The sequence below is a fragment of the Oncorhynchus keta genome, chromosome 13 (genome assembly GCF_023373465.1).
Source record: "Oncorhynchus keta strain PuntledgeMale-10-30-2019 chromosome 13, Oket_V2, whole genome shotgun sequence".
Lineage (NCBI taxonomy): Eukaryota > Metazoa > Chordata > Actinopteri > Salmoniformes > Salmonidae > Oncorhynchus > Oncorhynchus keta.
In genome coordinates, this window is record NC_068433.1 from 42137273 (window position 1) to 42197990 (window position 60718).

The 60718-nt window shown below is 45.6% G+C and overlaps 1 protein-coding gene and 1 pseudogene across 1 annotated transcript; one reads left to right on the forward strand and one right to left on the reverse strand.

Moving 5' to 3' along the window:
* Positions 1-3171: 3171 nt before the first annotated feature.
* On the reverse strand, positions 3172-28887 carry LOC118392561 (inositol 1,4,5-triphosphate receptor associated 2-like). Its single transcript, XM_052460684.1, has 38 exons — positions 28714-28887; positions 27463-28130; positions 27054-27158; positions 26386-26566; positions 25954-26012; positions 24055-24130; positions 23795-23953; positions 23499-23616; positions 21376-21426; positions 20658-20735; positions 20188-20244; positions 19793-19852; positions 19014-19078; positions 18678-18771; positions 18332-18466; positions 17914-18015; positions 16792-16943; positions 15888-15999; positions 15028-15193; positions 14900-14995; positions 14111-14163; positions 12967-13066; positions 12600-12774; positions 12145-12223; positions 8994-9040; positions 8652-8740; positions 8398-8558; positions 7868-7952; positions 7582-7630; positions 7409-7436; positions 7178-7318; positions 6871-7005; positions 6608-6764; positions 6459-6502; positions 6231-6367; positions 5903-6007; positions 5410-5529; positions 3172-4214 (listed from the first exon to the last, which is right to left on the reverse strand). Exons 2-38 carry the CDS (start codon positions 28097-28099, stop codon positions 3950-3952), a joined length of 4473 nt encoding a protein of 1490 aa, XP_052316644.1. The 5' UTR covers positions 28100-28130; positions 28714-28887; the 3' UTR covers positions 3172-3949.
* Positions 28888-35755: 6868 nt separating this feature from the next.
* On the forward strand, positions 35756-50846 carry LOC118392562 (branched-chain-amino-acid aminotransferase, cytosolic-like; annotated as a pseudogene).
* Positions 50847-60718: the final 9872 nt, after the last annotated feature.

Below are 60718 nucleotides of genomic sequence, written 5' to 3' on the forward strand. Positions count from 1 at the left end.
CATGTAACCCACATAAAATTAGCATAGTTAGGAGCCATGGGGGATCCCATAGCAGTACCCTTCGTCTGAATAAAGAAATCATTTAGAAACATTAAGTAGTTGTGTGTGAGTAATATTTCAGCCAATGTTATAATGCAGGCACTGGAAGGTAGTTCATTAGGGTCACGGAACAGAAGAACATGTTCCATAGCTTCAATACCGCCCTCGTGTGGAATATTTATGTATAATGACTCAACATCAAAAGTAACTAACAAAGTATTCTCAGGGAGAGGATCAAGAGATTCAATAATAGAGATCATACTGCTGGTGTCCTTTACAAAGGAGGGGAGCTGTTCTGCGAGTGGTCTAATTAAAAAAAAGTCAACAAAAGTAGATAGAGGGGCCGTTACTGCATCAATGCCCACTACAATAGGGCGCTCTGGAGGTTTTGTGACATTCTTGTGTAATTTAGGCAAAGTACAGAAAGTGGCAATTTTAGAGTGTTGAATAGCCAAAAAGTCATGTTATTTTTTTGTTATCTGATCAGATCGTAAATACCCATCTAGGACAGTAAAGATCATGTTCTGAAATTGGGCAGTGGGGTCACTTCTGAGTTTCTTGTAAAATGTGTTGTCAAACAGTAGTCTATGACACTCATTTACATAAACGGTCCTATCCATGAGTACAACTGACCCACCCTTATCAGCAGGGGGGGTAAGGCCTGAGGTATTGGATTGTAAAATCAAGCAAAGCTGGTTTTTCATCCTTATGTACATTATCAAAAGATGTGTACTCAAGTTCGTTCTTAAGGAGATGAGCAACATCTCAACAAGTCTGCAATATGTCTCAAGAGTGATTGCGATTGGCTGGAGGTACAAAATAAATTGTGCTTCTGAAAGGAGTCGGAGTATGTGCAGGTGAGCAACCTACTTGTTCAGTAGAAATATCATGATTCCCTTAAATGGATGTTTCTATGAAAAAAAAACATCAAACTCGTTGCAGGCATAAAATATATCCCTTTATTAAGCAAGGAGACATGGGCAGGGCTCAATATCTTCTTTGATAAAATAAAGACTCAGACCCGTAGGTTCTCTCTGCCTCTGGTAGTCGTTTCTTCTTACCCCGCCCTTCCGTCAGCCCAGTCTCTCGTTGGATAAAAAACTGGCACTGGAAGTGGATGAAGAGCTGGTTGTAGAGCGTTGGTCAGACAGGGGTGGGTAGAAGTGGCATCCCTCCTGCGTCTGTCATGGAGAGGAGGAGCAGGACCTCTTTTTGTCAGGGGTTCTCCAGAAGTAGATTTTGTCCTCTGCCTCGTCTTTTTTGTCTTGGTTGAATTTCGTGATTTTTAAGTTCCTTTATTTCTGTAGACTCCTTGCGGAGCTGTGCGTTAGGTCAGCACTGGAAGAGAGACTGCATCAGTGAGACGTACGACGAGGCAGAGCGGAAGATCTCGTTCAAGACTCGTTCTACGCAGTCACACTGCTACAGGACTCGTATGCCAACATGCCGTTCCACAGGTGGGAGCTCAGACCACTGGGCCAGGACTCTTGAGTTCTTGCCGTGATGGTGAACAGGGCAATCTGTCATGCTCCATCTCTTCCATAGACTCTGGGTGCATCTCAGTCTAAAATGGCTTCCTTTATTCGTGAACATTCCTCAGTGATTCATATCTGGGGAAACAGTATTGTGGAAATCTAGCCAATGTTTTCAGTGGTAATGAAGGAAACGAGGCTATTATTGTATCTAGGCATTGCCCAAATCCATGACAATGCAGCCTGACTCCTTGCTCCTCTCTCTGACAGAGCAGCAACTGTATGCTCCAGTCAGACCAGGAGAGCGGAATGAACCACATCCTGGGCCAGTGGATGAGTCCCTCGACTACAGAAAGCCATGGTCAGCGCCGGGGTCAACATCTTCGTCAACCAATACTTCGACAAATATGTCACCGTAAACGCAAAAGGTGAGTGCCATCAGCCCGCATACTGTGGATTAGACTAATGTTACACAAAGCAATGTGGGCACACAATTCATGTTGCTTGTAACACCGTTGAACCCGTTTAGCTTTTTGCAATAAAAACCTATTAGCAACTCATGGGAAACCTACAGTGGATTGCTAGATTGGGGTGTGAAACATCTGATGCAGTAACCTTCTCCCTTGTAAGTTCAATAAATCAACTCTTGGAACAGAAAGTCCTGTTCGGCTTAAATGGTGTCAAGTTGAAAAGCTTGTGTCATAACATTAGCCTTTTCTCCAGGACCCTCTGATAGAACACGCGGTGTATGAACAGATGGCGCTGCGCTCCTCTGCCTTCACCTTCTCCTGGAGCCAGTGGAACACACAGTGTGGCCAGGAGCATCTGGTGCTGCAGGCACACACACACACCTAGAGATGCATACTGTTTAAACACACTCACATCCTCTGTCACACACACACAGAATGAGGAAGAGTCCTTGGATAGAGGACCTTCCCAGATAGTAACAGAAGTAGCTTCAGAATCAGGAACAAAGAGCTGCAGTGGGGAAACATTGAGCTGGTTGACTGGACAACTGGATTTGATTGAGATTCACCTCTGGTACTAACATTACCCTGCACCTGCATAGTACTTTGTCCGTGCAGATGGAATGGATATTTACTGTACTATTGGCACCTTCTCTCCAAAGTACGTGAGCACCTAGCAGCCATCCCAGTGCCGTAGTATGTGTACAGTAGGATTAACCTCTCTCCCAGGTGTGTGAGCACCTAGACCCGGTCCAAGAGGACTCGTGGTGTGTGTGTACCTGCTGGAGGCCCGGAGGTGCCAGAGGCTGATGAGCAAGGAACACAGTGAGGTGTTCTCTCCAGAGCTGGACCCCGGCAGTGAGTTCCACTCCACATGCTCTGAGACGACCTGTCCCGCGCCGGACAGGAACAGGTGTGACGCTCTCACCACCTGTTCGTCGATGCCGTGTGCCACATGGCCTCTCAAATACTCCTGACTACAGTAGATACTAGACCCCTAAGCTCTATGTAGGAGTAGCCAACAACCACAGATCTAGGATCAGATTTGACTATTCCCAATCATAACTTTAACCATTAGGGGGAATATGTATATCTGATCTTGTGTCAGAGGTTAGACTTCAACCTACTGCTCAGACTTCTCACTGTGAACTTTAACCCTTACAACAGATGGACCCTCAAGTAAAACCACAAAGTTTATTTCTGTTCCTTTATTGTGTAAAGTCCCCCTCTTTGGAACAAACAAAAGTGAATGAATTTCATAAGTGAGCACTTAAAGAAGTAGAGTAAAAACCATGTGTGAGTTTAACAAAATGCTGGTTATAACAAAAACAGATGCAATATAATAGATATTCCTATCCCCGCACAGTCTAATGCTGTCAAACAATAAATTAAACATAAAAAAATGGCAGTGTATTACCAAGGTTCATAAATGTAATAAAAAACAACTATTTCACCTACAACAACTTGGTGGCCTCTTCAGGCAACCGCATATGCCATAGATTCAGAAGTTTACTATGAAATGTGTTAAAAAAAAAAGCAAAAACTGATAAATCTACTGTCCATAAGCAAGCATGTTGATGGACCAACAAACGCTCAAAAAGGTGTGACGTGATTGGATAGCATGCGTTGAAGTCCATTACATGATTGGACAGCCCAACGCTGGTGTCCTCCTTGACTTGATTGGACAACATTGTGCCCACATATACAACTGCCAATAACATTACAATCTCCCTTCTGTAATGGTGCGGCAGAATGTCTCCGGGCACAAATAGGAAATCTCCCTTAGCTGTGGTGGTCAGTGTTCAGAAACTTCAGTACCAACACACTGACTGATTCTGTCTTCAAGTGCTCTTTCTTCACACAATAACTAGTCTAATACACGTGATGGTTCAAGTTGCAGAAGACCTTCCAGGGGTTGACCATAGCCAGATGCCTTCCCGTCCATCTCTGTCTGTTGAGCCCACAGCCCCTCTAAACCGGTGGCTGTCCGTTGTGCCTCAGCCCTGTGTAGGGCCACAGGAGCTGCTGGATGGTCACCCAGGAGTCCCCTGTCCCCACGGGCGCTGCGTCCACGGCCGGCTGCAGCACCAGGCTGGCTAGGAGGGCCAGGAGGCCTGCTAGGACCACTACTAGGGCCAGCCACAGCCACAGTCCCCGGGACCCACTGGCTGCAGACGCAGGCTGGGAGGAGTAGCCTGAACCCGGGGCTGCTGCGGCCTGCTCTGTCAGGATGGGACTGGAGAGAGAGTGGGAGAGAGGGAAAGAGAAGATTTAGAATGGATGCCAAAATAAGATTTAGCCTGGGTTAGGTGAAGCGAAGTTGATGTCTGGATGAGACAGTCAGTCTGCTTTAGCCAGCTGGTCGTCTGTCCGTATTCCCAAAGCAGTGATGTAGCGATGCAGAAACAGACGGGTGCCTAAGTGGCTAAGTTAGGATGGCGTTAGCAGCGTGGACTGACCACCACTTTTAAAGCACTCTGTGTAGCAAACACCTGGTACACAGACAATAGAAAAACAGCACTAAAGCACTGCAGCATGTTGAGCGATGCATGTCTCACATACACTCCCCAGGGCAAACACACACACACACACACAGGGCAGGCAAACACACACACACAGGGCAGGCAGGCAAACACACACAGGGCAGGCAGGCAAACACACACAGGGCAGGCAGGCAAACACACACAGGGCAGGCAGGCAAACACACACAGGGCAGGCAGGCAAACACACACAGGGCAGGCAGGCAAACACACACAGGGCAGGCAAGCGCACACACACACACACACACACACACACACACACACACACACACACACACACACACACACACACACACACACACACACACACACTCTCTCCTGATGGGAATGGATGGAAGAGATTAGAGCTGAAGGAGAGTTCGTTTGAAGCAGAAACACTGAACCGAGACCCACACATCCAGAGACTGCCCGGGCTCAGAGACCAAGGACCAGATTCATAAAGCGTTCGCTCAAGACCAGGTATATTGTTCACACCCGTCTTTCTGCTCAGTCAATCTGGACCAGATGTCTGCTCCCTGGACCTAAAGCAGCACAGCCTGGAAGCCAGATGGGCTTATGATTTAACCAACTGCTTTACATTTGTCAAGCAGTTGGCTGAAGCAGAAAACAGACAGGAATCCAGGCTACAGCATCTAGAACCCTTTTCACACTACTGAGCTAAGCCGAGCTGTACTGCTCTGGCCTCGTTTAGGTATCCACGGTAGTTGGCGAAAGAAAAAAAACTATCTGAGCCAGCACAGTACAGTTGAAGTGGGCACAATGGTGTGAAAAGCATATAAGCCTCAGGAGCAGCAGAGAAGCTATGAAGCCTAACCAGCTACGCAGCAGTAGAAAGCAGTGCTGCCTGGCTGTAGAAGGAAGCAAAACACTAGCGGTTGGTTCACTACTAACGTCTTGTTGGGCATAATCAGGGCGGTGATTTTGTTGCCCAGCTCAGTGAGACTGGACTTCCTCTGAACGGGCACTTCCCTCCTCTCCTCATCTGAAGGGGAGTCTGTGTCGTAGGCAGGCCTGTGGGACGGTGTGGGCATGCACGGTTCACACACACACACAAAAATACATACACACATAGACACTCTGTAATGCATGTTTCACACACACACTTGTTTAACACAACACACCCTAAGGACCCACATTGTTACATACATGCTCAGGGCATGCACACAAAAGCACACAGATACTCTGCAATCAATGTTCCACATGCGCTTGTTATGTACGCAAATTGTTCTCCTGCTGACTACGTTTAACCACAGACTTGTTACATGCATACAGTACACGGTTGGGCAAATTAAATGGGCACAGCAGGCAGAATGTTTGTTTTCAGGTTGAGGTCAAGTGCGACACGCGCGTGTGCTTCTGACACACAGCCGATATCAGCACTTACCCCTTCATCAGCATCACGAGGGAGGGCTCGTCAGTCTCAACCCAAGCCCCGGAGCTAACAAAGCGCTTTAGAGGAGGACGCCCCGAGCTCTTCCCCGTCACATTCCTGTAACCGCGCCACATACATACACAATCCACATGTCACATTCCACACAACACCGGACACAGACTACACAGCCCGCAAGGCATGTTTTAACAAAAGGCCCCTAGATGGAAATTTCTCCTCTCAGAAATCCGAATGGTGTTTGCTTTGCAAAACAGGGTCAAGACTGTTGAAATATTCTTCGAACACTCCCTATTTCCCCCACGGAGTGCTGTAGTCTACCTACCAGGGAGATCTGCGGGTGAGTCTCTCCGCCTCAGTCTCTGTGGTGTCCTGTGCTTTATTGGGCGTGTCAAAATGCATGGGTCCCCCTCCCCCACCGGATCGGGGGATAGCTGCTATGCTGACCCGTCGGGCTGATGCCTGAGGAAAGGAGGAATAGAGAAACAAGACAGTGTACAGACAGTGACTAAAACAGCAGCACATCATATACACTGAGCCTAAACTGACCTACCTTATAGTACGTTGATCCAGATTGTTTCTTGCCTCTGAAATCATCTGAAGGAAACATATTCAGTATTAGAAAGAAACATAAGATAGAGGTGTGTGTGTGTGTGTGTGTGTGTGTGTGTGCGCGTGCGTGTGTGCGTGTGCGTCCCTCACCGGAGTGTGTTCCTCCAGAGTGGGAGCCGAAGGACCTCTCGTTCTGCAGCATGTTCTCCCTCAGCTCAGTGAGCTCAGCGTGTTCCTTAGTGTACATCCTCCTCAGGTTCTCTACATGCTGGACCATTATCTCTACTGCCTTGCCTGTACGAGACTCCTGGAGGGGGAGAGAGAGACATCACACAGACGTCGACCTACACCGTCTACCTAGATGACTCCTCAAAAGAGAGGAGGACAAATCACGCAATTAAATTGTACTGTACCTGGTGTATGGCGCCCAGCATCTCGGAGCGACTGGACACTCTGGTCATGGACTGGATGAGGATGTCCAGGTTCTTCTGAAGTCTCTGGATGATCTCCATAGACTGGTTATCATCCTCACACAGAGGGGCCAGGGCCTGGGAAGAGCAGACACGAGGAAGGTAAAAAAGGAAATTGCATACCCCTCTCACCTGTAGCAGGTCCTGACAGCTACATTTGGACACCTCACTCCTTTGTCTCCCTCTTCAACCTCTCCCTTCTCCCCAGTCCCTCCCTCTCACACATAATCACCTCTCTTAAACTTCTTACCTGTAGTAGTCCCTGGCAACTGGACACCTCCCTCCGGACGTTCTCCTCGGCCAGGTCCCGTGACCTCTCCTCCAGCCTCAGCCTCTTCTCCAGGGTGAACAGGTCACACTTAAAGCCCAGGGACAGGCGCTGGAACTCCGTCTGACAGGTAGACAACACAGCCTTAGCTCTACGATGGTACATACAGAGAGATAGTCAAGAGAAAGAAAATGTTGGAAAGCTTACCACTACCTCAATCTCCTTGTCGTTCGGGAACAGGCTGCAATGAGGAAAACAGAGAGTATCACATTATCGGTCACTAGAAAACAAAGCTATAAGTGTCAGTACCTGAGAGCATTTATATTATTATCTTGCAATGCATCTCTAAAATATGAGGTATTGTACTGTATTGTTGAGTAGCCTACCTGCTTCTGTCACCTACGGTTGAGTCCTCAGAAACAACAGAGGTTTCGACTGGTATGGGACACAGAAACGTAGAGAGAGCAAGAGAAAGAGCTTCATGGTTTAAAACATCCAAACAGTTTGTCTGGCTATTCATCTCTGTTTTACAATAGAAAGAGAGAGATTAGAAAAGCTATAAGTCGACCACACAATGTGACAATTGAATTTTTACTTAAGTCAGTAATTGGACTTATACAATCATCAAAATATTAGGAACGTTATCAGCTGAGGTATCTGGGGTTAACTCACTGTCCTTCTCTGTGGTAACACTGGTTTCACTCAGGTCCTCTTGTACCTTCCCTTCCTCGATGATATCCATACTGTGAGACAGCTCCTGGATGATTGTGGTGAACGTTACACACTCCGTACACACACACACTCTTCCCAGTTCTCGCTCTTATCCTCCGCCTCAGACACACACGATTCTAACGATCTAACAGACTGTATCCAGGAACCGATTGTCACATTATGCAGATCTAGCTAGGTACACTGTAGGACTGTCATTCATTCTGCCCGAGCGCTGTGAAGTGCTTCCCTGTGTAGATAAGCACAGAGTTGACTAAAGTGAAAGAATGTTCACTCCCACACAAGGCAGGAAAGACAACATTTTCTCAATAAGTCAAAAGGTCATGATACTATTTATGCAAAGTTCTCACTATCACAGAGCTCTCATCTCAAATTATTTGTGCACTAATTTTGATCAGAACCCCTTGTAGTGCACTAGGGATTAGGGTGCTATTTGAGACAGGGCGCCATATATCATTAAATAGACAGCTCACCAGTTCCTTCTTGAACTTGCTCCTGAGAACCAGGGAGTCAATTTTGGCTCCTGAGGGGTCAGGCGTCGTAGCATCCCTTGGACCCTGTGATGGGTCAGTGGGTGCAACATTCAGTCCATCCATGGTCTGAGAGCCTACGTCCTCTGCCAGATTGACTGTCCCTGTAGAGACAGTGAAAGGAGTGTTACACACACACACTCTCCCTCACACACAATGTTGGCAGGAGGCCATAGAGCTCTTCTATTTCCTCCTACCTGCCAAGTCCACCTCCACTGTAGGCACCTGCACCACTGACTCCTGTATGCCCTCCTCCTCCTCCTCTAGTACTGGTAACAGGCTGGTGCTGGAACACACACATACGAGCGCTGCAGCAATTCCACCATGCCAAAACAATTGCACAACTTGCCCTTATCACTACCGTGTGCCTCTATTGAAACTAAAAGCAAGAGTAATGTTCTAAACAATTCCAAACAAAGCCAACATTAACCTAACAGAAAATACATCTCAGCACACAGACAGCATATGTCAGAGGAAAGTACACCACTTCCATCATGTAACTAGGACACAACCATGTATACACACACACAAACACTCACCTGTCCTCTGCTAACACTCTCTCAGCCAGCTCGTCCTGGGTTAGCTTCTGAGAAAGAGCGAGAGAGGTGAGAGATAAATGCAGGTGGCCTTGTAACATACTTTCAGCACCATTTGTCAGAGGAAGTTAACGATTAAAAAGAGAAACACGCGCACAATTGCATACCGTACCTGTCCCATGGCATCAGAATGTTATCTCTGCTTGGTACAGTGAATATACAAGGATGGAATGGAGAATGCTCATTTCTTACATAATGTGCTGGTTGGTGGAGAGCCCTGCAGCGGAGTGTGCGGTGTATGTGTGTGTGTCGGGGGCTGCGAGTATGAGTGTTGGACAGAGTGTGGACAACGCATTTACACTGGCAGGGCAGTAAGTAGTGGGGGCGGTAGAATACAACACACACACACTTCAGCTACGTAAGAGTGGAAGTCACTGACTATATAAAGCTGGACACTTGAGCGCAGGGCTATTATACAACTGGTGGGTCTAATCCTGAATGCTGATTGGTTAAAAAAAAAAAAAGGTAAATGGAACGGTGCATAACAACCAAGAGGAGAATGACACTATAAAACCAACCTCAAATCTCACTGCAAAACAGATGAAAGGGATCTGGATCCCTGCTGTTAAACTCTACACAAACCATGTTTATAAACAAAACGGTTATTCAGAAGGGAGGACACGGGACAACCAAAGGCCAATTGATTCATGCAGCAACCAGTCCCCGACATTGCTTAATTAAGCAAACACGGTGTTGAAGTCAAGCAGATTTGGGCAATAACACCAGTCTTCGTTTCCTGCCACTGAATAACTGCCGAAGCTGACGTTACTATGTGTCATGAAGTGTTCATACAGGGATTATAAAGCTTCAAGTGTGTTCAACCACGACAGTCCCAGGAAATACCACAAAAGTCAGTTGCCAGGGATAGTCATTGCGCCACTAGCCTATGTAAAGACTTCACACCAAGTGAAATTGATATTTAGCAATGCTAGAGTAACTTTGTTTGCCAATTACATTTTTGTGAATTGCGAAACAGGCCGCTCATACATCCCGAGCGTTTATGTTCCTCAATTCATTCAGCATATATTTCAGTAGTAGGCGAGGCCTAGGCTGTCAACACAGAGCGCACTCTTCAGTTTGCGAATCATACAGACTTTGTAACGGCAGTCAAACAAAAGTGAAATGACCAAAGTTGCTAAGCTTGCTAGATAACCTCCAACGAATGACATAATATCTCCTATTTGGCTAAATCGAGTTGATGATTACACAAAATTGTCATTTTAATCCATAGAGACGTGAAGGAGAAGCTCATCGGATGTTGATCTCTTCTCGGCTGGGTCCTCATTGGGACCAAAGTTCCTTGTTGTTAAGAGACTCTTTCTGCTCTTGCAGTCGCTAAATACAGAGGCCAACAAGGCAGAGTAAGATAGTCCTGGAGTAAGCAGGTAAGCTCACGAATAACAGAGAAATTAAGAGAGGAAATTTTAAGGTATCTTAAGTTAACGGGAAGCAATTGTTAAATTATTTTAAAATCCCATATCTACTCTCATACCATTTGCTGATCACACGTTCTCTAGCGAAGCTCTCATATGGGCAGCAATAGGAGACAGGGCAGAGAAGCCGGGGAAATGTTCAAACGGTATTTTGACACTTATGAGACGTGCTTTAATAATGAAACCTGTGATGATAACTCTAAACGGCATTCCGTGCAGTCCGGCAGTGTCAATTATGTGCGTGACTTGAATTGATGGCGACTTTGTGTTTAGTAAACATGTTTGGCTTCCATGCAACAACCTGCTTTGATAATGTGCCATTTTATTTTTTGCCAATCTGATGCTGCACATGTATATTTTGTGGAATTGCGTTAGTGCGACATTGTGGGAAAATATTGTCATTTCCTGGTTCTTGTCATATTTTGATTTCCTGAAATGTGAAGAGTGAGACAGTCCTGGGATCCTGGTTACTGTTGTTAACTGGGTTTTAAAAACTCACAAGTCAAACTGTTGATTACTAGCCTACAAAGAGATACATAATTATAATTATAATTAAATCATTTGGTGGGTGCTTATTTCTCCTGTGTTTTTCTCCCCAAGACACTCAAGGTCAGGCATCAATGGCTACCCTTCAGCAATTAGGGTTCACTGCCTTGCTCAATGGCAGACAGATTTTTCACCTGGCTCAGGGATTCAAACTAGCAACCTTTCGGTTCCTGGCCCAATGCTCTAACCGCTAGGCTACCTGTTCTCTCACTACTCTCCAATCTACCAAACTGACAGACAGATCCAGATCTAACTGCTAGGCTACCTGCTCTCACTACTCTCCAGTCTACCAAACTGACAGACAGATCCAGATCTAACTGCTAGCCTACCTGCTCTCTCACTACTCCCCAGTCTACCAAACTGACAGACAGATCCAGATCTAACTGCTAGGCTCCCTGCTCTCTCACTACTCTCCAGTCTACCAAACTGACAGATAGATAGATCCAGCGCTAACCACACCACAGACAGAAGAAACTTGCACTCTCAACTCGATTGGAAGAAATGTGTTGGCTCCCCCTGGAAACATTTCTCACAGGAGTGCCACTCCGCTGTGCCTACACAGAGCAGGAGACTGGAATAACAGAAATAGCATGCCTGTCTCTGCGGATTGAATCACAGCTAACCCCTGTAACAAGACTGAAATAATCAAACACAAACCGTCTCAGAAAATATAGAGAAAGGTTTACAGTAGGCTACACAATGGTATACACGTAAAGATAAAGACTACATTATTACACGGACATAACATATGTGCACAATCTGGAGCTAGGAACCAAATAAGCCATACTTGCCTCTTTTGGCAAAGTGTACAGTGCAGTGATGCAGTGAAGCAATTGGGGCAGAATACTCACACAGGAGTTAGGGACCATGGTCCTCCTCCACCCTAACCCCTTCCTCTCTGGGCACAGCCCTCAGCCGACCAGCCCCTGTCCATACCCCTCCATCCCATCCACAACACCAATGAACAGAGAGATTAAAAGACAGAGGAGAGGGAAAGAGCAAGCGATAGAAAAGGGGAAGTCAAGAGGAGAGAGATGGTGTCACAGTGGCTGTGACTGTCAATGAAGGAAGTTAGTTTCCCCATCCGTAAAATACTTTCTGTGTATTGTACTGACCTGCGCGTCACTCATATTGGTTGAGGTGATGTTGTCCTCGCCTCCTTTTCCTCTTTCACTGCCATCTGTCTGCTGGGGGCTGACCCAGAGAGAAAGGTGAAAAATCAGTGTTTCGCTTGGAGCCCAACCAGAGAAATTATAAATGTTTTGGTGGGTGTTTCTCTCCCTCTCTCTCTCTCTCTCTCAGATAGTAGGAAGCAGCTGGGTTCACTGACTGTGACTGAACCAACCTATGAGAGCGGTTACTGCCCCAGCCCCGATTACAGGTGCATCGTGGGTATGCAAAGTATCGCTAAAGGGGCCCAATTACACAGCCAACATTTCCCTCCTCACAGCTTGGAAAATACTAATTTGACTGGCAAATGTGTCCAGAGGAAGAGTAGCATGCTACAGTGCACTCACACACACCGAAACTACAACTGTACTGTAAAAGCCACTGAGAGCTCTGTTCTCACCTTCCAGTCAGTAAAATGGTCTCATCCATCACAGGGTAAGTGCAGCTGGGGGATACCATCTCAGCCAGCCTGGGGGGTGGACTGTTCCCAGCAGTGACAGTCCTGTCATGTTCTGGTGAGCCAGGCTGAGGTGTGTCTTGAAGAAGAGGCACTATGGTGTCAGGGCTCATTGTATCTGGACAAAAGGGTGAGTAGGAGTCATAAGTGAAATGGCATTGGAGAGGGCCATCCAACTGAATGCCTGAAAATAAATACTAATTTGCTGTAGTTGCAGGCTAGAGTGAGTCAGGGATTGCATGGAGCAGAGAGAGAAAGACTGATCAGAGGGGAGGAAGAGAGGGCGTGATGGAGACAGAGTTGGTCTTACCCAATAGAGAAGAGTGGGAGGGAGGGAGCGGATGCTCCTCGGTGTCAACAGCCTGCTGGTGGGTGTCCTCAGGCCCAAAGCATTCTGGTAGTTTGGCACCCTGAGGCACAACACATACAGATAAGAAAAAATAAAGAGTATGAATATGAATATGATGAACAGACGAGCATCAATACATAACAGCCACCTGTCCATTCAGTTAATGTGAAAGGATGCAGCGATAGACTGGCAAGCAACAATGCCTTTGCTTACCCAACAACAAAGCATAAAAAACAACCTCTTATATCACCTCTGTGACCGTGTGCGTCCCTGTCCATTCCCTATCGATCCGATTAAGTAAGAAAGCTTGACTTCAGAAGATGAGCCATTCTGTCGTGTCTATCTAGAACTAGTGACATTCGCAAATAAGTCCATTTGGTCGTCAAATAAAAGCAAGGTTGTATGAGCTTTGTCATGTGGGAAGAAAGTAAAAAAGTTTGAGAGAGGAAGGTGGAAGGAAAGAGTGTGTTCCAGCCTAGATTGGTCCATGTCCTGTTGTCTACTCACAGAGGTGTGGTTAACACTTTTGCTCCTGTTCCAATACTCTTAAAATGCTTCCTTCCTGTGCTCCTTCCTTGGAGTGGTCACTGATCAGACATGAGAGGACTGGAAAAAGCTACACAAAACCTAAGTGACCAGGATAGATAGGTGATTCATTCAAGGAAGAGGTGAGGGAAGGATACATGTTCAAAGCACTTGAACGGGGCTTATGACCGTTTCCCCTTTTCCTGCCCACCAGCACCAAAGGAAGAAGTGGCCTCTTAAAACTGTCATCGTCATCACATGCACTCCGACGACTACGTAGATCTACATCCCCATTCAAAGCAATGTTCCAAGGTGGGGTTCTACTCAAATGAACACCCATTATTTTTATAATGAAAAACAACCACCAGTCAAACCTTAACAGCGATAGAGCTGTGTTCCATTCACAAAACGCACGACGAGGGCAACCCCTCAAAAACTTGCCTTTTTTGATATGGTTATATAGTTCAGTCTTTTAAGTCTGGAGTGGATAACCACCAAACTAATCCAGAGAATCACTTTAAAGCACACTGACACAGTAAGAGTACATCCACAGTAATAGGTTTTAAAGACTGGCATCTACCTGTGGGGATAGACTGTTCACCCACTGGTCACTGTCTGTTGACGCTGTGGTTTCTGAGAGAAAAAGGCAGAGAGGGGGGTAGAGAGAGGGAGGGAGGGGGAGAGAGAGACAGGAAGGAAGAAGAAAAGCTAATTAGTTAAAGTTGATCAATCATCTCTGTGATATTCAGCTGGGGTCACTGGCAAGGTCAAACTAAGCCCCACCCACTACCATATTGGACCATAATATTAGACCATTAAACTCCCTGTCTGTGTTAGAGTGGGTTTAGAGGCAGTAATAACCACATTCTTTGGGTTCTGGCAGCCAGTGATGCAGGGAGACCACTGGGGATTACTGAACACTTCCACTAGGTTTGAATGACTTTAACACCCGGCCATAGAAGGCTGGGGCCTAGAAGACTTGCCAGCGAACAGCTACACACACACGCACCAGGCTGGGCCGTCTAGGGGCTTTTAACCAGGACACACACACACACACAGGTCCCTATCTGGAGACCCTGGCCATCTATGGCTGTCCTTGCCACAAACCCCAGAGGGCTGTGTGGGTGTCTGGGCCTGATTCTTCAAGGGTGACTGAGTGCTCTGTGACTCCAGGGATTACAGGGGTAATCCACACAGGCTTTTGACGGACTCACTAACCCCTGGTTTACCCACTGTTTCACCCGGCTCAGTAGCCCAGAACCATAGAGAAAGACCTTACAGGAACTCCTGTAAACTCACTAAAATGCAGCCCAATATGGAGTTATAATACGATATCATGATCATTACTAATCTGTGGAATCCTACTCACCTCTCAGATCCTCTCCCTCCACCTGGTCAGGTTCACTTTTTTCCGAGAGAGGAGAGAGAAGGGAGATCCCCCTCAGTCCCCCCTCCTGTCCCTCTCCCCCACCACGGTCCACCTCTCCCCCACCTCCTCCCCCTCTCCAGGCTGATACCCTCTCTCCGTCAGTCTGTCCTCGTCCGTCCTCCCGTCCGTCGGGCCCGTCTCCTGACTCTTGAAGTCCCTGTACGTCTCCACCCCCTCGTTCTTCAGGAAGTCTTGGAGGACAAACTCCTCGTCCCAGTCCAGGTCCTCCCCAGCCTGAGAAAGTAAATAAGCTGAATTAAAACCTGTTCAGGTAATTGATGTAAGGTCAATCAATCCAATCTATTTCTAAAGCATTTTTCACATCAGAAGTTGTCAGAGGTTTTCCAGTAACTCTGCCTAGACACCAAAGAGCACGTGATGGTAAACTGATCTTAGACCTGTGCCTATGGGCGATAGACAAAGGCACTCACAAAATAACATCACAGAATAGGAGAGAGATGAACACAGAATATTTTTTCCTGATCAGAAAGTGTGCAAAGTGTCCACACAGCCTCCCACTCCATCCTTCAGCGTCTCTATTAAACAGCCTCTCCATCTGGATGGAAAACGTACTCCAAAGTTACACAACTACTCACCATCTGAATCAGAGTCCTATTCTCTGCTATGTTCCATGGCTCTCAATGCCTGTGTCCCAACAGTAGCCCAATATCCACTATACCTGACATCTTTCTCGCAGACAAGTTTAGTGAAAAGCTCACTGTTTCCTACAACAATATATTCTAGACATTCAAAAGCTACATGTCATCTGTGGCGCACAGGGGACACCACCTCTTCCCCCATGTCGCCCCATCTCTCAATTAGTCCTACCTGTGGATCATCAGGGTCAGGGGTTTCACAGCTAGCCTCACTGCTGTCCTGTCTACCTCGTCCCTCCCTCCATCTCTGTATCCTTCCCTCTCCCTCCTACCTGTGGGTCTTCGTCGGGGGTCTGGCAGCTGGCCTCCCTGCTGTCCCCCGGGGTATTTAGCTGGTCCAACTCGTCACGCAGCTGCTGCTTCTGATTCTCCTGCTCCTGAACCCTGCATGGCCGGACCCACGTAAATTACACACATATTTGCACAGAGACATGTGAAGCAACACCCCCCCCCCCATCAGTCTACCCTAAAGTCAAAGATAAAATGGTCACGAGCCACAAATACTTCTGAAACCATGGCAATCGTGCATCCAGTGACTACAAAGCAAATGAACAGATTCATCACTCTCACCCAGCCCATTGACAGCGTATTGAAGGGTCCATAACATAACATACTGTACCCAATCCGCAGGCCCATGCAGTGTCCCATGCTGCTGTTGCCCAGCCTGTACGAGGATGGCAGGAGCTCTGGAGAGCCCCTAACTCCCAGTATCAGACAGCTCCTAACACCCAGTCCAAGAGTAGTCCAGAGTAGTTTAGAGGGCCTGTGCACAGCTGGCTAGCCCAGACAACGTTCCCACAGCCTGGCCTGATAACGGCCCCCCCTCCCCCTTTTATCCTCCAGAGCAGGGCGGCTGTGTGGAACGGGCCCACGTGGCAGTGAGGCAGCTACAGACAGAGAGCCATACTGGGCCAGGACCCAACCACTACTTAGACAGGTTAGAGGTCACCCAGACAGACCCAGAGCACAGAGAAGCAGACAAATATGACCAGATTCCTCCCTAGATCCCTCCTGCCACAGGGTAGTATCTTAGACAATGACAGCCCCTCCCTCCACACTGTAAACCCTCTCTTATACAAGACCCGCAAAACCTACTTGACCAGTGAGAGAAGAGCAGCACCAGTTCCTCTTGACCCTCACTTCCAACAGGCACACACACACTCAACCCCCACTCACCTGACTGACAGGTGTAGTATCTCAGTGCGGGACCTCCTTATGTTGCTGGCCATCTTGATCAGTTCTTTCTCCAGGGAGTCGGTGTACTGGTCCAACTGCTCCAGGCTGAGGCCCCACTCCGACCTCCTCTGATCCAGCTCAGACTGCACCGCCTGGGGGGGGGGGAGAAAGGGCAGGGAGTCAGCCTCTTTCTGGAGCTGCTGGGTCTCCGGCAGTCAGACCGATAGTCTATCCAGCAGTACTAGACATACAGTAAAGTGTGTCCATCTCTTAGTCACAGTCAGTGACACTACTGCACTCACTCTTTACCCATGAAGAATGTTTACTGTGGACGTGTCTGACGAATGCAGATTGGAGAGAGAAAGGAGGTGGGAGAGAGGAAAGGGAGTGAAGAGAGTGACAGGGAGGGAGAGAGGGGGAATGAAAAAGAGAGACAGAGGGGGGCAGAGGGAGGTGACAAAGAGAGAACGAGAGAGCAGGAAGAGGAGGGGAGAGCGTGCGCGTGTGTGTGTTGAGAGAGACTGCATTTACTCTACAGCACACTAAGCCGCACAGCATTAATAGGCATTGATGGGCTAGAGATAGTTATATAACATTGTAGATTAGAGATCTCTGGAGAGAAGACAGAGAGAGACAATGGCCATATTATGTAATCTTATAAAAACTACGAGCAGAGAGAGTCCTATTCAGCTCCAAACTCCTCCCTACATTGAACTCAGTAGGGTGCATCTCAATAGCCTAATTGCTCTTTTCCTTGTCTCATTTCCTGTATCTGCATTCTGCACTGATCTGAAAGAACAGGATAAGTGAAAAGCAATATGATGGAAAACCAAAATGGATTTGCTTTCTTCTCTTGCATCTCTGAACCTAGAGAAACGCCAACCTCCGCTTTGGCACACATTTTTGACCCCCAGCATGCCTATGCACAGACAAACACCTACACACACAGGAGAATATGGAGAGTTCTCTGGTACAGAGTGACTCAGTAACATCCTCCTCTACCATCGGGCTAGATAGCGGGTTGATACACCCACTCTAATGGCTCTCTAGTGTGTGTGTGCGAACGCACGAGAGAGAGAGAGAGATCAAGATAGCGTGTGGGTGGGTGTGGATGCCCCTCACCTGCAGTCTGGGGTCGTTACTAGCCCCTGGTCCTCCATAGTGGTGTATGAGTCCTCTGAGTGTTGACAAGACGGAGAGGCCCTCGTCCTTAAAATCTCTCTTCTGAAAACAAACAGAAAAACATGTGTTTCAGGCGTAACTACTTTAAGTATTAATCAAATTCAGTTTGCTATGGAAGAAAATTAGTAATGTATCTACACCGCATAGTCAAAGAACAATGACATCATAGACGCACAAAAAGTCATTTTCTCCATGCACACTGCTTTTAAAATGTGCTGGTTAGATACCAGTCCCTGCATAGTGTATTGAGTGCATAATTAGGACAGTAAGGGCTGAAGATATCTAATGAATTATCAGGACTGCTGTATCTATAGTGTACAATTGGGACAATGTCTGCTGTATCTACTGTATAGAGTACCAGTTTGTTGACGAGGCTCTTGAACTCCAGGGACATCTGGTCAGGTGTGGGGCCCTGCAGGAGCAGTAACACCTCCCTGTCCAGAGTCTCATCTAGCGCAGATGCAAAGCTCAGCGGCGACACACACTCCGCACCCTGGAAATAAAACAACACGACTTGGTCATTAACCCTGAAGGGGATAGGCTGATGGTGTCAGTATACTACAGCCTAATAGGGTCCCTGGAGCTGATGTTTTGGGTGAATACAGTGGGGTTGGTCCTCGAAGGTGTGAGCATACTCAAACAGAGAGAGCGGGTGTTCAACTCACAGGCCGCAAACATGGAACGAGGGGATATATTTAACTGACCTCCAGAGGTGTTTGAGCAAGGGCCAGTTCTGTCTGCAGGGATCCTGAAGTGCTCTGGTTCAACCTGTACGCCATCGACAGGGAGAGACCTGCACTGCAAGAGAGAGATAGAGGGAGCGAGAGCGAGGGAGCGAGAATGCAAAGAGACAGAATTGAGAAAGGATAAAAAAAAGAATGTCATTCCACAGAGAAAAGACTGCTTCACGGCAGAGAGAGAGAGAGCAAACCAAACAGAACAAAATATGAATACAAAAGGACAACAGAGAGAATACACATCATTCCCCAATCCTGCTACTAGAATAGTCCAAGGCGCCATCTCTAGTACAGTGTACTTACACTGCCAAGTCTGGCTGCATCATGTGCATCTGTCTCTCCAGCTTGGTTTTGTCTGCTCTCAACAGCTGTCAGAGACAACAACAGACATCAAACACGGTTAGATAACAACACTACTGCTGCAGCTAATACATATTCACTGCAGCTGACAGATAGACATGGATAATCACAGTGCTCTGCTGAGAGAGAGACAGAAATACTTTTAATACCCCCTTTTCACCCCAATTTCGTGGTATCCAATTGGTTGTTACGGTCTTGTCTCATCGCTGCAACTCCCGTATGGAACCGGGAGAGGTGAAGGTCGAGAGCCATGCGTCCTCTGACAATGCCCACTTAACCCAGAAGCATCCATGTGTCGGAGGAAACACCGTGCACCTGGCAACCGTGTCAGCATGCACTGCGTCCGGCCCGCCACAGGAGTCGCTAGTGTGCGATGGGACAAGGCCATCCCTGCCGGTCAAACCCTCCCCTAACCCAGACTACGCTGGGCTAATTGTGCACCACCCCATGGGTCTCCCTGTCGCGGCCCGGCTGCCACAGAGCCTGGACTCGAACCCACAATCTCTAGTGGCACAGCTAGCACTGCGATGCAGTGTCTTAGACGACTGCGCCACTCGGGAGGCCTGACAAATACTTTTGCAGAGCTCTCTGGTCGGCAGTTCAGAGCAGTGGGTTACAGTGTTGTCGCTTGTACCCATCCACTCCTTTATGATCTGGTGCATGGGAGTAGTGGCTAAGGGGATATTTGGGATAGGGTAATGATTTCCAGACAGCCTCCTCACCTCTGTGACCGACGAGTACTCCACCACGGCACCCTTCAGCTCCTCAATCTGTCTGCACTTCTGTAGAGGGGCGACAACACGACAGCAATATTCTTGATTTTCATCAACAATATCATATTTCCCCCAGGACAATGTCTCGGAAACGTTCTGAATGTACGGTCATATGAATGAACAGATCAAAAAATGTTAAGATCAGAAGGCCCTGAAGCCTGGGTTATTACTGATCTCAGGACCCAATCTACAATGAGACTTTCGCTTTGTACAGCCGTGTTACCATGGCGAATGTAGGGGACAACACAGCTACAATAATGATACAGCTTTATTCATTACTGAACAGATACTGAACAAAAGTACTGGAAAGAAAATATTTGTTTTTTTATTCAGATGATACTGACCTGGAGTATGAGGGATTCCTTTTCACTCACGACCGCATCGAAGGAATGGTTTTGGACCTGTGGATGAGAGAACAGACACTCCACCATGACACCGCTGGCACTCATCCAGGACACAGACAGACCAATCAGAAGCAGACGTTGGGATCACTTTGATCCTAAAAGGCCAATTACGTACGTCCATAGCACTGCACTCCAGGTCTTTTCAGAAGACCATGAAAGGCAAAACAAACATAAACACAGCCTTTACTTTACTTCTAGGTGCAGTTGACCAGAAACAGATTGCTAAGAAGCATTCTAAACGGAGAACCTTAATTGAAAGTGATTTTTGTTGTCGTTGTCGAGAACTAGGCTTAATCTGTTTCCAGGAAACCGCTTTCCAGTTGCCGACCTTGAATGGCTTATTCCCTCGACGGTACAATAGCTTGTTCACTTTTGTTCACTGCAGACACACAACAGTTATGTGGACCCACCTGCAGCTCAGCGTTTAGGTCACACAGTTCAATCATCCTCTTCTGGAGGTCATCCATCTCCATGGTGACCTTGATGTTCTAGTCCAAAAGGTAGAGGGGGGTAGGAGGAGGGAGAGATGAGTAATTCTACCCAAAAGAGATGGCTTATTTTACCCGACCATGTCACCTAACAGCAGGACAAGGTACATAAGACTAGATAGCTATGGAATGGCATTTCCTAAATCGGTGTTTCCCAACCCTGGTCCTCCAGTACTCCCAACAGTACACATTTATATTGTGACACATCAGAGTCATCTTGTCAACTAATCGTCAAGCCCACAATTAGTTGAATGGGGTGTGTTTGTCAAGGGCTACAACGAAACTGTGTACCGTTGGAGGTACTCGAGGACCAGGGTCGGGAAACACTGTCCTTGATCCTGGGAAAACAGCAGAGGGGGAAGTTCCCAGGGGAAGCAGGTCGTCCTGCTGCTTCGTTGTTGTGTCGCCCTAGTAGCCACTTCACTGATCAATGACACCGATTGGTCGGAAAGCACACTCCTGATGACTTGCCACCAAATCCATCTCTCATTAAAGGAATGACAACCACATGGAAGCACTTGAGGCACCTTCTAGATGCCTCCGATTAAATACATGATAAAGTAATGAAATGACCCAGGATCAATGTAGATCTTGCCGAAAGGGGTTCTGTGTGCAGAGAGAAAGGTATCCAGTACAGTACCTCATCCTGAAGACAGCTTATCTTTGCAATCAGACTCTGGTTCTCTCTCTCCTGTTGGGGAGATGTTGGGTTAGTATATGGCTCTGGACATTGTATTGTGTATTGTAGTTGCATACAGGTAACTGCCAAATGAAACACCATAACGAGCCAGCTTCAGTGCACCTTGGCATAGATTCTACAAGTGTCTGGCACACTATTGGAGGGATGCGACACACTTCTTCAACGAGAAATTCCATAATTTGGTGTTTTGTTGGTTGTGGTGGAAAATGCTGTCTCAGGCGCTGCTCCAGAATCTCCCTTAAGTGTTCAATTGGGTTGAGATCTGGTAACAGATTTTTAAAAATCAAACCTTTATTTAATTAGGCAAGTCAGTTAAGAACAAATTCTTGTTTACAATGACGGCCTACCGGGGAACTGCAGATGAACTGCCTTGTTCAGGGGCAGAACGACAGACCTTGTCAGCTCGGAGATTTGATCCAGCAGCCTTTCGGTTACCGGCCCAACGCTCTAACCACTAAGCTACCTGCCATGACATATGGTTAAAATCGTTTTCATTCTCATCAAACCATTCAGTGACCACTCGTGCCTTGTGAATGGGGGCATTAGGAACCACACCTGTGTGGAAGCACCTGTTTTCAATATACACTGAACAAAAATATAATGTAAAGTGTTGGTCCCATGTTTTATGAGCTAAAAATAAAAGATCCCATAAAATGTTCCATTCCCATGTATTTGTCTCAAATGTTGAGCACAAAATTGTTTACATCCCTATTAGTGAGCATTTCTCCATTGCCAAGATAATCACTCCACCTGACAGGTGTGGCATATCAAGAAGCCGATTAAACAGCATGATATTACATAGGTGCACCTTGTGCTGGGGACAATAAAAGGCCACTGAAATGTGCCGTTTTGTCACAACACAAGTTGAGAGTGCATGCAACTGGCATGCAGACTGCAGGAATGTCCACCAGAGCTTTTGCCAGAGAATTGAATGTTAATTCCTCTACCATTAGCCGCCTCCATCGTTTTAGTGAATTTGACAGTACGTCCAACCGGCCTCACAACCACAGACCACGTGTAACAATGCCAGCTCAGGACCTCCACATCCGGTATTTTTCACCTGCGGGTCATCTGAGACCAAACACAGACAGCTAATGAAACTGTGGGTTTGCACAACCGAAGAACGTCTGCACAAACCTTTTCAGGGAAGCTCATCGGAGTGCTCGTAGTCCTCACCAGGGTGTTGACCCGACTGCAGTTCGGTGCCGTAACCAACTTCAGTGGGCAAATTCTCACCTTTTTGATGACCACTGGAACGCTGGAGAAATGTGCTCTTCACGGATGAATCCCTGTTTCAACTGTACCGGGCAGATGACAGACAGTATGGCGTTGTGTGGGCGGGGTGTTTGCTGACATCAACATTGTGAACTGAGGGCCCCATGGAGGAGATGGGATTATGCTATGGGCAGGCGTACTGTAAGCTATGGACAACGAACACAATTGCATTTTATCGATGGCAATTTGAATGTACAGAGACACAGTGACGAGATCCTGATGCTCATTGTCATGTCACTCATCAGCCGCCATCACCTCATGTTTCAACATAATGCACGGCCCCATGTCGCAAGGACATGTACACAATTCCGGGAAGCTGAAAATGTCCCAGTTCTTCCATGGCCTGCATACTCAGACATGTCACCCATTGAGCAAGTTCGGGATCCTCTGGATCGACGTGTACAACCGCGTGCTCCAGTTCCCGCCAATATCCAGCAACTTCGCACAGCCATTGAAGAGGGGGACAACATTCCACAATCAACAGCCTGATCAACTCTATGCGAAAGAGATGTGTCTCGCCGCATTAATGGTGTCACACTAGATACCGACTGGTTTTCTGATCCACGCCCCCTGCCTTTTCTTTAAGGTATCTGTGACCAACAGATGCATATCTGCATTCCCAGTCATATGAAATCCATAGATTAGGGCCTAATGAATTTATTTTAAATCGACTGATTTCCTTATATAAACTGTAACTCTGTAGAATCTTTGAAATTGTTGCATGTTGCGTTTTGTTCAGTGTCGATGGTTGAATAGCATAACAGTGGAGATGGTGTGTGTATATATACCATATGTTTGCACTGAGCCGAGGCCCTGGCTCTGCCCTCCTCTGTACAGCTCAGACTCATCTTCATCTCCTCCACCTCATCCTTCAACATCTTTTCCTTCTGGGCCAGCTGCTGGCCTCTACAGGGGGGAGAGGGGGACATTATAATTGGGGATGTGTGTGTGTGTGTGTGTGTGTGTGTGTGGCCTAATAGGAGGTTAAATTAAGGATAATTGAATGGGAAGATAGGCATTTTAAAAAGTGCATGTGTGACCGTGTGTGTCTGCATCTGTTGGTGTGTGTGTGTACAATCCTTACAGTCTGGCCTGTGACTTGAGCTCCTCGTTCTCCTCTGCTAGTTTCTGGTTATGGTCCTCCATGGTCTCCACGCTCTGCTTCAGCTTCCTCACCTCCTGCTGAAGCTTCTGGTTACTGAACTGCAGGTCGGACACACAGAACACCAGGTCTGACGTCTCACTGGGGAGGAATACACACAACAACAGACAACAGGGTAAAACACGGTTAGTCAAATGTAGAAATTGGACAATGTCACGCACGCACACCCGAAGGTTACTTACAGATCTGCTCGTGACACCTCCCCTCCGAATGCCTCCAGACTGCCTGAGGTCATGTTCAGCAGGACAGACCTCTTCGCTAATGGAGAGAAGACAGAGAGAGATGAGTGAGAGAAGGAGAGAAATTATCTATGTTTAGAGAACTTGGGGGAGAACTTGCACAATTGGTGGCTGACTAAATACTTTTTTACCCCACTGTATTTCTTTCATCACATTCCCAGTGGGTCAGAAGTTTACATACACTCAATTAGTATTTGGTAGCATTGCCTTTAAATTGTCTAACTTGGGTCAAACATTTCAGGTAGCCTTCCACAAGCTTCCCACAATAAGTGAATTTTGGCCGATTCCTCCTGACAGAGCTGGTGTAACTGAGTCAGGTTTGTAAGCCTCCTTGCTCGCACATGCTTTATCAGTTCTGCCCAAATTTTCTATAGGATTGAGGTCAGGGCTTTGTGATGGCCATTCAAATACCTTGACTTTGGTGTCCTTAAGCCATTTTGCCACAACTTTGGAAGTATGGTCATTGTCCATTTGGAAGACCCATTTGCAACCAAGCTTTAACTTCAATTGCTTCAATATATCCACTTAATTGTCCATCCTCATGACGCCATCTATTTTGTGAAGTGCACCAGTCCCTCCTGAAGCAAGGCACCCACACAACATGATGCTGCCACCACCGTGCTTCACGGTTGGGAGGGTGTTCTTCAGCTTGCAAGCCTCCACCTTTTTCCTCCAAACATAATGGTCATTATAGCCAAACAGTTCTACTTTTGTTTCATAAGACCAAAGGACATTTCTCCAAAAGGTACGATCTTTGTCCCCATGTGCAGTTGCAAACCGTAGTCTGGCTTTTTAATGGCGGTTTTGGAGCAGTGGCTTCTTCCTTGCTGAGCAGCCTTTCAGGTTACGTCGATATAGTACTTGTTTTACTGTGGATATAGATACTTTTGTACCTGTTTCCTCCAGCATCTTCACAAGGTCCTTTGCTGTTGTTCTGGGATTGATTTGCACTTTTGGTATCAAAGTACGTTCCTCTCTAGGAGACGTTCTCTAGGAACGTGTCTCCATCCTGAGCGGTATGACGGCTGCGTGGTCCTATGGTGTTAATACTTGCATACTATTGTTTGTACAGATGTACGTGGTACCTTCAGGCATTTTGAAATTGCTCCCAAGGATGAACCAGACTTGTGGAGGTCTACAACATTTTTTCTGAGGTCTTGGCTGATTTCTTTTGATTTCCCATGATGTTAAGCAAAGAGGCACTGAGTTTGAAGGTAGGCCTTGAAATACATCCACAGGTACATCTCCAAATGACTCAAATTAAGTCAATTAGCCTATCAGAAGCTTCTAAAGCCATGACATTATTTTCTGGAATTTTCCATCCAAGCTGTTTAAAGGCACAGTCAACTTAGCGTATGTAAACTTCTGACCCACTGGAATTGTAATACACTGAATTATAAGTGAAATAATCTGTAAATAATTATTGGAAAAATGACTTGTGTCATGCACAAAGTAGATGTCCTAACCGACTTGCCAAAACTAAAGTGTTTTAACAAGAAATTTGTGGCGTGGTTGAAAAAGGAGTTTTAATGACTCCAACCTAAGTGTATGTAAACTTCCGACTTCAACTGTATATGTCTGTGTCAACTCACTTGACAAGTTGACACGGAGTCTGACAGACTACATGTCTGTGTCAACTCACCTGACAGGTTGACACGGAGTCTGACAGACTACATGTCTGTGTCAACTCACCTGACAGGTTGACACAGAGTCTGACAGACTACATGTCTGTGTCAACTCACCTGACAGGTTGTCACGGAGTCTGACAGACTACATGTCTGTGTCAACTCACCTGACAGGTTGACACGGAGTCTGACAGACTACATGTCTGTGTCAACTCACCTGACAGGTTGTCTCGGAGTCTGACAGACTCTTGAGTCAGGTCCTCTGGTGTGTCGTCCCTGTAGTTGTGGTGAAGACAAGGAGAGGACACCCAGAAACATGACATTACACAGTCACAATATCCCAGGCTTACTTACACACACAGCCAGGAATGCAGAGGTTAATGTATCGGTTACCACACTAAAAGTGGCAAAAGCTTATCTAACAGACAAGCTCTTTGATAAGAATATTCGGCTGCAAAAATTGGTATCCATTTGCCCTTGCAACAGAACACCTGAATTAGAACACAGCGCCCTCTACAGGAAAATGTGGGACAAGATGACAGGCACTGCTATGTAGTGCACTACGTTTGACCAGAGCCCTGGTTAAAAGTAGTGCACTATAAAAAAGGGAAGAATGCCATTTGGGGGACACAGAAAAACACTCCAGTACTCATTCTTTCTGCAGTCATCTATCCACTCCTTCATGATGGCGTGGTAGGTGTCCAGGTCTATGGAGACATCTTTGTGCTCCGGATCCAGCATATTACACAGGTCCTCCAGCCCACTGTCCTCAGAACCACGGCTGGTGGTGTGGCGCAGGTAGTCCACGATACAAGACACGTACACCTTACCTGAAGGAGCAGGAGGGGGCCAGGTTACTGCCTTTACCATAGTAATTTACTGGGTTACTGTGGTCAGTCTGTTGACTAGCATGGGAAGGGACCTCCCAAGGCCCGGGCATCATAGCAATCTCCTTCCTCCGCCTGAGGTTCTTCAGTAAAAGCTTTCAGTAAACAAAACAGGACAGTAAAGAGAACCACCCACAGGGAATCTAGAGCACCTATACCACGTCATTGACTGCTTCAGAAACAAAGAAAAGAAAGCAGACTTGGCTACACCCCAGTGGAGCAAATTATTGACTGCCTTTTTTACAAAACATTATCACAGTGAGTGTGTGTATGAGACTGTGCCTCCTACTGTGTGTGTTCGATACTGTGAGTCTGGATAGAAGAGTGTGTACTTCACAATGTGCTAGATTCGATATTCCCAGTGTACTTCTGTGTTCAATATATATTGGATACTTTGAGAGTTCAGTACTGTATGTGAGTGAGTGCGTACCTCTGCGCTGGGTGTCACAAGCGTGGAAAATGGTGTCTAGTAAATCCTCTTCGCAGATCAGACTGACCTCAGCCATCTCCTTTTGGTTCTCAGGGGACATGGCTCCTACACACACACACACACAAACACACACACACACACACGTTCTGTAACTACACTGGCCAATCGCCAATCCATCAACAGACATTAGCGGCCAAGAAACATGATTGCTCTGTCAGTTGCATAACTTTCCTTGAGGCAAGATAATAAAATGTACATCATGTGTGTGACATAAGAGATGGCAAATGGAAAGGAGTGTGTGAGAGGCCTGAGGAATGCTGTGATCAATAATCCACCATTGATATCATTGTTCACTGAGAACTGAGCAGTGCTTTCATAGTCCCACAGTGAGTGTGTGTATTCCCCTTACCATCTCCCATGGACAGTCTCTTGACAACCAGGGCTGGGTAAGGCAGCTCACTCTGCAGCAGGTTGGCAGTGGCGTCCGAAGAGCAGAAGTTAAGGTTATAGGACAGCAGGCTATGTGCAGGTGTGTGAGTTTGGGACAGAGATGGGGTCCTGTGCCTCTCACTGCAGTCAGACCCTGTCCCCTCCTCAGGCTGAGTAAACTGGGGACCATGAGAGAAGCTAAAACCCGTGTCTCCAGTCTGGACAGCTGGGGTGGAGCAGATCCTCTGCCATCCTCTCCCTTGCCCTCCTAACCCCACCCCTACCCCCCTCCACTCCCCGGGATTACTGGTGAGTGTGAAAGTAGAATTGACTGGGGTTGGGGGGTTCATGGTGGGATTGGGACAGTGGGAGCTCCTGGGAAGCTGGGATGAACCCTTGGGGGTTAACAGCCCCTCCCTCTCGCGCTTCTTCATGATAACTTCCAGGTTGCGGTGCAAGCCGGACTGGGGGCTGTCGTAACTGCTGGAAGTGAATTTTGGGATCTGGAAGGACGAGGAGGGGTTAACCTCACGGTCGTGCCGCTGGATGGTCTGCAGCTTACGACAGATGCTGTCAACAGGGTTGTGGCGTTGACGATGGGTCACTCCAAGGTCCATGCTGGAGCAGGGGGTGACAACAGGACAAGAGCTAGAGAGGGGAGAGGCTGTCATTGGAGACCGACCGTCATTGTAAATATTAATTTGTGCTTAATTGACCTGCCTGGTAAAATAAATAATTAAAAAGGAGACCGGCATGGTGAAAGGAGAAGAATTATACTGATAGTCCATCACACCACATACTTCAAGTTCATCACATTTCAGACATCCCAAATAGACTAGTTGTTGATCTAGGTTGTTGTAGTCTATCTTTCTTGTGTGTAGACTATAGGGTCATAGTTTTTAAATGGGAGCAACAGAGAACAGCACACCAGCAGTCTACCTGGATAAAAATAACGAGCTTACTTGAGCCACTAACTGAAAGGACACTTATTATTAAATCAAATATTCTGTAAACTAACAAATGTTTCTAAAAACATGAAACTAACAAGAGTGATTGTTACCCTAACATATATTTTGTTGACAAGACAAAAATGTTGTTGCCTTGTGTTATGCAAAATAGCATAACAACGACTACCATGAATAATTGACGCCAATTTTCTTTTCATTTTTTCAATAAATATGAACGACAGACTGTCGTAGTTTATACTTGGATTTTGATGTAGGCTACTAACCCCTCTTTACCGTGTAGCCTATCTTTTGTCAACGTAAATAGTCCTCGTTGAAGTCTCAATTCGCTTGATAAAGCCTTCAAAGTCAAACCACACTCGGGAAATCAATCAAAGCGCTTGAGCGACGTGAACGCAATTTGAAAGGGACGAGGTAGATCCCTCAACTAAAACCAAGCCAACACTGACCCTATGTGGCCAATAATATTGTTGCATCCCCATTTATTCACAGACCTACAGACTCACCAGTCGAAAGTCAGTTATTTTGCAGTGTAAAAATTCACAATTGGAGATGTGTGATTGGAGAAAGTGGTAAAAACCAACAAATACGTCGTACCACCGGCCAGGTGTTGTCTATGAAGTTGATTACAGTGCCCTGCTGTGGTGTAAAGTACTTAAGTAAAAATACTTTAAAGCACTACTTAAGTCGTTTTTGGGGTATCTGTATTGTACTATTGATAGTTTTGTAACTTTTACTTCACAATATTCCTAAAAATAATAATGTACTTTTTACGCCATACATTTTCCCTGACACCCAAAAGTACTCGTTGCATTTTGAATGCTTAGCAGGACAGAATATTATCCAATTCTCACACTTATCAAGAGAACATCCCTGGTCATCCCTACTGCCACTGATCTGGTGAACTCACTAAACACAAATGCTTTGTTTGTAAGTTATGTCTGAGTGTTGGTGTGAGCATGGCTATCTGTAAAAATTAAATACAAATATTACTTTTACTTTTGATACTTATGTATGTTTTAGCAACTAGATATACTTTTGATACTTAAGTATATTTAAAAACAAATACTTCTAGACTTTTACTCAAGTAGTATTTTACTGGGTGACGTTCACTTTTACTTGAGTAATTTTCTATTAAGGTATCTTTACTTTTACTCAAGTATGACAATTGGGTACTTTTTCCACTACTGCTGCCCTGCGTTGTTTTGTATCTTTAGCTAATAAAGAGACTGTATCCTGTCTTTTGATTAGAATAGAATAGAGCTGAGATAACTCTGAAGAATAGAATATCGTGCCAACTAATGCCAAATCCATGTAACTATTTTGCAGTAGACATGCTGTGATCCAATGTAAACATCACACTTCAATGTAAGCTAATGGATAACTTTCAAAGTGTTACTGTTTATATCAAAACAAACAAGGTTCTGATGTCTGTGCGATAGTACAATCAATCATTACCAGGGTTATGCATGGAGAAATGTGTTCTAAGAGTGAAGAAGAGGTTAGGTCACCTCATTTCCTCAGAGAGAGCGTAGAGGCTAGTGACGATCTACACCCGTGAACTGGTTGGAATATGTTGTGTACGATACGAATTCAAATCTCTCACTCTCTCTGACAAAGTGCGTCTCTTCAGACCCATGCTAAGGATTGGCCCCTTTTTTTCAATTTTCGCCTAAAATGACATACCCAAATCTAACTGCCTGTAGCTCAGGCCCTGAAGCAAGGATATGCATATTCTTGGTACCATTTAAACGGAAACACTTTGAGGTTTGTAGAAACGTCAAATGAATGTAGGGGAATATAACACAATATATCTGGTAAAAGATAATACAAAGAAACATTTTAAAAAATATATATATTTGTTTTGTACCATCATCTTTGAAATGCAAGAGAAAGGCCATAATGTATTATTCCAGCCCAGGTGAAATTTATTTTGGCCACTAAATGGCAGCAGTGTATGTGCAAAGTTTTAGACTGATCCAAGCAGCCATTACATTTCTGTTCAAAATGTTGTATCAAGACTGCCAAAATATGCCTAACTTGTTTATTAATAACTTTTCATGTTCAAAAATGTGCACTCTCCTCAAACAATAGCATGGTATTAGCATGGTATAGCATGGTATAGCTACCATGCTATATGGTATAGCTACTGTAAATTGGACAGTGCAGTTAGATTAACAAGAATTTAAGCTTTCTGCCAATATCAAATATGTCTATGTCCTGGGAAATGTTCTTGCTACTTACAACCTCATGCTAATCGCATTAGCCTACATTAGCTCAACCGTCCCGCAGGGGACCCACCAATCCTGAAGAAGATTATTAACATGAACAGTATGTCCAAGTCTGCAGAGAGAGCCTGCCTGCCAGTAAGAACACACACAGAGAACATAATATGGTATCATACCAACTAAAGTACAATAATAATAGTTAGACACACTGTATTACGTATATCATGTACACTGAAGAATGAAACCCAGTTTAACACTTTTCACAGCATATTTTGTGTTGAATGTTCTGTCCTCATTCTCTCTCTCTCTCTCTCTCTTCCTGTTTGTGTCTTTTGAGACGTCTCTGTATCTTTTAGCATCAACAATGGTATGCTTTATTGTAGTAGGCTTTGATAAACTTAGGGTAGTACATGCATGGAAGACAATATACAGTTGACGTCGGAAGTTTACATACACCTTCGCCAAATACATTTAAACTCAGTTTTTCACAAGTCCTGACATTTAATCCTAGTAAAAATTCCCTGTCTTAGGTCAGTTAGGATCACCACTTAATTTTAAGAATGTGAAATGTCAGAATAATAGCAGAGACAATGATTTCTTTCAGCTTTTATTTCTTTCATCACATTCCCAGTGGGTCAGAAGTTTACATACACCCAATTAGTATTTGGTAGCATTGCCTTTAAATTGTTTAACTTGGGTCAAATGTTTCCACAAGCTTCCCACAATAAGTTGGGTGAATGTTGGCCCCTCCTGACAGAGCTGGTGTAACTGAGTCAGGTTTGTAGGCCTCCTTGCTCGCACACACTTTTTCAGTTCTGCCCACAAATGTTCTATAGGATTGAGGTCAGGGCTTTGTGATGGCCACTCCAGTACCTTGACTTTGTTGTCCTTAAGCCATTTCTGCCACAACTTTGGAAGTATGCTTGGGGTCATTGTCCATTTGGAAGACCCATCTGCGACCAAGCTTCAACATCCTGACTAATGTCTTGAGATGTTGGTTCAATATATCCACATAATGTTCCTACCTCATGATGCCATCTATTTTGTGAAGTGCACCAGACCCTAATGCAACAAGGCACCCGCACAACATGATGCTTTCACCACCGTGCTTCACGGTTGGGATGGTGTTCTTCGGCTTACAAGCCTCCCCCTTTTTCCTCCAAACATAACAATTGTCATTATGGCCAAGCAGTTTTATTTTTGTTTCATCAGACCAGAGGACATTTCTCCAAAAAGTACAATCTTTGTCCCCATGTGCAGTTGCAAACTGTAGTCTTGCTTTTTTATGGCGGTTTTGGAGCAGTGGCTTCTTCCGTGCTGAGCAGCCTTTCAGGGTACGTTGATATAGGACTCGTTTTACTGTGGATATAGATACTTTTGTACCCGTTTCCTCCAGCATCTTCACAAGGTCCTTTGCTTTTGTTCTGGGATTGATTTGCACTTTTTCCACCAAAGTACGTTCATCTCTAGGAAACAGAACGGGTCACCTTCCTGAGCGGTATGATGGCTGATGGTCCAATGGTGTTTATACTTGCGTACTATTGTTTGTACAGATGAACGTGGTACCTTCAGGCGTTTGGAAATTGCGCCCAAGGATGAACCAGGCTTGTGGAGGTCTACAATTTATTTTCTGAGGTCTCGGCTGATTTGTTTTGATTTTCCCATGATGTCAAGCAAAGAGGCACTGAGTTTGAAGATAGGCCTTGAAATACATCCACAGGTATCCTACTACTCCTCGTCAGAGGAGGAAGAAGACCATTACAGAATCACCCACCACCAAAAGATCAAGCAGCGTGGTAAGGAGCAGCGCTATCTGGAGCAGGTGACAACATGGGACGAGATAGAAAGGTGGTCGGTCGACCCAGGGAGAGTGCCGGAGCCCGCCTGGGATTCTCTGGAACAGTGCGAGGGGGGATACCGGTGAATGGAGTTGGCACGGCCATCAAGGAAGCCCGAGAGGCAGGCCCAAACATTTCTTATAGCCCGGTGCGTTACATTGCAGCGCCTCGTATTGGCCGGGCGAGAGTGGGCATCGAGCCAGGTGCCATGAAGCCGGCTCAGCGCATCTGGTCTCCAGTCCGTCTCCTCGGGCTGGGGTACATGGCACCAGCCCTACACATGGTGTCCCCAGTTTGCCAGCACAGCCCAGTGTGGTAATTTCCACCTCGCCGCACTCGGTGCTCAAGACCTCCAGTGCGCCTCCACGGTCCGGTCTATCCGGTGCCTCCTCCACACACCAGCCCTCCGGTGGTAGCCCCCCGCACCAGGCTGTCTCTCCGTCTCCTCCCTACAGGTGCTCCCGCCTGTCCAGCGCTGCCAGAGTCTCCCTCCTGTCCAGCGCTGCCAGAGTCGCCTGTCTGTCCTGAGCTGCCAGAGTCTTCCTCCTGTCCAGCGCTGCCAGAGTCGCCTGTCTGTCCTGAGCTGCCAGAGTCGCCCGTCTGTCCTGAGCTGCCAGAGTCTCCCGTCCGGTGCTGCCGGAATCTCCCGTCCATTCGGACCCGTTGCTAGGGTCCCCAGTCCGAGGTCTGCGGCTCTAAAGAGGCCACGGAGGCGGGTAAAGAGGCGTGCAAAGACCATGGTGGAGTGGGGTCCACGTCCCGCGCCAGAGCCGCAACCGCGGACACCCACCCAGACCCTCCCCTATAGGTTCAGGTTTTGCGGCCGGACTCCGCACCTTTGGGGAGTCCGTTCTGACCCTAGTTCTTTTGTTATGTCTTTGTTTTAGTATGGTCAGGGCGTGAGTTGGGTGGGTTGTCTATGTTTGTTTTTCTATGAGTTGGTATTCCTGTGTTTGGCCTGGTATGGTTCTCAATCAGGCAGCTGTCCCTGATTGAGAACCATACTTAGGCAGCCTATTTTCACCCTTGATTTGTGGGTGATTATTTTCTGTGTCTGTGTGTTCCACACGGAACTGTTTCGTTTTTTGTTATTTCACGTTGTTATTTTGTATTTTTCTGTGTTCTATTAAAAGTATCATGAACACTTACCACGCTGCGCATTGGTCCTCCGATCCTTCCCACTACTCCTCATCAGAGGAGGAAGAAGACCGTTATAGAAATAATCTTTCTTTAAACAATTGATGGAAAAATTACTTGTGTCATGCACAAAGTTAGATGTCCTAACCGACTTGCCAACTACAGTTTCTTAACAAGAAATTTGTGGAGTGGTTGAAAAACTAGTTTTAATTACTCCAACCTAAGTGTATGTAAACTTCCGACTTCAACTGTACATTTAATATATAAATGAGAGAAGAATAGTAAGTGAAAAGCCATAAACAGCAGGAATAATCCAGGGAGGAAAACCTGTTTGTTGTATATTACAATGCATATTATATACTGAACACAAATATAAACACAACATGCAACAATTTCAAAGATATGAGTTACAGTTCATATAAGAAAATCTTTTAATTTAAATAAATTCATTAGGCCTTACAGATATGCATCTGTTGGTCACAGATACCTTTAAAGAAAAGGGTAGGGGCGTGGATCAGAAAACCAGTCAGTATCTGGTGTGACCACCATTAGCCTCATGCGGCGCGACACATCTCCTTGGCATAGAGTTGATCAGTCTGTTGATTGTGGCCTGTGGAATGTTGTCCCATGTTGGCGGGAACTGGAACACGCTGTCGTACAGGTCGCTTCAGAGCATCCCAAACATGCTCAATGGGTGACATGTCTGGTGAGTATGCAGGTCATGGAAGAACTGGGACATTTTCAGCGTCCAGGAATTGTGTAGAGATCCATGCAACATGGGGCCATGCATTATCATGCTGAAACATGAGGTGATGGCGGTGGATCTCATCACGGTGTCTCTGTGCATTCAAATGGGAAGCGGCTTATTGTAGAGAAATTAACATTCAATTCTCTGGCAACATCTCTGGTGGACATTCTTGCAGTCAGCATGCCAAATGCACGCACCCTCAAAACTTGTGTGACCAAACTGCACATTTTAGAGTGGCGTTTTATTGTCCCCCGCGCAAGGTGCACCTGTGTAATGATCAAGCTCTTTAATCGGCGTCTTGATATACCACGCCTGTCAGGTGGATGGATTACTTTGGCAAAGGAGAAATGCTCACTAACATAAATATAAACAAATTTGTACACTAAATTTGGGAGAAAAAAAGTTTTTTTGTCTGTATGGAAAATGTATGGGATTTTTTATTTAAGCTCATGAAACATGGGACCAACACTTTACATGTGTTTAGATTTTTCTAAAATATTTTATGAGATTGGAGAACACATTGGGAGGGATATTAGACTGTTCCTCCATACAGGATATTTCCCAATATCCTTTGTTTGCGCTTATGGACCACTCCATTAAATTCAAACCACAGGTTTTCAATGGGGTCAAAGTCCAGAGACTGAGATGAAAAAATGATTTAACATATCTATATTGCTTAGCCTTATGTGTTTTGAGATGGCAGCTGTAGCATAAGACGACACATTTTATATCACTGCATCACGCCAACGGGATGTTCTGTTATTCGCATGTCGCTCTTAAAACCAGCCTGTCTATTTATTAGCTGCCTACCAATGGCTCATAATAACTACAAAGGGTAATCAATGACGTTATTTCACAGTATTTACTGCATGATCACATGTTAAAATAGCTTGTATTATATAATCTCATCGACCACCATTATTGTTATGATTATTATGCCTGTTATTATTACATGATTAGGCCTTTGCTTGTGGAGTCACGCTAGCCTAATATAAATGCAAGTCTTCAGTTCACCTAGCGACAGACTACCGTCTTGCTGCAGGTCAAATGAGCTCCTGTGCTGTTGCTGAGCAGAGCAGGGAATTCCACCCTCACAGACAATACCTTGTCCTATCCTCATTCAATTTCCGTTAGCAAATCTCAATGTTCTTTCCAACAACCCCATCTCTCCCTGCTCCCCATCCCATGCTGTTGCCAATTAGAATTTTTAAATAACTAACCCTGTTGCTCTCTCATTGTCTGAATACACTACCCGAGTGTGAATGTTTTAATAAGCTTAGGCTTATATGTAGTTGATTACATCCCACGTAAAGTTGTCATCTATATAAAGTTGTTTACAATGTCCTCCCAGGGCTCCGGTAAAGATGTATCCACCAGTAGTGGCGTGGAAGACAGCGTCCACAGCTTCAAGGTAACATTCTAATCATTTACCCGGTGGTACAATGTGCATAGCAATGAGCATTATTCTTCGTTCATTTCAAGTGTGTGTGCAAAGGCATGTGGTACAGCAATGGTATTTTAATGTGGAACAGTTCAGATATTGCACATATTGCATAGTACACTGCTACATTAGTGAATTTATATTGCGTGTAAACTGCAATCTCAAGACATTTGAAGCTTGTCAGTGTATGGCTAACTGGAGACGCCATTCCCTCCAACTGCCCATTTCAGTGTGGGGAATCAGATGAATCACTTGCCTTCAGCGAGGAGCCCAGCTGCACCATCTTGATGTTTCCTGGATATGATTCTGATATTCATAAAACCTCCCCTGGTTGTCAATCAAAAGGTCCAGGTCACACCAACAGCATGGACACCTCCCCCCACAAACATGGCTCTCCTAATGCCTCTCAGTCCGTTAGATCAACAAACAAAAAAACACATCCCCCTACAAAAATAACAATACGTCCGCCTCAGCAAAACGGAGTCAAAGAAATCCACCTGAGATCCTGAGATGTTCGTCTTATAGATCCATGGGGGTTAACTCCTTCTGGGGCCCCTCGTTTGGCTTGTGCTCCCCAGACCCCTGTGCTAACCACATACTCAATGTTGTGGCCCTTTGTGGCCCTCCGAGAGGTATAGAGAAAGAGAAGGATGAGGGCCCTGGTCTATCTAGGAGGTCCTGTGTCGTCTCCGCAGAGAATCCACTTTCCCAGATAAAGCTAAGCACCACCTGTCAATCAGGCTGTGACCTGTGATCTGCCGCAGGCTTTTAGCTCTGATTTACTCTGCTCTCTAACGTTGCACATGGAGGAGACAGCCAGGCAGGCGGCAGTCGCAGGTGGTGATTTGGTGATTAGGAGAAAGAGGGGGAGAGAAAGGGGTGAGAGCGAGAACGAGAAAGAGAACGAGAAAGAGAGAGAGTTGTCATGGGCTGTGCAGGACCGTTTTAAGATGAAGACATTCACAGCTGGATTAAGCCTGTTATTAATTAATCAATGTCTGAGAAAATGGCCTCATAGATGCTACATTCTCATAATTGCATCAGGTCTGTAGTCTTGAACGACAAGCACCTCTGTAGTACTGTATCTGAGCCTCGCTTGTGTACGCTATAGACCTCTGTGTTGTTACTGTACACACTTGTAGGAATCTGACTCCTGTTTTGTGACCCACCTGAGCTGGATGTAGAGTATTTATAGTTTGGTAATCCCTGACCAATGGAGCGTGTGATGTTACGCTGAACATGGATTACTTGAAACTCATTCACCTTACACATCTAAGTCGTTGTCAAGCTCGTCTGAATGAATGGACCAAGGCGCAGCGTCCTTAGAGTTCTACATGTTTAATAAATAGTGGTCATTTGTCCAGGACGCATTGTGCCAGCTCTACACTCCAGACCTCCAGTGTGCCTCCACGGTCCAGTATATCCTGTGCCAGCTCCATGCACCCGCCTCCAGTGCGTGTCTCCAGCCTGGTACGTCCTGTGCCAGCTCCACACACATAGCCTCCAGTGATGATCCATGGCCCGGAGCCTCCAGTGATGATCCATGGCCCGGAGCCTCCAGTGATAATCCATGGCCCAGAGCCTCCAGTGATGATCCATGGCCCAGAGCTTCCAGTGATGATCCATGGCGCGGAGCCTCCAGCGAGGGTGCCCAGTTCGGAGCCTCCAGCGAGGGTTCCCAGTCCGGAGCCTCCAGTGAGGGTTCCCAGTCCGGAGCCTTCAGCGACAGTTCCCAGTCCGGAGCCTCCAACGATCTACGGTCTGGAGTCCCCGGCGATGATCTATGGTCCGGAGTCCCCGGCGCCAACCTACGGTCCGGAGTCTCCGGCAATGACCCACGGTTCGATTCCTCCGGCGATGATTCACGGCCCGGAGCTTCCGGCGACGATCCCCGCACCAGAGGCGCCACTGAAGTTGGCGGAGCCACGAGCGGAGCGGAGTCTGCGTCCCGAACCGGAGCCACCAACAAGGGTAGATGCCCACCCGGACCCTCCCCTATAGGTTCAGGTTTGCGGCCGGAGTCCGCACCTTTGGTGGGAGGGGGTACTGTCACGCCGTGACCTTAGAGATCCTTTTAATTCTCTATTTGATTAGGTCAGGGTGTGACTAGGGTGGGCAATCTATGTTTTCTATTTCTTTATTGGCCGGGTATGGTTCCCAATCAGAGGCAGCTGTCTATCGTTGTCTCTGATTGGGGATCATACTTAGGCAGCTTTTTCCCACCTGTAGTTTGTGGGATCTTGTTTTGGTACTGTGCTGTTTAGCCCTACTAAACTTAAAATTTTGGTTGTATTTGTTGTTTTTTCGGTGTTCATTGAATAAAGTAAGATGTACGCCTACCACGCTGCACCTTGGTCCGTTCCTTCCATCGACGAGCGTAACAGTCTTGTGCTATTACATTAGTTAACAGAGTTATCAGGATCTCTGTAAATGTCAAATTCTTCACAGCAGGTCAGAAGTGATTTGTCATGCAATGCACTTCTTATTAAAAGATGTGTGCATTCTGAACTAATGAGGAGATATAGTCACTAGAAAATGTACCTTATTTTATCCAATTTTATCACACTGAAGTTTTAAAATATCAATATATCAGATTCATGGCTGGGTAAGTAAATGGCGATATTAGGCCAAAACATTGGTAACCAAAGCTGTAGTCAGTGACGTGTGACTGTGAGAAAGAGAGAGAGTAATCTGACAGTGCTCTCTCAGACTGTTGGCCAGCACTACCCCTCTGTAATCTGAGATTACACAATGCTGCAACAGGTCTGCATTTACGCAGGCAGCCCAATTCTAATCTTTTGTCCTCTATTTGGTCTTTTGACCAATCCCTTTTTCAGAGCTGATTGGTCAAAAGACCAATTAGTGAGAGAAAAAAATCAGAATTGGGCTGCCTGTGTAAATAAATGCAGCCCAGGAAGGGTAGATCTGAGACAGGCCTAGTCCAGACAGGCACTGAGAGCAGCCAACCACAACAGAGCATTTGCCTTTAGCTACTGATCTAGACTAATATTTACCCCCACCCTCATGGTTAATGTTAGGATTGGGGGAGAGTTATCTGATCCTAGAACTGTGGTAAAGGCAACTCCTACACTGAGAGCAGTTGTGTCAGGTGTCCTCTGTGGTTGTTTGTTTATTGAGTGGCTCATGTTCCTAGAAGTTAAAAGCCTGGAGTGTCCTCTACTGGCCAGCAGGAGAATTGCAGAACTCTGAAGCACCTGATGAGACACAGTGCATTTGGAAAGTATTCAGACCCCTTGACTTTTTCCACATTTTGTGACGTTACAGCCCTATTCTAAAATCAATTAAATAATTTCACCCCCTCATCAATCCACACACAATACCCCATAATGACAAAGCAAAAACAGGTTTTTAGACATTTTTGCTCATTTATTAAAAAAAATCCAAAACTGAAATAGGGAAAGGGAAAAGGCATCAGTTGAAGGCATTGAGTTGTACAACTGACTAGGTTATCCCCCATACCTAGTCAGTTGTACAACTGAATGCCTTCAACTGAAATGTGTCTCACATAAGTAATCAGACCCTTTACTCAGTAATTTGTTGAAGCACCTTTGGCAGCGATTACAGCCTTGAGTCTTCTCGGGTATGACGCTACAAGCTTGGCACACCTGGCTCTGTCCGGATATACTGTCCCCGTCCACACAGCCAGCTGGGTTCTCAGTACATCGCGCAGACAGGAATACAGAACTCTCTGGGAGAAAGAAAGGCGGTGTTGTATGTTTCATGATTAACTACTCATGTTGTGATTGTGATAACGTAAAGGAACTCAAGTCCTTTTGTTCACCTGACCTAGAATACCTCACAAATCAAATGCAGTCCGTATTACCTCCCAAGATAATTCTCTTCGGTTATAGTCAGTCGTGTATATTCCCGCTCAAGCCGATACCACGAAGGCTCTCAAGGACCTACACTGGACTTTCTGCAAACTGGAAACCACATATCCTGAAGGTGAACTGCTCCCAAGGACTGTGGGTTCTCGTTCTCCGTGGCCGACGTGAGTAAGACATTTAAGAGTGTTAACCCTCGCAATTCTTTCAGACCAGACAGTATCCTAGCCACGTTCTCAGAGCATGTGCAGACCAGCTGGCTGGAGTGTTTACGGACATATTACATTTCTCCTTATCCCAGTCTGCTGTCCCCACTTGCTTCAAGATGTCCACCACTGCTCCTGTATCCAAGAAAGCAAAGGTAACTGAACTAAATGACCATCGCCCCATAGCACTCACTTCTGTCATCATGAAGTGCTTTGAGAGGCTTAGTTAAGGATAATTTCACCTCCACCTTACCTGACTCCCTAGACCCACTATATATTTACACACCACCCCAATAGATCCACATATGATGTAATCGCCATTGCACTGCACACTGTCCTATCTCATCTGGAGAAGAGGAATTCCTATGTAAGAATGCTGTTCATTGATTATAGCTCAGCCTTCAACACCATAGTACCCTCCAAGCTATTCATTAAGCTCGAGGCCCTGGGTGTAAACCCCGCCCTTTGCAACTGGGTCCTGGACTTCCTGACGGGCCGCCCCCAGGTGGTGAAGGTAGGAAACAACACCTCTATTACACTGATTCTCAACACAGGGGCCCCACAAGGGTGCGTGCTCAGCCCCCTCCTGTACACCCTGTTTAACCTTTACTGCATGGCCACGCATGCCTCCAACTAAATCATCAAGTTTGGAAAATAACCTCAACGTTAACAAAATGAAAGAACTGGTCAACACAGAGAGAACACACCTTTTCACATCTGCAGGACCGCGGTGGAGAAGGTGAAAAGCTTCAAGCTCCTCGGCGTACACATCACTGATAAACTGAAAGGGTCCACCCACACAGACAGTGTAGTAAAGAAGGCTCAGCAGCTAAATTAATCTTGGCCCCTAAGAACCTCACAAACTTTTACAGATATACAATTGAGAGCATCATGTCAGGCTGTATCACTGCCTGGGACGGCAACTGCACCGCCCGTAACCGCAGGGCTCTCCAGAGGGTGGTGCAGTCTGCCCAACGCATCACCGGGGCACACTACCTGCCTTCCAGGACACCTACAACACCCGATGTCACAGGAAGGTCAAAAAGATCATCAAGGACATCAACCGCCTGTTCACTCTGCTATCATCCAGAAGGTGAGGTCAGTACAGGTGCATCAAAGCAGGGGCTGAGAGACTGAAAAACAGCTTCTATCTCAAGGCTATCGGACTGTTAAATAGCCATTACTAGCCGGCTACCACCCAGTTACTCAACTCTGCAACCTAGAGGCTGCTTCCCTATGAACATAGACATGGAATCACTGGTCACTTTACATGGAACACAAGTCACTTTTAAACATGTTTACATACTGTTTTACTCATTTCATATGTTTATACTGTACTCTACTGTATTTTAGTCCATGCCACTCAGACAGTGCTCATTCTAATACTTATATGTTTCGTAATTCCATTCTTTTACTTTGAGATGTGTGTGTACTGTTGTCAATTGTTAGATAATACTGCACTTTTGGACCTAGGAACACAAGCATTTCGCTACACCTGCAAAAACATCTGCTTAAAATGTGACCAATAAAATTCGATTTGATTTGGGGCGTTTCTCCCATTCTTCTCTGCAGATCCTCTCAAGCTCTATCAGGTTTGATGTGGAGCGTCGCTGCACAGCTATTTTCAGGTCTCTCCAGAGATGTTAGATCAGGTTCAAGTCCAGGCCCTGGCTCGGCCACTCAAGGACATTCAGAGACTCTTCCTGAAACCACTGCTGCGTTGTCTTGGCTGTGTGTTTAGGGTCGTTGTCCTATTGGAAGGTCAACCTTCAACCCCGGTCTGAGGTCCTGAGTGCAGGTTTTCATCAAGGATCTCTCTGGACTTTGCTCCATTCATCTTTCCCTCGATCCTGACTTGTCTCCCAGTACCTGCCGCTGAAAAACATCCCCACAGCATGATGCTGCCACCACCATGCTTCACCGTAGGGATGGTGCCAGGTTTCCTCCAGACGTGACACTTGGCATTCAGGCAAAAGAGTTCATCAGACCAGAGAATCTTGTTTTAGGTGCCTTTTGGCAAACTCCAAGCGGGCTGTCATGTGCCTTTTACTGAGGAGTGGATTCCATCTGGCCACGCTACCATAAAGGCCTGATTGCTGGAGTGCTGCAAAGATGGTTGTCCTTCTGGAAGGTTCTCCCATCTCCACAGAGGAACTTTGGAGTGCTGTCAGAGTGACATTCAGGTTCTTGGTCACCTTCCTGACCAAGGCCCTTCTTCCCCGATTGCTCAGTTTGGCCAGGCGGCCAGCTCTAGGAAGAGTCTCGGTGGTTCCAAACTTCTTCCCCTTAAGAATGATGGAGGCTGTGTTCTTGGGGACCTTCAATGCTGCAGAAGTGTATTGGTACTCTTCCCTAGATCTGTGCCTCAACATAATTCTGTCTTGGCGCTCTAAGGACAATTCCTTCAACCTCCTGGTTTGGTTTTTTCTCTTACACTGTCAACTGTGGGACCTTATATCGACAGGTGTGTGCCTTTCCAAATCAGGTCCAATCTATTGAATTTACCACAGGTGGACTCCAATGAAGTTGTAGAAACAAGGATGAACAATGTAAACAGGTTGCACCTGAATTCAATTTCGAGTCTCATGGCAAAGGGTCTGAGTACTTATGTAAATAAGGTATTTCTGTTTGTTATTTTTAATAAATTTGCAAAAATGTCAATAAACCTGTTTTCAGTTTGTCATTATGGAGTATTGTGTGTAAATTGGTGAGGATTTTTATTTATTCAATCAATTTTAGAATAAGGACTGATAACAAAAGTTTACATTCCTGTACAATGGCAAAGGTGTCTAAAGATGTCGGAATTCAGGAATGACGTCATTGTTTTTAGCACTATTGTCATGGCTGTTGATAGAACTTAACCAAGGTGCAGCGTACAAGGTGAGCGTACATATTTCCTTTTTATTTGGGTGACGCAGACAAAACAATAAACAATACAAAACAAACCGTGTCGCTTAAGGCTATGTGCCATCAAACAAAGTTAACTTCCCACAAACACAGGTGGGAAAAAGGGTACCTAAGTATGGTTCCCAATCAGAGACAACGATAGACAGCTGTCCCTGTTTGAGAACCATACCCGGCCAAAACCTAGAAATAGAAAATCATAGAAACACAAAACAGAATGCCCACCCCAACTCACGCCCTGACCAAACCAACATAGAGACATAAAAAGGATCTCTAAGGTCAGGGCGTGACAACTATCCACAGATTTGTTTAAACTACGGCACACGACATGGTTCAATGCGCCAATATTTCAGCACCAAAGACTTTTTCTAAATGCCGGCATCTTGGAGCTAGAATTGGGATCATGTTGGCCTACACTGTAATAATGATGATACAAAAATGAACGCAGAATAAATTCACTTTGAAATGTCCCCAAAGTGCTCCTTTATTAAATGGACATTGTTTTGACCTATACATTTTACAACAGTGTTTGTGGACAATGAATGAGTGAATGAGTTTACATCTAAACCCTGTCCTCTATATCCTCCCCCCCCAGGCAGCTGACCTGGTCATTGAGCTGTCCCAGACCCACAAGGCCAAACCTGACCTGACCAATCTGGTGTTTGGAACTGTGTTCTCTGACCACATGTTGACCATAGAGTGGACCAACGCTGGAGGCTGGCAGAAACCTCACATCAAGCCCTTTGGTAACCAGTCTCTCCACCTGGCCTGCTCAGCCATGCACTACGCTGTGCAGGTAGGAAACACCACCTTGTTAGGCCTTGTTAGAAAGTTAATGTATCTCACGCTCATGCTGTCCATTCTTGCTGCCCACCTGATAGTAATGAAGACTAACAGTGGAAATATGTTGGTAGATTTATTACATACATTTAATTTATTTTGTACTAAAATAACTTAGGCAATCTATCAGTATTTTAAATATGTCTAATAACATCAACTAATTCAAGGATATGACAAAGCAGCAGGAGACAAAGTTAAAGGTGCAAAATCAGGTGCCGGTTCATTAAATTATAGTGTTCGAAAATGAATGATGGCAGAAATATTAACAAAAAGTGCGAAACGACAGTCAAAACAAACAAAAGGTCTGAAAACGTCCCAAATGAAAGGCTTAAACAGGCACGTGCAGCTAATGAAAGGCTTAAACAGGCACGTGCAGCTAATGTAACATACTTGGCACCAGCCTACCAATGAGCAATTCCAACACTGGTGTAAATGTACAGGTCCAGCATCTACACTACAGGTATGTATAGGACCTTCCCCATGGTTGTCACGTCTTACAGACCCAATTTCAGTGTCTTCAATCAGGAAACAGACTGTGCTGCTGAGATGCTGAGAGTTTGTGTTGAGAGTTTAAGATGAATGTAGTACACTTTAATTGTAGCTAGGATAAGAATAGGCACAGCTAGGATAGTTGAAAGACAGTGGGTTGGACATAAATGGCCAACACATGTACGCTCATTTGTACTGAAACTTACACACACACACACATAGGTTCAGGAAGCCAATTTCCCATTCTGGACCTCATTCATTATGTTTACATTTTTCCTTTTAGTATATTCACTCTGTTCAGAGAATGACTAGGTCAGTGGTTCTTCCTGTCTGCCAGTCTTAACCCCTGTCTCTTTCCTCTCCTCTGATCTCTGGTCAGTTGTTTGAGGGTATGAAGGCATACCGAGGTGCTGATGACAAAGTCCGACCCATGCTCAACATGAACCGTATGGCAAAGTCTGCAGAGAGGGCCTGCCTGCCGGTAAGAACACATACAGGCGGTGGTACTGAACAAACATCCCTGTTAGTGAGTACTTCTCCCTTGCCAAGGTAATCCATCCATCTGACAGGTGTGGCATATCAAGAAGCTGATTAAACAACATGATCATTACGCAGGTGCACCTTGTGCTGGGGACAATAAAAGCCCACTCACATTGCCACATATGTATCAGATTTTGACGGAGCGTGTAATTGGAGCTGTTGCCAGATAATTTAATGTACATTTTTTTCTACCATAAGCCGCCTCCAATGTTGTTTTAGAGAATTTGGCAGTACGTCCAACCTCACTCACAACCGCAGACCACGTGTATCAGGTGTCATGTGGGCGAGCGGTTTGCTGACGTCAACATTGTGAACAGAGGGGCCCATGGTGGCGGTGGGATTATGGTTTGGGCAGGCATACGGTAAACTATGGACAGCGAACACAATAGCATTTTATCGATGGCCATTTGAATACACAGAGATACCGTGATGAGAACCTGAGGCCCATGTTCGTGCCATTCATCTTCCGCAAACACCTCATGTTTCAGCCTGATAATGCACGGCCCCATGTTGCAAGGATCTGTACACAATTCCTGGAAGCTGAAAATGTTCCAGTTCTTCCTTGGCCTGCATACTCACCAGACATGTCACCCATTGAGCATGTTTGGGATGCTATGGATTGATGTGTTCGACAATGTGTTCCAGTTTCCACCAATATCCAGCAACTTCACACAGCCATTGAAGAGGAGGGGGACAACATTCCACATTCCACAGGCCACAATCAACAGCCTGACATGCGCTGCATGAGGCAAATGGTGGTCACACCAGATACTGACAGGTTTTCTGATCCACGCCCCTACCTTTTTATAAGGTATCTGTGACCAACAGATGCATATCTGCATTCCCAGTCATGTGAAATCCACAGATTGCTTTTCCTACGAGCACTGACTTTGCAGATAACTTTTTAATTGAGAAAAATGTACTTGCGACAACTGCGATATGTGGCTGTCTCACTAAGCTGTCTTAAGAGGAATGCACTAACTTTAAGTCACTCTGGATAAGAGAGTCTGCTACAGGACTTTCTGTAGTGTCTGCTGCAGTCACTGAATGTTCTGTTTGTTCATATTTTTGTCCCATTTCTCCTTTCCTGGCTCAACCTGTTGCTGAAGTAGCAATAATTTATTTGTGAATAGTTCAAGAGTTTGTCAACTACACTAGCAGGTTAGCAGTCTCTAGGAGTGAAGAAGCCATCCCGTGCTCTGCTTTATGTGACCCTGAGTCCTGTTGGTTCCTTCTTCAGTACAGGAGCTAAACCTGTCTCTCTCTGGGACGACTTCAAATACATCAGAGCCTGGAGAGGAGGGACAGGAGACCGTAAGATGGGAGGGTAAGAGGAGGGACTGGAGACTGTAAGATGGGAGGGTAAGAGGAGGGACTGGAGACTGTAAGATGGGAGGGTAGAGGAGGGACTGGAGACTGTAAGATGGGAAGGTTAGAGGAGGGACGGGAGACTGTAAGATGGGAGGGTAAGAGGAGGGACTGGAGACTGTAAGATGGGAGGGTAAGAGGAGGGACTGGAGACTGTAAGATGGGAGGGTAGAGGAGGGACTGGAGACTGTAAGATGGGAAGGTTAGAGGAGGGACGGGAGACTGTAAAATATCCAACATATCACAAGTTAGGATTGGAATTGGTTACTGTACCCTTTGAGTAAAGGAAGAACAGACATGGTAGTATTCTTTTGAGATGCAGTAAAAATGCTTGCTTTGCAACGTGTTCTACTAATTTGTCCTGACCCTAATATCCCCACCCTGCCAACACTACTAATACAGCTTTACACCAGATTCAACTCTAAAGAGCTTTGGATTTCATTGTGACACGATTTATGTACAGTACACAACAAGATCACGCGCTTGGTTACTCTAACGAACGGAACAGTGTCAAATCCTTTTGGATTACGACTCATGGAATTTAAATGTAAACGGACAACTCTCGTTTGTGGATTAAAATGAACATGAACATGGTGGTTTGTTTACAGGAACTATGGAGCATCTATCTACGCCCAGCATGAAGCAGTGGATTATGGGTGCCAGCAGGTCCTCTGGCTCAAATCACAGAGGTCGGAACCATGAACATGATCACTTTCAGTGTCATGGCCAATGAGATTAGAGATAATACCTTTGCTTTAATCGGGCTTTTGCAATTGAACAAGACCAAAGGAAATATGGGTTGCGTTCCCATGTTCAGACATTCCATGCATCAACCAATGGTTTTGCATGCCACACAATTTCTAGAACATATGACGTGGTTAGCTGATACTTAAAATACCTATCCAGGAATTGAAATATCTGGCATGTCTGAGCAGGGGAACACGACCATCCTCTTCTAGATCTGTTGATATGGTCATAATGTTACTGAACAGGAAACGGATCTTTGTGTCTGATTGTACAACAGCGACATCTAGTGGTTAGAGTGTATATCACCGCAGCTGCAGTCTTACATAGCCAGTGCTGTTCTTCACCTCTTCACCTCCTCTCTGTAAACCGGGTCATATTGGATATTCCATTGACACTAAAAGATCTGTTAAATTCATTTGTTCATCCAACGTTTTTCTCTCCAGAGGAGGAGCTGGCAACGCCACCTCTGGATGGAATAATCCTACCTGGGATCACGCGGCAGAGCATCCTGGAACTCACCAGGAAATGGTGAAATAACCTTATTCAAAAATGGATTAAATCGTTTTTTCCCCTCATTAATCTACACACAGTACCCCATAATGACAAAGCAAAAACTGGTTTTTAGATTTTTTTTTGCAAATTAGATTCTGTATACCACCCCTACCTTGTCACAACACAACTGATTGGTTCAAATGCATTAAGAAGGAAAACAATTCCACAAATTAACTTTTAACAAGGCACACCTGTTAATTGAAATGCATTCCAGGTGACTATCTCATGAAGCTGGTTGAGAGAATGCCAAGAGTGTGCAAAGCTGTCATCAAGGCGAAGGTGGTTACTTTGAAGAATCTAAAATCTAAAATATGTTTTGATTTGTTTAACACTTTTTTTTGGTTACTGCATGATTTCATATGTCTTATTTCATAGTGTTGACGTCTTCACTATTATTCTACAATGTAGAAAACAGTCAAAATAAAGAAAAACCCTGGAATGAGTAGGTGTGTCCAAACGTTTGACTGGTACTGTATATAGAGAGGGTAAGAGGGGGGCAAGTACAATGTGTTCTCTAAGGGTAAGACATAAGATCGTTCAACAACAACACAGGACACAAGCTAGGGGGCAACAGAAAGATAGAGGGTTGAACTTGCCATGGCACTCGGGGTTTAATTAAGGGAAAGATGGACTTGACACTCGCATGGACATACCACCAGGGGTGCTTCCATCTGCTACAGGGGCACAGGCACTATACCAGCGGCTATCACTGGCCATTAAACCAGTAGCCTGGTTGCCAGATCAGATACATGTATAGCATGACAAGGAATCTTGGAGGACTTGGCTAAAGCACAGGCAGATCTGGCAACCTAGATGCCACACTGGGGTGTGTGAGAGAGAGAGAGAGAGACAGACAGACAGAGAGAGAGAGAGAGAGAGAGAGAAGGGGGCATAGAGAGAGAGGGGGGGGGGAGAAGGGCTCTCCAGCCCTGTTCTTAGAGAGCTACCATCCTGTAAACTTTCACTCCAACCCTAATCTAGCGTACCTTATTTGAATAGCTGGTTGATAAGCTGAATCAGGTTAGTTACAACTGGGGTTGTCCCTCTCTCCTCCTCCACCTCCCTCCCTCCTCATCCACCTCTAAGGTGTGTGAGAGGTACCTGACCATGGCAGACCTGTGCTGTGCTCTGAAAGAGGGCTGTGTTAAGGAGATGTTTGGCTCTGGTACTGCATGTGTGGTCAGGCCTGTGGGACGCATACTCTACCAGGGAGAGGTACAAAACCACAACTCACTACCCTTACAACATATGGATGAATGAATGGATGGATGACTGAATGGATGGATGAATGATGCAATCAAGCAAGCGATCAAAACATTAGAATCAAGCACTTTCACGTTTAACACTTTGTCATAAACCGCTGAACAGCTACTCCAGAAAGTAGTATTTTTAAATTGTGTGTCTCTCTCTTTCTAGAAACTACATATCCCCTGCCAGGAGGATTTCCCCCAGCCTCTAGATGGATGAAGGAGCTCAAAGATATACAGGTAAGGTGGTCACAGACATCAATGCAACGTCTATTCCACGTTGGTTCAACGTCATTTAATTCAACCAGAGTGTGCCCAGTGAGACACGTGTGACAGAGGTCGATTGTCTATCAATTTGGATCCTTTTCGGAGGCGCAGCTGGCTAAGACGTTGTCGAGTCGGCGGTCACGTGTGTTGGCGAAGCAGTGGGTCACTCATTTGAGCCCAGCAAGTGGACGGGGACAGTGAAGGAAGCTATACTGTTAGGCACAGTGTCCTCTGTCACGCACGCAACCAGGTACGGATGCAGGCACTCACAGCAGATGTGACCTCTCCCACAGTAATGGTAACAGCTGGATGGACGTCAGGGCCTGCCAACTGTCCGACCTAGACTGATGTCATCCTCAGCACACAGACTATTCCATAGAGATACATACTGGATTCATCTCGATTCTGTCTCCTCTGTGTTAGTGTATCAGGGCGGTTTTGTATGAGTAAAGTGTAGTGGGTGTTCTGCCCTGTAGCTTGCCACATATCTGTATGTTCCACTCTCCATCGCCTTGGTTAAGAGCTGTAAATGGATACCATCCCACTCCCCCTGCCTGCCTACCAGAATACCTTTGCTAGTGGGGGTGTTAAACTGAGTGGGTCATTCATTCAGTGCAGATCTTTCTCAGTATCTCTCTCTGTCTGTCTGGCCGTCTCTCTGTCTGTCTGTGAGTTTGTGTTCCTCTCTGCCTCATATCATTTCACCCTGGTCAGGTGATTATCGTTTTCCCTCTAAATCTCCTCATCGCCACGGCTTTGTGTGAGAGCTTGTGTGTGTCTCCTCTGCCAAACCACTAGTGCCGTGTGTGTAGCTGTGTGTGTGTGTGTGTGTGTGTGTGGATCTGTGTGTGTGCGTGCCTGCCTGCCTTTGTGTGTAAACCTTATCTGAGTGTATGTGTGGCATTAGCGATAGCTTCTCTCCCCCTGTAGCTCATTGTGGCGCCGACACACAGCTAGACAGAGGAGATAGGAGGAGGTTCATGTAGTAATGGTTGGGCAGGGATGGGAGATAGAGCAGACACACAGTCCTGAAAGCTCTCATTAAGATGCCTGCTGTAATTACACAAACCTAATTATTGTCTCAGCCTTTGTGATCAAAGCCAAGATGCCGCAAATTACGCTGCTTGACCGAGAGAGAGAGAGAGAGAGAGAGAGAGAGAGAGAGAGAGAGAGAGAGAGAGAGAGAGAGAGAGAGAGAGAGAGAGAGAGAGAGAGAGAGAGAGAGAGAGAGAGAGAGAGAGAGAGAGAGAGAGAGAGTGAGTGAGTGAGTGAGTGAGAGAGTGAGAGAGAGAGAGTGAGTGAGAGTGAGTGAGTGAGTGAGTGAGTGAGTGAGTGAGTGAGTGAGTGAGTGAGTGAGTGAGGAGAGGGAGAGACGGAGGAGCCTAAATGAACAATAACATCAACAAAATGCAGAAAAAACTCGAGCCTGATGTTAAATCTGTTGACATTTAATTTGGATGAGAAACAGAATGGTGTCCGCCTCCCCAAGAAGAAGACATTGGGCACAAACAAACGCGTTGTCTAAGACGAGGGGAGCGAGGGATGAGAAGAGGGATGAAAGATGGGTTTACTAACACGGCCCTCCGTTTCTCTTTCATGTTAATTAGAAATTGCATTTCTTTTGTTTCTCTTCGCGGGTGCTTATTTATTTTCACGACTCTGTCCATTACAACTAATTTGCAACATGAGACGTAAATAATTGGATTTGTCTCCGCGGTTGTCGCAGTTCAGGAACATTCTGTTTTGATTTGGTCGTTGTTTTGTGTGTGGCTGAGTTCGCAAGATTTCTTGGGATATTTGTTCTTTTTTGTCTTGTGTTTTTGGATACGCCATTCACTGTGTTGTAGGCAAGGAGTTAAAACCGTTTGCGACTGCTACTGTAATTGTTGGCCTGTTGTTTTATGCCTGTTTGACCCCAGTTTACCTTTGACCTTCTGATGATCTTTTCTCTCATTGGTCACAGTATGGCCCGACCCAGAGTGACTGGTCTGTCCTCGTGTAACCAAGACACATCGGTGTGGGTATCTGGGACAAGCACACATAAACTGTATATGCATACAGTATACGCCAACATACATGCACACACATATGCAAGCACACACACACACACACACACACACACACACACACACACACACACACACACACACACACACACACACACACACACACACACACACACACACACACACACACACACACACACACACACACACACACACACACACACACCAAATAACCAGCCATCAGCGTAACCTCTATATCAGTAAAATCTTGTGTGTGGGCAAACTCTTTTAAATGTGCAATAATCTTACTCAGATTGCAGTATACTGGATGTTCAGTTTGAAATCCCATAGGGTCAGTAGCAATATTATTCCACTCTAACTCTGCTCAAAATGTGCACGACCTCCGCGTTCACACGCCCTGCCCTGCACATCTCAATAGTCTGCCCTGGTGTGGCAGCCCTGCTAAAGTGGGAACTCTAAAATATTACCAGCTGAAGATTTAGAGGAGTAACGTTAGCAATGACCAGCAACTAATGTTACACCACTTTGACTCAATAGACCTTTAAATGGGTCATGTGACATAGGCAGAGGTTATGTGATTTCAGTATCGTTACACGCAAGTGTGTGTTTGAACCCGTGCCATGCGAAAACCTTCTTTTTGAGTATGGTATTTCTATTTTGAATAGAGCATTTTAGATTTGTATTTTGAACAAATATAACCGTTTTAAAGTGAGCTTAAATGGCGGACCGAGTTTCTCAAGGAAAGCACTTTTAGTACTGCTAAGATAGAATGATGTATGAATTCAAAGAGGACACTGGAAATAAGCCCTGATATATCAGAGTGAGAGAGATCCCTGACGTCTGAAGCTTGGAACCTAGAGTGGTAGAAGGATACACCAACCACTGGTATCAAAGAAAGCACAAGTCGAAGTAGCATTGCAAGTAGTCATATCATTCCACGCCGGTTGCTGTGCACGAGTGTGTGGTGTTCCATGTCAAAATGTATGTTATATCTACGATCTGTTGATAGTGATATCTAATCAAACATAATACTGGTCATTTGTGTGGTGATGTACTATCTTGGACCAATGTCTGTCATCTACTGTAGGCCTGTATTGCCATGATTGACAGATGTCTCTGTACCTAGAAAAGGGAAGATCTGTTTCTATATATACTTAGATGGAAGAGATATATTTATGTCCTCGATGCAATGTGTTGAGTGATACAATATTGCCTGTTCTGTTGATCCAAATCATAAATATGCACCAAAACATTTGTGTCTACTGAGTCTACTGCATTATGTTCAGTACAGTGCGTGTGTGTGTTTGTGAGTGTGTACCCTTGTGTGTGTGTGGTTCCCCAGGGCAGGGCCCATGGTTCCTGGTTGAGCTGCCTCCCAGTGAAAATAGGGCTGTTTGGTGCTGGTTCCAGCCCTGTGCCCTGCGGCAGGCTGGTATAGAGCCCAGCACACACATCTTACCAACTAACCCCATGGTACATCTCTCAGCTCCCAAGGCCTTAGATACAGTCCTTTTCCCCTTGCACTGTAGTCCTTTTTACTGGTTGTTGATCACATGCAGGACAGGAAACTGTAAACAAATTCTCTAACGTGTGGCTTGCAGGAGCATACTTCTCCTTTCCATCCTATCTCCTTCTCCCTCTTCTCCCTCTTCTCCCTCTTGACTCTGAGGATACATCTCATCTCCCTCTATTCTCTCTCTCTTCTCTCTCTTAGTCCTCTCCATCATCTCTGTATTTTCTCTCCTTCCCCTCTTTATTGTCACTCTTCTTCTGTTTTCTTTGCTTCCCTGCAGAGTGCCTTGGAGCGGGGAGCTTACACCCCCCCCCTCTCTTTCTCTCTCTCTCTCTCTCTCTCGCTCTCTCTCCCCCTCTATTCATTCAATTTTCAATTTAAGGGCTGTATTGGCATGGGAAACACATGTTAACATTGCCAGAGCAAGAGAAATATAACAAAAGTGAAATAAACAATACAAAATTAACAGTAAACATAACACTCACAAAAGTTTCAAAAGAATAAAGACATCCCTCTCTGTCTCACTTACACCTCAATGTGGTATCTCAGTCTCCAGATCTGCCTGTGCTTTAGCCAAGTCCTCCAATTTTCCTTGTCAAGCCTAGTCAAGCTATACATGTGCCTGTCTTGTGTTTTTGTGGATTGTAGTATACTGTAGTATTTACTGTAGTGTTTTTGCAGACATAACTGTAGTATTTACTGTAGTGTTTTTGTGGACTGTAGTATACTGTAGTATTTACTGTAGTGTTTTTGTGGACTGTAATATACTGTAGTATTTACTGTAGTGTTTTTGTGGACTGTAGTATACTGTAGTATTTACTGTAGTCTTTGTGCAGACATTACTGTAGTATTTACTGTCGTGTTTTTGTGGACTGTAATATACTGTAGTATTTACTGTAGTGTTTTTGTGGACTGTAGTATACTGTAGTATTTACTGTAGTGTTTTTGCAGACATTACTGTAGTATTTACTGTTGTGTTTTTGTGGACTGTAGTATACTGTAGTATTTACTGTAGTGTTTTTGTGGACTGTAATATACTGTAGTATTTACTGTAGTGTTTTTGTGGACTGTAGTATACTGTAGTATTTACTGTAGTGTTTTTGCAGACATTACTGTAGTATTTACTGTCGTGTTTTTGTGGACTGTAATATACTGTAGTATTTACTGTAGTGTTTTTGCAGACATTACTGTAGTATTTACTGTCGTGTTTTTGTGGACTGTAATATACTGTAGTATTTACTGTAGTGTTTTTGTGGACTGTAGTATACTGTAGTATTTACTGTAGTGTTTTTGCAGACATTACTGTAGTATTTACTGTCGTGTTTTTGTGGACTGTAATATACTGTAGTATTTACTGTAGTGTTTTTGTGGACTGTAGTATACTGTAGTATTTACTGTAGTGTTTTTGCAGACATTACTGTAGTATTTACTGTTGTGTTTTTGTGGACTGTAGTATACTGTAGTATTTACTGTAGTGTTTTTGCAGACATTACTGTAGTATTTACTGTAGTGTTTTTGTGGACTGTAGTATACTGTAGTATTTACTGTAGTGTTTTTGCAGACATTACTGTAGTATTTACTGTAGTGTTTTTGTGGACTGTAGTATACTGTAGTATTTACTGTAGTGTTTTTGCAGACATTACTGTAGTATTTACTGTGTTAGTGTTTTTGTTTTATTATCTTTGACACAGAAGTGGGGGCTTTCTCCTTCAGGAAACCTATTGGAGAAATACTAAAATAAAATGTTCCGTAACCTGTAGGACTGGGTTCTGGACGGAGAGTTCAGAGCTTCTGCTCTTTTCTAAAACCTGTAGGGAACACAATATATGGTCTATACTTGGAATGTAGGTTTCTCACTTATGTGTGGCACAAATTGGGATATGGGGAGGGAAATGGGCAAGGTATATGCAAATGAAATACTGTAGTATTTACTATAGTATTTTCTGTGTGTGTTGTTTTGGACTGTAATGTTTTGGCTGACATTACTGTAGCATTTACTACTGAGTGTTTTTGCTGATAATACTGTAGTTTTTACTACAGTATACTACAACATTCTATAGTAAGTATTACACATTATTGAGGGATACCAGTGTGTAGTATAATATTCTACAGTATACTACAGTTTACTACAGAATTCTATACTAAGTACTGTAGTATTCTATAGTAGACTGTAGTGTTTTTTTCATGTGGGTCTCCTGTGGTGTCGTTGCCCTACACCCAGGCACAAGCAAGGACCCTATCCGCCCTCCTCCTCTCTTCTCCTCTCCCCCTCCTCTTAGCCTGAAGATAAGATGATGTTTTAATTGTCACATCTTATTTAGACAGCAGTGACATTCACTAGGGGACAGCACAGAGTGGAGGGGCGGGTCCAGAGTAATCAAAGGAGATGAGAGGGAGAAGAGGGAGAGAGAGAGAGAGAGAGATGGAGAAAGAAACCGCTGGCGCCCAGTCATGAAGCAGCTGCAGCAGGCAAAATTTAGCTCTGAGCGCTCTCCCTCCCCTCCCTCCGTCGTTTTTCTCATCGTCGCTCCTTCTCTCCCACAGCCAGGGCATGATCTGATTTGACAAGCACGATGCTGTCATCTTGAGTTTGTCCCATTTGAAATGCTAATTAATGAACTCGCAGCCACTTTGTGTTTCGTTTCACTCGCCGCTGTTGTTTGTCTTCTAGTTGTCTTCTCTTGACTCTTTCTCCTTCCCCTCTGCTCTTTCTGAGGCTGGAACTTCAGACCCTGGTCTGTGTCTGAGACGCAGACAGTGGAGGAAGATGGTATCAGGGTATTTGGCACCATGATGAGGAGTCACAAAGGGTCAGGGACAAACAGGCATCATGATTGAGACAAACAGAGGCATCATGATTGAGACAAACAGAGGCATCATGATTGAGACAAACAGAGGCATCATGATTGAGACAAACAGAGGCATCATGATTGAGACAAACAGAGGCATCATGATTGAGACAAACAGAGGCATCATGATTGAGACAAACAGATGCATCATGATTGAGACAAACAGAGGCATCATGATTGAGACAAACAGAGGCATCATGATTGAGACAAACAGAGGCGTCATGATTGAGACAAACAGAGGCATCATGATTGAGACAAACAGAGGCATCATGATTGAGACAAACAGAGGCATCATGATTGAGACAAACAGAGGCATCATGATTGAGACAAACAGATGCATCATGATTGAGACAAACAGATGCATCATGATTGAGACAAACAGAGGCATCATGATTGAGACAAACAGAGGCATCATGATTGAGACAAACAGATGCATCATGATTGAGACAAACAGATGCATCATGATTGAGACAAACAGATGCATCATGATTGAGACAAACAGAGGCATCATGATTGAGACAAACAGAGGCATCATGATTGAGACAAACAGAGGCATCATGGGCAGGGCAGCCGAGCGGAAATGGAGGAAAACTCGCCTCCCTGCGGACCTGGCATCCTTTCACTCCCTCCTCTCTACATTTTCCTCCTCTGTCTCTGCTGCTAAAGCCACTTTCTACCATTCTAAATTCCAAGCATCTGCCTCTAACCCTAGGAAGCTCTTTGCCACCTTCTCTTCCCTCCTGAATCCCCCCCCCCTCCTCCCTCTCTGCAGATGACTTCGTCAACCATTTTGAAAAGAAGGTCGACGACATCCGATCCTCGTTTGCTAAGTCAAACGACACCGCTGGTTCTGCTCACACTGCCCTACCCTATGCTCTGACCTCTTTCTCCCCTCTCTCCAGATGAAATCTTGCGTCTTGTGACGGCCGGCCGCCCAACAACCTGCCCGCTTGACCCTATCCCCTCCTCTCTTCTCCAGACCATTTCCGGAGACCTTCTCCCTTACCTCACCTCGCTCATCAACTCATCCCTGACCGCTGGCTACGTCCCTCCCGTCTTCAAGAGAGCGAGAGTTGCACCCCTTCTGAAAAAACCTACACTCAATCCCTCCGATGTCAACAACTACAGACCAGTATCCCTTCTCTCTTTTCTCTCCAAAACTCTTGAGCGTGCCGTCCTTGGCCAGCTCTACCGCTATCTCTCTCAGAATGACCTTCTTGATCCAAATCAGTCAGGTTTCAAGACTAGTCATTCAACTGAGACTGCTCTTCTCTGTATCACGGAGGCGCTCCGCACTGCTAAAGCTAACTCTCTCTCCTCTGCTCTCATCCTTCTAGACCTATCGGCTGCCTTCGATACTGTGAACCATCAGATCCTCCTCTCCACCCTCTCCGAGTTGGGCATCTCCGGCGCGGCCCACGCTTGGATTGCGTCCTACCTGACAGGTCGCTCCTACCAGGTGGCGTGGCGAGAATCTGTCTCCTCACCACGCGCTCTCACCACTGGTGTCCCCCAGGGCTCTGTTCTAGGCCCTCTCTTATTCTCGCTATACACCAAGTCACTTGGCTCTGTCATAACCTCACATGGTCTCTCCTATCATTGCTATGCAGACGACACACAATTAATCTTCTCCTTTCCCCTTCTGATGACCAGGTGGCGAATCGCATCTCTGCATGTCTGGCAGACATATCAGTGTGGATGACAGATCACCACCTCAAGCTGAACCTCAGCAAGACGGAGCTCCTCTTCCTCCCGGGAAGGACTGCCCGTTCCATGATCTCGCCATCACGGTTGACAACTCCATTGTGTCCTCCTCCCAGAGCGCTAAGAACCTTGGCGTGATCCTGGACAACACCCTGACGTTCTCAACTAACATCAAGGCGGTGTCCCGTTCCTGTAGGTTCATGCTCTACAACATCCGCAGAGTACGACCCTGCCTCACACAGGAAGCGGCGCAGGTCCTAATCCAGGCACTTGTCATCTCCCGTCTTGATTACTGCAACTCGCTGTTGGCTGGGCTCCCTGCCTGTGCCATTAAACCCCTACAACTCATCCAGAACGCCGCAGCCCGTCTGGTGTTCAACCTTCCCAAGTTCTCTCACGTCACCCCGCTCCTCCGCTCTCTCCACTGGCTTCCAGTTGAAGCTCGCATCCGCTACAAGACCATGGTGCTTGCCTACGGAGCTGTGAGGGGAACGGCACCTCAGTACCTCCAGGCTCTGATCAGGCCCTACACCCAAACAAGGGCACTGCGTTCATCCACCTCTGGCCTGCTCGCCTCCCTACCACTGAGGAAGTACAGTTCCCGCTCAGCCCAGTCAAAACTGTTCGCTGCTCTGGCCCCCCAATGGTGGAACAAACTCCCTCACGACGCCAGGACAGCGGAGTCAATCACCACCTTCCGGAGACACCTGAAACCCCACCTCTTCAAGGAATACCTAGGATAGGGTAAGTAAGGGTAAGTAATCCTCCTCACCCCCCCCAAAAAAGATTTAGATGCAAGTGGCTTTTCCACTGGATGTCATAAGGTGTATGCACCAATTTGTAAGTCGCTCTGGATAAGAGCGTCTGCTAAATGACTTAAATGTAAATGTAAATGTAAATCATGATTGAGACAAACAGATGCATCATGATTGAGACAAACAGAGGCATCATGATTGAGACAAACAGATGCATCATGATTGAGACAAACAGAGGCATCATGATTGAGACAAACAGAGGCATCATGATTGAGACAAACAGAGGCATCATGATTGAGACAAACAGATGCATCATGATTGAGACAAACAGAGGCATCATGATTGAGACAAACAGAGGCATCATGATTGAGACAAACAGAGGCATCATGATTGAGACAAACAGAGGCATCATGATTGAGACAAACAGAGGCATCATGATTGAGACAAACAGAGGCATCATGATTGAGACAAACAGAGGCATCATGATTGAGACAAACAGAGGCATCATGATTGAGACAAACAGAGGCATCATGATTGAGACAAACAGAGGCATCATGATTGAGACAAACAGAGGCATCATGATTGAGACAAACAGAGGCATCATGATTGAGACAAACAGAGGCATCATGATTGAGACAAACAGAGGCATCATGATTGAGACAAACAGATGCATCATGACTGAGACAAACAGATGCATCATGATTGAGACAAACAGAGGCATCATGATTGAGACAAACAGAGGCATCATGATTGAGACAAACAGAGGCATCATGATTGAGACAAACAGAGGCATCATGATTGAGACAAACAGAGGCATCATGATTGAGACAAACAGAGGCATCATGATTGAGACAAACAGAGGCATCATGATTGAGACAAACAGAGGCATCATGATTGAGACAAACAGAGGCATCATGATTGAGACAAACAGAGGCATCATGATTGAGACAAACAGAGGCATCATGATTGAGACAAACAGAGGCATCATGATTGAGACAAACAGAGGCATCATGATTGAGACAAACAGAGGCATCATGATTGAGACAAACAGAGGCATCATGATTGAGACAAACAGAGGCATCATGATTGAGACAAACAGAGGCATCATGATTGAGACAAACAGAGGCATCATGATTGAGACAAACAGAGGCATCATGATTGAGACAAACAGAGGCATCATGATTGAGACAAACAGAGGCATCATGATTGAGACAAACAGAGGCATCATGATTGAGACAAACAGAGGCATCATGATTGAGACAAACAGAGGCATCATGATTGAGACAAACAGAGGCATCACGATTGAGACAAACAGATGCATCACGATTGAGACAAACAGAGGCATCACGATTGAGACAAACAGAGGCATCACGATTGAGACAAACAGAGGCATCACGATTGAGACAAACAGAGGCATCACGATTGAGACAAACAGAGGCATCATCATTGAGACAAACAGAGGCATCATGATTGAGACAAACAGAGGCATCATGATTGAGACAACCAGAGGCATCATGATTGAGACAAACAGATGCATCATGATTGAGACAAACAGAGGCATCATGATTGAGACAAACAGAGGCATCATGATTGAGACAAACAGAGGCATCACGATTGAGACAAACAGAGGCATCATGATTGAGACAAACAGAGGCATCATGATTGAGACAAACAGATGCATCATGATTGAGACAAACAGATGCATCATGATTGAGACAAACAGATGCATCATGATTGAGACAAACAGAGTCATCATGATTGAGACAAACAGAGGCATCCTGATTGAGACAAACAGAGGCATCATGATTGAGACAAACAGAGGCATCACGATTGAGACAAACAGAGGCATCATGATTGAGAAAAACAGAGGCATCATGATTGAACACAAACCTCTCTGATTTAGAGTGCTAATGACTGGGAGGCCAGGGATGATCAGCTAATGGCAGACGACTCTCTGTCTCTCAGTTTCTCTCTCAATATGTTCTTCTCTCTCTCTCTCTCTAACCTCTCTCTCCCTCTCTGTTTGAGTTAAAACTGACAGCTCCAGGGGCTAAGACAGAGGAGAAAAAGGGTGTGAGAGAGAGAAATATAGAATGAGAGAGAAAAAGAAAGGAGAACGGAGGCGATTCAAAGGAGAGATGGAGTACTCTACAGCCGTGCCCCACATCGCCAGCAGGTGGCGGTAGCAGCGTACACCAGCTGTGGTTACCGCCACTGATCCGTCCGTCACAGCATCAGAGCCAGCCTGCCTCATGTTCCTCATTTCCCCATCTCTGGGATCTTGGATCGCTGCCAATCAGAATGAAAATGGATGTAGAAGTAATCTATGTCATGGCTGTCTTAATACCCTAATACAGTGATCAAATCATTTAATCACAAATCATCATCATCTCCCTCTTCTCTCTCTCTCTGTTAAACTCTGCTGTTACATTAAAATGTTTTTATTTTTTTTTAAATAAGAGCCTCTCTCTGTGTGATTAAGAGGAGATTTAAGCACTCTGACAGACAGAGCCTAGCTCTCCCTGTCTGATGCCGTGTGATGGGTTTTGTTAGCACCCGGGACAGAACGTTGGGTGTCAGTTGTCGAGATGACATTATATCAACGTTATCCTCGCCTCACACATGTTATCTGCCTTAACAGAGTTTTAGGGAGTTTTAACTCCAGCGCTGCTTAAGGGCTTAAGGATGGTGGGACGGCGGTAATGGAGGGATAGACAGATAGAGATCACTTGTCTCTTCACTCACAGTCACACTAAAGGCTACTGTGGTTTGTGTGACATGCCAATTGTCCTAGCCACAAAATAGACCGGTTACATAATACTCAGATTCTACTGACTTCAGGTCTCTTGATAAAGGTCTAAATTATTTAGATTAGTATTATCAAGGTCCAAAATGTAGAACAACACCTACTGGGCACAGACGTCAATTCAACGTCTATTCCACGTTGGTTCAACGCAATTTCATTGAAATGACGTTGGAAACAACGTTGATTCAACCAGTGTGTTCCCAGTGGGATTGAACAATGC

Bases quoted from the DNA above. Each gene is read 5' to 3' on its own strand.
- LOC118392561 (XM_052460684.1), bottom strand. From the start codon at position 28,099: ATGGACCTTGGAGTGACCCATCGTCAACGCCACAACCCTGTTGACAGC. The intron at 23,954-24,054 runs GTAAGTAACCTT...ATTCCTCCCCAG, and splicing joins GAGGTGTCACGAGCAGATCT to TGAGACGTCAGACCTGGTGT. The intron at 12,775-12,966 runs GTAAGACCAACT...CCTTTTGTCCAG, and splicing joins CTCCCACTCTTCTCTATTGG to ATACAATGAGCCCTGACACC.